This window comes from Mya arenaria, chromosome 10 (assembly GCF_026914265.1).
Source record: "Mya arenaria isolate MELC-2E11 chromosome 10, ASM2691426v1".
NCBI lineage: Eukaryota > Metazoa > Mollusca > Bivalvia > Myida > Myidae > Mya > Mya arenaria.
Window position 1 is genome coordinate 54,487,556 of NC_069131.1, and position 72,089 is coordinate 54,559,644.

The 72,089-nt window shown below is 34.9% G+C and overlaps 2 protein-coding genes and 2 pseudogenes across 2 annotated transcripts; 2 read left to right on the forward strand and 2 right to left on the reverse strand.

Annotated features, from left to right (window-relative positions):
- Window positions 1-13,287: 13,287 nt before the first annotated feature.
- Window positions 13,288-34,831, reverse strand: LOC128204827 (receptor-type tyrosine-protein phosphatase S-like). The gene is made up of 17 exons (XM_052906237.1): window positions 34,717-34,831; window positions 34,198-34,352; window positions 33,929-34,016; window positions 32,682-32,746; window positions 32,025-32,061; window positions 31,753-31,856; window positions 31,262-31,387; window positions 29,904-30,061; window positions 28,028-28,163; window positions 27,492-27,623; window positions 23,166-23,262; window positions 22,679-22,755; window positions 21,528-21,647; window positions 21,088-21,216; window positions 20,636-20,789; window positions 13,601-13,607; window positions 13,288-13,474 (listed from the first exon to the last, which is right to left on the reverse strand). The coding sequence occupies exons 1-17, from the start codon at window positions 34,829-34,831 to the stop codon at window positions 13,288-13,290; spliced, it is 1,887 nt and encodes a 628-aa protein (XP_052762197.1).
- Window positions 34,796-36,271, reverse strand: LOC128204244 (uncharacterized). Its single transcript, XM_052905636.1, has 3 exons — window positions 35,514-36,271; window positions 35,239-35,359; window positions 34,796-34,808 (listed from the first exon to the last, which is right to left on the reverse strand). Exons 1-2 carry the CDS (start codon window positions 36,024-36,026, stop codon window positions 35,309-35,311), a joined length of 564 nt encoding a protein of 187 aa, XP_052761596.1. The 5' UTR covers window positions 36,027-36,271; the 3' UTR covers window positions 34,796-34,808; window positions 35,239-35,308.
- Window positions 36,272-45,981: 9,710 nt separating this feature from the next.
- LOC128204828 (uncharacterized) lies at window positions 45,982-46,883 on the forward strand (annotated as a pseudogene).
- Window positions 46,884-56,228: 9,345 nt separating this feature from the next.
- LOC128204829 (uncharacterized) lies at window positions 56,229-57,423 on the forward strand (annotated as a pseudogene).
- Window positions 57,424-72,089: the final 14,666 nt, after the last annotated feature.

The window sequence follows — 72,089 nt, forward strand, 5'->3', positions numbered from 1 at the left end:
TGCATGTGTTTATCGCCTTCGTGTTTTCGCCACCATCCAATCGTTCATTCACAATTTTGTATTTTCGCCGTTGCCCCTTTGCGCTTTCGCACCATCGCATCAGGGCAAATACACCATGACCCTAACGGAAGTCCGTCCTTTAGTTTAAAAGACTTGTTTATCGCTTTAGTTATCTCGTCGACAACGTCTTTCAACGCTTACAGTCATATTTTCTCTCTACTACTCACTGGCATTATTTATGTATATTTATTCAGTCTTTCTGCACTAGCTTTTCAAGTTTTGGACAGTTAAATTAATCGGTTCGATATTGTGTGGCTTACAATGTTTTAAAATAACCAAGATCCTGTTATAAATTATAACGTTATATCATAAGACTACAAACTATAAAATGAAGCTGTGAACATATCAATTGAAGTTAAAGATGTGAACAGATTTGTCCCCATTCAACCCTATGCAAAAAAACAACATTTATTTGCAAAGTAAACACTCCAACATATGTGTTTATAGTTAATAATAACATCGTAAAATGGCTGGGTTGAGCAGGCAGTCGTACAAGGAATTAAAATAGACAATAAAAAATTAAAAATCTTTACATAGTATCTTTCTAAATCATTCAAGATAATACATGCACTGGAGTTTAATGTTATTGTTGATGGGTGGTATTCAATAAACAAATCAAGTTAATTTTATGGTCATACATCATTGACTTCATTTACACTATTAGCTATATTGATAAGTTATTTATAACAAAAGTCTGCTTTATATCAACATCGTTCTTAGATCCTATTAAGACCAATATTGAATACCAGTCAATGTTGGATATAAATATATCCACGGTATCTTTTTTTAAATAAAACAGAAAAAAATCATTCATCTAATACAAAGATAATTGTTATAATTGGCGAGATATTTTGGAAAAATGGTCACTAACAATGTAACAAACATTGATAAAAATTCGGCGTTGCTTGCATGTAACTTGCATATTGGTATTTATTATTACAGATGTTGTGCCAGGGCAGACGACTGCAACAAAAACCTGTGCGGAATTCGATGTATGTTTACAATATTTTGGATTACTACATTATGTCAAACTGTAAGTCAGTAGATTAAGTTATTAAGTCATTGCTTAAGGTGGTGGATAGAAGTGTACCCGTAAAAAGGGTGTTGAACCTTTGAAATTTAGGGAAATATTGGTACTTTTATGATGGATTATAAAATATTTGCTTTGCTTATTTGTTCATAAATGACGTCACTTAAACTATAAATATCATACCAAAAACTTTTCAAATTTTGAATGATGAATACTACTGATCGGATAAAACTCCCGTATTACACTGCGTTTTTTAATTATATATTACAAAGAAAGATACTTTATTTTCATTTTTGATCGTATATTCCCGTACATGTACGGTAAAATCCGACATTCCAAATCATTATTAAAATCTAATTGTTGTTGACCTGCATAACATTATAAGAAACAATTAAATGTTATATGATATGTTTATATCACGTTGATTCTCTGAAAAAGTAAACGTTTATTAGCAATTAATCCCGATATTCATAACCTACGTTTAAGCGAAATGCATTCAATCCCATGACTAAACGCGAATCTATGTTAACTTATCTACCAGTTGCAAAAAAAACTTTCTCACCGACATCTGTAGATTATAAACAAAGCAATTTTGTCAACAATGTCATAAATGGACTTTCTAGAATCGACCCAGATGATGATGTTATAAATAATTTGCTACAACAAGAACTGTCCTAGCATCGAAGCCTGAAGGGTTTAAAGGAAAGAGAAATTGAAATAGCAGATCCCATATCGAGGATCATACAACTAATTTTTATTAAAACGGCTGCTCGGCACTGACACCCATGAGGAAGACATAAGTATCTTTTGGTCAAACAAGACCGTTCTTTTCGAAGTATAAGAACGGATTATCTATATTTTATATCTACAGATGTAAATTTCAAGGAAATCAAACCTGACAGAAAATACCTTGAGTACAGTGAGATACCAACAACAAATACGAACATTAAGAAGTAATCAGAACCACGAAACAATCTTTCGATGTGAACATATTTTGCATACAAACAGTATTCACAACCACCTTTCGAGTATGCTCTCAGATGAGATCCCTTTCTAGTCGGTTTAACGTTTTTAAGGCTGTGAGTTCAGTTTGTGGTTACCATGCCGGACATGTTGGTTTCCTCCGGATACTCAGCATTCCCCAAACACACAAGACCATACTCTCGACATCGTGCACATGAGAGCGATTAATGTTGTTATAACTATTTTCACAATTGATGTAAGTTAGTTTTTAATTAAAACAAAACTGTTAATGCCTGGATGAAAGCAATATTTAGTTGAAATACCAGCTGAGTGTTGTCACTCTTTTAAAACAATGACATAACAAGACGCAAAACAAACCACAGCACTAGGAAAACATCACGCACAAAACTAAGACAAGGCGGTGTTGCTCCAAACGAACAGAACGTAGTGCTGGCTGCCAATTTGTATAAAGTGTAGATAATTATGCCATTGCTTCATCGAAATTCTATCTGATTTTCTAGCAGAACATTAACTTTGTTAGACAAACGTCGTCAATGGACGTAGCTTTAATGTTAATTGATACAGCGGCTCCGGTGCAATCCGATCACGCAAATCACATGTCTGGAGTCATTTTCACAAATAAGTTCTCTAGACGACTTCTTTACAGAATGCTCGGCTGACAATTTGTAAAATCGCATTCAATCATTACTTTAGATCATCACAGCAAAATAAATGTACATGGATCCGAGTAACCGATAACAAAAGCGATTTTGGCAAAGCGTGAAACAGACAAAAGCAAGACATCGGTGTTGATTATTACAATAGTCCTGTAATAGAAGATACACATAGAACCAACGAATGTCAGTTTATTTACTAGCTGCACTATCAGCTGAGTTAACATGTTAATTTGTGTGGCTCAACGTAAACCACGCAAACTTAAAAGCTGTTTCTGACCACCATCTGACATTAATGTTATTAAACATTACTTATTTATTAGTTATATAGTTATTAAGTTCAAGTTCAAGTTCAATATTTTATTTGCTAAATTTGCCACCGGCCCAAGATAACACATATGTATATTAAAAATTTGCAAACGCAACAATGATAACATCGGTTGAACATGTACAATATGATACAAACACATTTACACAAAACGAAAACGCACAATAAAACAAATCGAGAACTGAAGAGTTTAGAAATAAGGAATCGCATATCGGAATACAAGTTTGAATGTGTAGCATGCATTAAATACCTTTTTGAAACGCAATAGAACGGATCTAAAGAATTTAAGTTATTTTGTTGTTCTTTATTCCGTTGTTCTACATTAAGTTATTTGTTATTTGATATTAAAAGAAGATGGATTCATACGAGATATATACAACTTAAAACTTTATATATTACGTAAGTAGTTTGTTCTTAAAGATAATAGTTAAAGCCGTTGTTCCTTATTGTGTATGAACGGACTATATACTACCGCATAGGACGAACTAATAATCAAATGTTCAAGATATAAAACAATAAACCGTTAAATTTTTAGTCCATGAAGGAACTACAATATTGGAATAGCTATGCTGTTTCTTCGAAAAGTGTGCGGTTTTTAATGGGAGCATATGTTAAAAACAACGGTGTGTTATGAAATGCGGAAGCTTATTATTGTTAGAGCAATTAAATCAATGAATACTTATAGCTTCACAACGACTGGACTGTGGACAAAATCCCTGCAAGAACGGGGGTAAATGTCATTCCGATGGTTGCCATTGTCCACTCGGTTACACTGGCCAAGATTGTTCAGAAGGTGAGCCTAAAATATAATTCGGAAAACCTCAGCTATATTTTATTGAAAACAACTTCGGATGTATGCTGGTCCATCAGTAGAAGAAGTTCACAATTTCTTTAATAATAGTAATAATATATTATATAAGTTAACGTGTATTTTAAATTACTTAGTTTAAATTGATTGCCAATGAAGTGTATAATTGCATAAATAAGTAATGTTTCCAAGAGCAATGTCATAATTTTTAACTTCTAAATTGAAATTACTACGCGATATACTTGCAGCGTAGTTAAATGTAAAGCTTTCCGATATTGTAAAACGTCCGTATACATCCGAGGTTGTTTTCGATTGAAAATGGACAAGTTGTTCCAAATGCTTTAAATAACTGTACCTAACAATCAATTTTAAGATTATTTCGTAAGTTTGCATATTCTGTAACACGTTACGATTGATTTCCTCAGAAATACACGGTTTGCTAACACTAGTTGGTGTTGGGATTTATTTAATTTTAACGTTCCTTTTATTCGTAGTACAGAATAAAGAATAAGTTTTGTACCACGTTGGAAAACAAATGAATTATACTATTCTTTTAGTGATTTTGACCTATCAAAGTAGAAATTTGGTTCCTTAGCATTGTAGCTTCCGTTTTACATTTCAATGTACATTTTTTTTAATTATTGTAACTTTGTCCTATTTTTTTTTTTTTAAAGTTTAAATACAAGTACTGGGGCCTGAAGCCTTCCTTTTAAAATTGCAGTCATTACTGATTGCTGTCTTTGTCAATTTATATTGTTCGCTGTTATTTATGTCCATACAAAACACATACGAAAAGCACCCAGTTTAACCTGAAATTTCGATTAAATTTAGAAAAAAGCCCATTTGTGATACCGCAAATAATATAAATTACTATGATTGAGTTTTGTTTCACATATAAGTTAACAGTCACTCCGTTTAAAAGCATTACGCATCGTGGGATGGTGGTTAAGTTAGCGGTAAATAGAACGGATCGATATCTTTGATAGATTAACATGTGGAACATGAAATATTAATATAAAGTGGTTATAACCGTTGTGTTTCCCTCAAAACACTTTATCTGATCGGACCGCAGAGGGTTCCTAGACCAAGAAATGGTTTGTTTAGGATTATATATACAGGATTATCAAAAATAGATAGATTAGGCATTTGTTCTTTTTATCAGACTTGATTTTACATCGTTATTATCATCGTCGGGGAATTGTAATCTTCTGTATAAATATTTTAAGGTTTTAAACTACATATTGAAACACTCTTAAAGAAAAAATATTTTAAAAGCGGTAGGGTTGGTGCCAGATTTGTAGGTAGGGTCGGGTAACCCGAAAAGTATGTATTTATTTAGGTTTTAGTAAAATTAATACATAGACAACCTTTTCACTTGATGTTTTTCGTTTCCTATTCAGCAAACAGCACCATTTGTTTTTCGTGTCGCGGAAAGGAGCTACTTGAGCAATGTACTGATGTCACGACTTGCCAAGACGACGAGGTCCGTAGTTAACCAACTTTCTAAAAAGAAATCAAGATATCCTAATAGCGTTTATGTTGTCATTGTAAATGGAGGTGGACATGTTGGTGGTACTGTTTGGTGTTGAACGACAATACCACTCTAGAGAAAACACTTTATTCAAAACACATCCAATCTACAGCGGTTCAATACTTCAAAGAGTTTTGTTAGTCATTGTGCCGTTAATGCAAGCCTAATTGAAAAGCTTTTGTTAATTTGGTCGGATGAAGTCAAGCACTTGAAATGCTAAGTTCATCTGCCAAAGAAGAACCGACCCTTATCAAAAGTCAAACTGTATTATCACCCCTATAAAAAAGCTCATAAATACAGTAACAGTGTTTGACATTTTGACAGTTTGAAAGAGGTGTTTACGTCTTTTATCAACTCTCATTAAAACGAATGACCAAAGATGTTTTGTCCGACCCTCACATTAAGATCCGTGTAATTCAATGACACACCATGAACTAAACGAAACCTTAAAAAAGCAGACGTATATTCGTAACCATATTTTTTATTTATCATAATCTATTGTATTTCACTATTAGCCTTACAGAAATAGTGCACATATTCTTTATCAACCCTATAAATAAGGATTGATATTGTTTAATACCTTTGTACGTGAATCGAGTATATCTGTTTTGATCAGTTGAAAACAAACATTCGACTTATATTTGATCACCCCTGTCAATATGTGTTTTTAACTTCATCAAGAACGCCACTGACTTGTCTTCAATTGATCCTTACCTCGGGAAAAGTCCGCGCATTTCGAGCACTTTCAAATACGAGATAATGTATGTACGTGTATATCAAATTTGTAGGTCTGCTATATAGCTCAGTACCAAGACTCCAACTCCTACAGCAAACTCTATGATTCCGGATGTAGAGCTAAAACAGTATGTATGGTAACAATATTCCATTTTTACCTATTAAAACCTCGTTTTAACTCTTTAAAAATAATGGGCAATCGAAAACACTTATCATATTATCACTATGTGTTCATAATGGACGGCAAAATGTCCTTCATCAAAAGCCTTACATCATCAAACACCTAAAATCTTTGAACTATTATTATCTTAAATTAGTATTCAATGTTGAATCTGCTGTATGATATTTTATGTATACTTTAGGTTGCATGCGTTTAGCCACGGACATAAAATTATACGGTTTTTAAGTCCTTGTTTAGCTTACTACATTAATAGAAACCGGAAAATGAAATACCGCTTTAGTCGGTACATACAATTGGATGTTGACAGTGTTTTAATACCTTCATTATTAAAAATGAACAGTTCTAATCAAATCAAAACTGCTGTTTTGAAACTATTGTTCCAAATGTATTTAACCCTATTCATTCTTTAAAGCGATGTCAGTCTTCCGGTGCCAACGACTGTACAATGCGGTGCTGTGACTCGGATTACTGCAATGACCACAGCTGCGCCGTCCCAGGTTAAATCCACTGTACTGTACTTAACATTTCATCAAACGTGCAACCAATCTTACCATACACTTATGTATATATTATATATTTAATCATAGAAGTTATATATGGATGCATAACTCATATATTGAGGACAAACACTCCCTCTAATAATATCACTGTGGAGGAGATCGCGCCTATCAATCTAATATAAAAACATTCACACAGACACACATTTACATAAGTACACACATGAGTAGTGTTCAAGAATCTCTCAGAAAAAGTGTCTTATATCTAAATTAGATATATCAGATAGATTTTCATGTCGTTATGTGAAATTCTGACGTCAATTTACTGTATGGCGGTCTTATTGCGTTGACTGGGACGTGCAAATAAGTGTTGAACAAAAGTCAGCTCTCAAATTTTGTGCGCTAAATGGAATATCCATAAAAGAATATAAATATGTTGATTTAGGCCTATGGAAATAACGTTATGCAGAAAACGGCAATGTACAAATGGTACACATGGTTTCAAGACGGACGTGAAAGCGTTACCGACGTCCCACTGAGCGGTCGCCTAAAATGCCACGGCATGTCGAAAAAAATCAAGAAACAGCTGGAACATGACCGCCGTATCACTATTCGTAAAATAAGCGACACAGTTGACAGTAGTGTTGCAAATGTTCACAATAGCATTCATGATGAACTTATGATGGGAAGATGCGTGCAGGATGGACTTCAAAATGCTTTCGGATATTCAAGAGAACAGAGAGTCGAGTGTGGCTAGCGTTATTTCATGCGTATTTAGCGAGAAAAAGAGGCTTTATGTTACCTTTGACGTTAACGTCAACGGAGTGATTTTGAGCAATGCAGTAACGAAATGAGCGCAGTATTTCTCAAGGGTAAATAAACTATTCATTTCTGGAAAGCATTTATTTCTAAAACTCTGAAATTATAAATAATAAGGATGTTTTCTAGAGATATATACGTGGAAACAGTTGTTTTCAGACTTAACAATTAAAGTTATTCATAGGTCTTCGATCGTGATTTCATAAGCGGGATTAGACAGAAGCGGGTTGCGGAACTGCCGACTATGTTTCATAAGGGGGATTAGAAAGAAGCGGGCTATGGAACTGCCGACTATGTTTCCTAAGGGGGGTTGGAAAGAAGAGGGCTATGGAACTGCCGACTATGTTTTAGCATCATGACAATGCACTTGTCGACCGTGTAGTTGCCATGAAGTCAAAGAGTACCCTCTTGTGCAACCAATACTTTATAACATATGCATCTAGAGTAAAAATGTTCCCCATATTGTTATTTGGATCACGAGTTATTGTACCTAATACAAACTATACAAAACTTAAAATGAACTATTTCTATTTAAATGCATTTCTGTAATCCCCATACTGCACAACCATTGTTTAACACAGAATATATGAGTATATCAATAAAGACAAGTAATGATTTCTTGATTTAGCACGGAGTTTTAAGATAAATCTAAATTAAACATGAATGCGGCTTGTATGGCGTGGATGAAATGTTTCACTAAATTATTCAACAGTTGTAATTAAATAAAGTAAGAAAACGTTTTCAAAATTATATGCACTAAGATAATTTTGTTAACATATCCATAGAACAACTGCATTAATTTAAAAACAATTAAATGCTTTTATTGCATATTTCAACGAGATAAAATCTCAACAATTGCTGTCGAAATTCGCAATGTAGAATAATGTTAACTCGATGATCTGGTTATGTCGAACTTTTTCCAACTGTGTTGGGTTTATCTATTGGTTTTTGATTATATTGATTGATCGTTATCTCGAGATACTTCCCAAGGTCCAAACGGCTTCGACTCAGCGAGTTTAGACTATACATATTTTCTCTCAGGGTTTTACTTTTACTTATAATCATTGCAGTCGAAGTGGTATTCAATGTTAGAAGGTAGATCAATGTCAGTATTATAAACAATATTTCAGGACAAGGTTAACCACACAGTGATCTGATAAAATATTTGGTGCATTAATAGAACAATTTTGAACAGAATTTGAGCAATAAGTTCTTCACATAATCAACTATATTGCACTACTACCCTGTGAATTTACACATGTACATTTACCAGTACCGTTATCTTAATATGTTCTTTCATTTATCATTCTTAAACCTGTGGTCATAGCATATGCAGTGTTCGTTCACAATGCCCTCTTGGTTTTTCGAATGTTTAATGTCATCTAGCGCGTAATCGTCAGAAGTAGGTCAAATCGATGTAGATAAACATCCTAAACAAACGACCGTGAAATAAAGAGAATACAGTTTCAAAATTGCTTTTATAATATCAAAATGCATTTATGATCAAATAAAATATATTTGAATTATAATTGTCTGCTTCTGCCACTAAGCACATTGTATAATACACATAGAAAACATACCAATTCAATGGATTGAAACATGCCCTTGCTTGATTTAATTGTAGAATATGCCATGACAAACCCTATGCGAGGACCAGTGTGTTTCAACTGTCACAGCTTGGATGCCATGTCCTTCTGCAAAACTGTCACTCAGTGTAATGTGGATGAGGTATATATTGAATTTCAGATATGACGTTGTTTAAACAACTTAGATTTGAACCTATTGTAACTGTCTGAGTTAATGGACAGAAACTAAAAATAACTGACAGAAGGAATCGCACATAATGAAATTAAGAATTGCTTTCTTAAACAATGGGCCAAGTATTAATCATATAAATGGCTCCGTCAAACACTATGTCGAGATCCCATTATATATCTGCATATTCGGTGGAATACGATCTATATTAACAGCCAGTGAAATTGCAAATATGCACTCCTTAAGAACAATGTTTAATGATTTAGAATTTCAACTTTCGCGGGTGTTTAAACGTCCGCCCACTGCCATTGATCTCGTCATTTTTTGCGTTGGCAATGTATCAGCCAACAAGGTTGTATTCTATGTCATTAAGATGACCTGAATTAAAATCTTAGTGTTTAAGAAGGGCTCGTTCACTACTGTCAATCCACCCATTCTAAACTTTTAACTTTTTAATTGATGTCAACAATAAAATAATTGAATCCATCAAATATTGCATCCGATTTGAATTTGACAATTTTTGTACGGACGCTATGAAATAGTCTGCCTTGGTTTAATTTAGTATGATCTGCGATCTGAAAACTGTCAGCAGTCTAATATCACTTGTTTCATGCATTTTGCAAAAAACGCAAGACAAACGATCAGCCAATCAGAGTACAAGTTTAAAATGGTTTGATAACAATGCTTTTACTACTTAGTTCTTCATGTTCAGGAATGCATCGTCTATGGAGATAGTTTCTTGGGATACACCTCGCAATGCGTGAAACAACAATACCAGGTTTGTGATTTTGTATACTAGTATATTAAATCGCTGCATCAAGTTGTGAAACAATATTTAATAAAATAATAAAATGTCTGGTAATCCAGAATAACTTTGGTGACGGAAAGAAGTGAGTATGACGAATTTGTTTATAACATATTTTATTATAATAACTCGCTATGTCTAACTCTATTATCTCGATATTCCGGTTATGTCGAATTTTGTTCGACTTTTCTGGATAAAGTTAGATATGTTTTGTATGTCGGTTTAAATCAAATGTGTGTTATCTCGAAGAAATTTCGAGATCCCAAAGGCTTCGACATAGCGAGTTTTTACTCTTCAATTATTACGAAAAACAATATTTTGAGCTCTTTATGATTCTCAAAAACCACATTTCCATTTAATCGATACTGACTAGCAAATGCATTTCTGTCAAATAACATCACCAATATAGTACACTTTTAACATCTAACATTATACCGGTACATTAAAATCGGTAGCGTGCAAATTGATGAAAACTAATGATGAATATATCCCAAAACACAAGAAAATTATTAATAAACGAAAATGTTCGTACTGTATTTGTCATGTAAGATAAATATTTGACATATATCAAATGCTTTCACTCATGAAAAATGTTTGTTTTGCTCACACGGTGAAATATATTACGGACTTACACTGAAGCAAACATTTATCCTCTCTCTATAATATAACCCTTGCAATTAAAGACCACATGAACCAGTCCTTCATCATCATCATCATCATCATCATCATCATCATCGTCGTCGTCGTCGTCGTCGTCGTCGTCGTCACCATCATCATCATCATCATCATCATCATCATCACTTATAGTTGTATTGGTATAAGTAACAAAAACAACAATTGCAGTTTACCCTGGGATCTGATAATACTGCTGTAATCAGTATAAACTAAACTTTCTCCCTTCCATTACACACAGGTGGCAGTATTTAACGAAAATGAGAGGTATGTAACGGTCCTATTATAGTCAGTATGAATTTAGTGTGGTACTCAGCTGACCGTGACACAGTTCGGACCGGCATTCCCAGCAGCAATGCTATGTTGGCGATGATTGGTGCTGTCCAATGGATTGAATCGACCACACGTCGGCTTAGTTATACTCAATATGAACTAATCGCCCCCTTCCAGTTGGTAGTGCTAAACCCTGTAGAAAAGATCGGAACAACGATCGGCCTATCATGCTGAAATCGATATGAACTAAACTTTCCTCCTTTTGTTGTGCTTATAATGTCCAGGGGAATGGAACCGTTGGTATCGGTCATTCCTATTTAAGTCAATATGATTTAACCGTTTTCTTTTAGGGTGGGATGTCTAACGGGTCGGAGCCTGCACATATCAGTCCTGCTATAGTTAGCCTATACACCCCCTACCTTTTAGTGTGATAGTGTTGGCGGTGTCCAGTATACCAGTGTCTGCTTCGGTCAGTCCTATTGAAGTCAGTTTTAAATTAAAGCTTCCCATTTCAGTGCGGAAATACTTGTGTTGTCCAAGTGATTGATGTCAAAAGCTGAGCTGGCCTCTGTCAGTCTTTCTATAGTTAGTATACAATTCACGATCCCTTTTTCAGTAAAGCAACACTTGTGGCGTCCTAGTGTTTGGAGCCATCTCCTAGCCGGCATCGGTCAGTCCGTCTGTAGTTAGTATCCATTAACGCTCCCTCTTCCAGTGCGGCAGAACTGGTGGTGTCCAAGTGTTTGGAGAAAATAGATGAGCCAGCATCCAACAGTCCCTTTGTTGTCAGTATACCATCCCAGTGAGACACTACAGGAGGTGTCCTACTGTTTGGAGCCAATAGCTGAGCTGTCAGTCCTTTTCTAGTCAGTATAAAATTAAAGTTCCTCTTCCAGTGCGGCAAAACAGGTTGTGTCTGGAGCCAATAGCTGAGCCGGCATCTGTCAGTCCTTTTGTAGTCAGTATAAAATTAAAGTTTCCACTTCCAGTGCAGCAAAACTGGTGGTGTCCAAGTGTCTGGAGCCAATAGCTGAGCCGGCATCGGCCAGTCCTTCTGGAGTCAGTATACCATTCACGCTTCCGTTTTCAGTGTGACAATACAGGTGGTGTCTAAGTGTTTGGAGAAAATAGATGAGCCGGCATCCAACAGTCCTTTGTAGTCAGTATACTATTCCAGTGCGACAATACAGGTGGTGTCCTATTGTTTAAAGCCAATAGCTGAGCCGGCATCCAACAGTTCTTTTGTAGTCGGTATACCATCCCAGTGCGGCAATACAGGTGGTGTCCTACTGTTTGGAGCCAATAGCTGAGCCGGCATCCAACAGTCCTTTTGTAGAAAGTATACCATCCCAGTGCGACAATACAGGTTTTGTCCATGTGTTTAGAGCCAATAGCAGAGCCGTCATCCAACAGTCCTTTTGTAGTCAGTATAACATACCAGTGCGACAATACAGGTGGTGTCCAAGTGTTTGGAGAAAATAGATGAACCGGCATACAACAGTCCTTTTGTCGTAAGTATACCATCCCATTGCGACAATACAGGTAATGTCCAAGAGTTTGGAGCCAAAAGCTGAGCCGGCATCCAACAGTCCTTTTGTAGTCAGTATACCATTCCACTGCGACAATACAGGTAGTGTCCAAGTGTTTGGAGAAAATAGCTGAGCCGGCATCCAGTAGTCCTTTTGTTGTCAGTATACCATTCCACTGCGACAATACAGGTGGTGTCCAAATGTTTGGAGAAAATAGATGAACCGGCATACAACAGTCCTTTTGTCGTAAGTATACCATCCCATTGCGACAGTACTGGTGGTGTCCTACTGTTTGGAGCCAATAGCTGAGCCGGCATCTGCCAGTCCTTTTCTAGTCAGTATAAAATTAAAGTTCCTCTTCCAATGCGGCAAAACAGGTGGTGTCTTGAGCCAATAGCTGAGCCGGATTGGTCAGTCTTTCTATAGTCAGTTTACCATTCACGCTCCCGTTTTCAGTGTGACAATACCGGTGGTGTCCTAGTGTTTGGAGTCAATTGCTGAGCTGACATCGGTCAGTCCTTCTGTAGTTAGTATAGATTTAATGATCTCTCTTCCAGTGCGACACTGCTGGTGCTGTCCAAATGTTTGGAGCCTACTCCTGAGCCGGTTCAGTCAGTCCTTCTTTAGTCAGTTCACCATTAACGCTCCCTCTTCCATTGCGGCACTACTGTTGGTATCCAAGTATTTTGAGTCAATACTTGTCATTCCTGCTGTACTCAGTTTAAAATTAACGCTCCCTCTTTCAGTGCGGAAATACTGCTGGTGGCCAAGTGTTTGGTGGCAATAGCTGTCATTTCTGCTGTAGACAGGACTTCTGTAACAACAATTGTACACAACACAATCAACCCACGCAAGTAATAATCGGATGAACTTTGGTTATAAATACTATTTCGATTAAACCTTTACAAGAGTTCATGGTGTGTGCCTTTTTCTGTCATACCTTAGTGCTGCAAAATAAAACAAATAGCAAATAGTACAATGCATCAAGTTGGACAGGTATGCTTTCACTTTACACTGGCACCGGCATCACAAACTGCGAATTATTATTCTTATTTTTAGAACTTCCAAAAAAAAAAAAAAAAAAAATGTATGCTATATTTTGAAATTATCAACGTTGACGTCATTTGATGTCCATTATATACATACAATCTGATGAAGGCCAAATGGCCGAAACGTTGTTTCATATATAAATATTTTTTGTTGATGTTGGACTTCTTTAATTGTCACCATATATTTAGAGCTGGAACTTAAATTATATTGGCACTAATTATCAGTTTTGTATAAAGTATATGTTGTATGCCCTTAAAAAAAATGCAAATGTTATAGCCTTTTTTTCAAAATGCATATGTTTGGCACCGATTTCATACATACTTTTTACCCATCAATATATTTAAGAAATACTTCCAATGAAATAAAGGAGTAACATATTTACTTTCGTTTTTCATGAGGTAAAATATTTTGCCATCTCATGCTGAAACATTTTTTATTATAAAAAAAATTAAAATCGTTGAAAAAGGCAAGCGTATATTTCATCGGTGTTCATAATCATATAAAAAACGTGGGAATTACATTAATGCGTTTTTCATATGTGTGGTCATCAATAAAGCTGAAACATTGCAAGCGTTTGTTTTTATACGTGTTCTAAATATTAACGTGGGAAAAACGCAAGCGTAACTTGGGAAGAACGCATGTGCGTAATGAAACGTTCACTGATGCATGTGCTAAAACTAACGTTGAAACAATATAGTAAATCAGTAGATATAAGAGTTTTATCATCGACAGTCGCGGATTGACAACCGTATGGTTAAGACCTCAAAGAGAATCATTTTACGTAATATTTGTGGTGTATCCATTTTCTGTTAAAAATATATGTTGGTTAAAAAGCTTGTGAATAAAAAAATAAAAACAGTGACAAGGCCTTCCTTAGGTTAACATTAGTGTCGAAGCCTCCCACATATATCTTTTTGGTGACAACCTCTTGAGTAACTAATCGTTTTGACAGAGACGTCATCCTCATAAAAGATTAAAAACCTTTACTTCATATAAAAACAAAGCATATTAGAATTGACAGTGTACGGCTTATCAGTGCATATAAATATCCATACTTCAAAGGAGATTATTGATTGTTATATTAATATTGACATTTACGTATTTCAAACTTATTCTCTAAGTATTTCTTTTTTTCTTCTCCTTTTTTCATCCCCGTTTATTTTTTTTTACAAAACAAACACATTACATACACTATATACATATATACTACTTATTTACCAATGTAAAATTATCATTCAGTTAGAACGGCAGGTGTTCAATGTAACTGAGTGCAATTTAAGAGTGTACACGAAGATCGTCACTGCTTTTAGTTAAGACTCCTAAACCCTGACAATATGTGAACCAAGAAAATGGCTCTTGTTCAACGAATCTTTTGAAATGGGTGTGTTTACGAAGTATTGAGTTAATACACATTTGTATGGAACATTCATTAATAACTGACTTATAAGTCTATAAACTATATATGTTCGTGATAGCATACACATATATGTACCCATTTCATGGGGCAGAATATGGAAAGAAAAATAATATACCGTGAGTAATGAAAATGAAGTTATAAAAGGTAGCCACATTTGCATAGGTTTAAAGATACACATCGAAAGAAAACACTTTTTTAATTAATTGGGAGTGAACAAATAAAGTTTGTCACGAAGCCAACCTAATTTAATGTACCTAGTGACAATAAGATGATGCTCTCTAACCTATTCGATTAACAGAAACACATGAAGTGAGCACACTAGAAAGTGGAGGTTATTAACTTATTATTATTAAAAGTATGTAATATTTTCGTGCATCTAAGATTATAAAGCTTCAGAACAGGCTAAACAGTTCGCAAATCTGACGCAGTTGTATATAATATCACATTTTAAGATCGCACACATTATTACAAGTGAAAACGCCGATGGAATACGCGACCTCAGGTAACAATTTGAATTGTTATTTTCTTGAGTAATCTACAATATGAAATTAATCAGGAATAATATGAAGACATTTATACATTCCAACTTTATTCCCCCCAGCAGCTGTTATACTGTGGAAATCTGCTGTTTTCTCTGACTTTTGTGTTCCCCGACTTCTGTAATCTCCAATTGATGGATTTTATCAATATAAGTTGACTGTTGAATTTTGGACAGCCGTTTTTACAAAATCATATTTTTTTTTTTAATTTTATCATCATTATGTTTAATACTCTAGCACTAAAACATAAATATAAATGAAATATTCTGTTCCAAATTGTAACATTTGATTGTTTTCTAATTGCTGACTTTTCCCCAGTTTCGGCTCATATGGAAAATTCTCCATTTGGAGTTTGCCAAAACCCCGCGGGGGACCTAAAATCAAATTGATGGCCAACAGGAGAAGTTTTGGAATTTAAATTTTCATACTTCTTTTTTTTGTAAATTATACATAAAATAGTTCTTATTTAATGTGCAAACTTTCTATGTGTCGCTTTTGAAGTTGATATCTTTGATAATAATAAATTTGCAAATAAACCGGATTTGCTAACTTATACTGGATGTTGTCATAATTTCTGTCCATGATTTGGTTGAGGTATTGTATTAATAGTGGCTTCATAAAAATCGTTTACCATCGCAAGCAATTTAAAGAAAGTTTGCAGCCTAACATATTTACTTCAAAGCACAGTTAATACGACGAAAGCGAGAAGTTTAAGTTAGGGAACTTCCATACACTGGTACAAACACTGAAATGTGAATGAATATTCGTATTATTTTAAATTGTTTGATACACCGTTCATGATGCTATCATCTGAATAATTAGAGTAAATAAAATATTTTGAAATTAAGATTTTGCATGAACAGATACATGGTAACGAGACCCGATTTAATTTTGCTCTAATGTTCTACAAATGTCTCAAAATATGAAACATGATGTGTGCTTTAAGGTTGTTACCAGCGGTTTTAATCCTTGATGGCCATTTCATTCAATTGATAAACGAAGTGGTTGTAGGATCCTTACTTGAATTTACTTACACTGAATATATCACCTATCGAGTGTGCCAAAATTGCCAAACCACAAATACTTCTAATTTTAATGTTAATGTAGGAAAGTTGTTTTGCAAATTAAGAATGTTGACTGTTTGCTATCGCCGAACATGAGGTAAGGCAACTCCATTTCTTAGTAAAAAGAAATAACGCTAATATCGCTACTAGCGAAATATGGTGGGGAGCGACATATTAAAATTGTCTATGAACTTGTTTTTCTGCTAGTAGAATTGATAACGCAAAGACAACAACAGTTTGCATTATTTCAGACTTATATTAGCGCACCTTATGTTTCTCGAGGACTGCAATTCCACATACTAAATTAAGAAGCTATATACATATGTATTTGAAAATGATACAACACTGGTCTTTCTAGAAGCTTCTGATAATTGAAATGAACATGCAAATCATACTAAAAACACTGTCACTTAGATTCAAGAAGATTTGATAGTCAATTGATAAATTATTGTCTGCCCAAGATAAAAGTCCATTGTTGTTTTAATGTTGAAGGGTGAAATTAAGGGAGTCGTTTGTGGTCGTCTTTACTGATGTCGTCACTTGATAAACATAGTACCTAGATTTTTAAAAAGTATTTATGCACTGTGCTGTTTGTGGAGTTTTGTGCTCTCCTTCCATGTTTCTTGTTTGTGATCTTTTGTTTTTGTGTTCTATGTCGTTTTCGTTTACCCTGTGCCATTAAACGGGGTTTATGGTTTTACTACTGACAGAGCTTGTTTCTGTAGCTTTTCACGTAAGCATTGATGAAATAATAAATAATATTATACATCACATTAATGTGTCTCTTCTTTGTATATATAAACTCGATAGGTCCGTATATCACTGTATTTTTATGAAAATCCAGTTTAATGATCAGCGGTCCATATTATAGTTTTGGCCGGTCCGGACCTCGCCAAAAATGTTATATGGACCGCTGACGTCATACAACGGGTAAGTGGGGCTTGCTATTTTCACAACGGCGAAAATTTATATCAAGTAACTTCGTTAGCTTTATTCAATAAAACACATTGAAATCGCTTTAAAAATATTGAATGGAAATGAAAAATGTTCGGTATAATATAAGAAATATAACACACCACAACGGTCCATATGGCATTATAAGGACCGGTCAGTCAGCCCCCGAAGGTGAATGGACCTCGGCTAGCGCCTCGGTCGTTGGCTGACTGGCAGGTCTTTATAATGTCATATGACCCTCAGTGCCGAGTAATACTTCTTAAATATTGCCTGTTATCCTGACGCTGCTGCATTCGGTCGTCACTGATTACTAACGTATTATCATTAACAGACGACACTAAAATTAAATGCTTAATGCCTAAATGTTTTAAAATACTACTGAGAAACCCCTACATTTGAATAGCTAAATAGCAAAACCCGACATCCAAATCGGGGTAGAAATAAGTAGAAGTTACGGAACCCACAAACAGAGTCATTGAGATTTTTCACGACTCTTTTAGCACAGGTGTGTGTTTTCAATCATGAGGTCCGCGGTTTTGTACCGTGTCATGATTAACATGTGGTATAACTGATTTCCGCGCAGTGACGCCCAGTTTACTTGTATTGTCCGATATGACAGTAAATGTTTAACAATAGACAATAACAAGGAACACTACTAATAGTAATTCAATCATATAACCAAATATTATGTAAATATCATTGTATTAATGGCATAATTGATTTAGAATAAGACACTGTCTTATTTCAAAAGCATAATTCACTTATTCTGATCTCGTTTGTTATGTTTGTCATAATTTGCCTACAGCTTATTTTTGATATTCAGATTAGTTTTGTGTTTTAACCACAGAGACAAATGAACTAGATCCAACCGGTCACAGAGAAGAAAATAATTTATTCGGTATTTATATATACAACATATATTTTGAATAAGTATAATATGGAACATTATTAAAACAATTCAATACATACAATGCTATCATATAATGCAATATAACACACGTAAATAAAGTAAACAGATAAAAATGCTATTTTCAGATTCACCAATGCACTTGAAAATGAATGATATATAAGTCTAAGTGAGGCGTGATATTTTTGTTTCATTGGACAAGTTGACCATTCCATATTCTGCCTTTTGATCAATAAGAATGCAAATATTTATTAATTAACTGTATAGTTTTATACGGATTATTTGAAGTAATGCAAAGGCTTAAACATTCAATAAAATGTTCTGTTACGTGCAGACGTACGATACATCTTGTCTTTGAAACATTTATCAACGCCAAAAAATTTAGAACATACTTAAAGGCTCGTTTGAATACAACAATTTAAAAAAAAAAAAAAAATGTCTATTCGCTATGACGTTTCATTACACGTTTCTTATTTATTGTTTATTCAAAGTGCCTTCTAAAAAAACATCCTGCACACTGCAATACATACATAGTAAATATCATGATAATTATAATTATAATGCGATTATAAAACATAAGAGCAATACTTAATGCATCCGCCACATCAAATTCACGAGTAAAATTAGGCAAAACGCCCCAAAAGCCATCACAAAGTTCTAGTTATGAATAGATTCAATCATGGGAGTTCGGTGTAGTATGTTTTTCATATTATATCTGCAAGCTGACCGTTCAGGTAGTGGCGGAAATATATTGAAATATCGCTGTGTGTTATCAAATGCTACCTATCGCACGGTAAGCTTGCATATTAAGCCTTCCCCATGGGGTATCGTTCTGATGAAATCTAACACTTTGCAGTATGGTACAAATAGTCACAGTAGTAAGTTTTCAAATATTTACAATGATATTTACAACATAATATTTACATTGACAGATGAAATAATAAAGTTTATGTACGTGATTACTGTTATGCAGAAATGCAATCATGTTACGTTTGCAAGTGTCACCATGTATGCGAATTGTGGATAAGTAGCTGTCATATCTTTATATATATTGTATATATTTATGTGTTCCAAATTGGTCTGCGGTGTTCATTTCCTCTTTATCCCCACGTATGTTGTAATACACAGCATTATCTGTTCACGGAATAGAGAACACACTCGTGGCAGAAGTAAAACTGTTCCTGAAAAATAAAACGTTTATCAAATACAATAATAATATTGATCATGCATAGGCGATTGTTAAAATTTCAAAAAAGGCAAGCCCAATTCAAAAAAGCCATTCGATACCATAAACAACGTCATAAATAGCACGGACGATACAACAACAGCTTTAATTATTTTCTTATGCAATCTGGTGGTCCACTTGGCATTAACACTAACACAAATGTCGAAGTTCAAAACATAAGTACAAATACTAAGTAGTTTTACAAATAGACATACGATGGACTCAAACAGCAAAATGATACAATCTCTTAAAGTATTTTCTCGTCGTTAAATGTAAATATCATTCATGAACAGTCGTATTTAACATGCAGTTTTTCAATGTGTTTCTCGTTCAGTCTATGTTAGGCCTTGAACCATGCACCTCTCTACATAAACATTGTTAACATATTACTACTGGTTTGCCATTGTGTTATCCAGTGTACCATTGGGATATAAATATAATAGCACACAAATGCGATATAACATGATTTGTTTGAAAAAGAAGTTTTGTATTTACCACACTTGAAATTGAAAGCGGTCGTCTAGCTCTGACTGTCATCAACGCATTGACCACACTGACTTCATCATCTTCACTTAGTGCTTCAAGTAATGTTGAGACAACACATAAAAGGCCACTCTTTCCAGCACCGTTCCTATCACAATGGAAATAGATCGTGTAAATTAATGTCTACTATCTTATTTTTTTTCTTTATATCTTCCTACATTAAATCTTCATCATATCGGAGATACTCGGTCTATTGTGATTTCAAACGCTCTTTTTTAACACTAAGACAACATCTGAAGGCGACTTCGAGCTAAAACAAAGAGAGTACGTACATACAATGCACCAGTATCGGTCCGTGCATGTGAGATGATTTGGATGCGTCTTCAACCTCTTTGATGAAGGCAACAAAGTTTTCTGCCGACTTCGGAGTATTGTGATTTCTATCCCAGTCCAAATATTCATAGTGTGGTATTCTCAACTCCGACTTGTTCTGAAATCCAACGAAAAAATATTGTTTAGAGATAATGCTTGCGATATAATATCGCTTACGCATAACCGGTTGTTATTGTTTAAGGTGGTGCTATGTGTAGAATTATTGTTGCTGTTGGTCGTGGTAGTGGTGTTTTTGTTGTTGTTACTGATGCTATTTTCATTTATTTAAGACTGAAAATCTCATATTTGTTTGCATTTAAGCAATAGGAAACTATTAAAATAACATATCATTTTTCGAACAAAATACAGATGGCAGTTTGCGATTTTGGGGAAAATCATGCAGCCTTATATCGTACCTTTCCGTCGTGTTTAAAATGTAGCTTTCTTTTTACAAAGTGTTGTGTACTTTGTTCTCTGGTGGAAAATATGGAAATCACACTTTTCTTCATTGATAGATTGTCACCAGGAACGTATAAGCCAATCCCCTGGATATAACAATATAAGGAACACAAAACCATATTTTTATTCAAATCTGATTAAGATATCGAGTAATATATATATATATATATAACTGGATACTCGATAAGAAATTTGTTTGTTTATAAAATATATAAAAACAAATATTACAATAAAAATTAGTGCTTAATACATAAACACAGGTAAATTATGACAATTACAGCATAATATACAATTTGCAGCGCTTTTTATTAGGGAAGAAACGGTAGAACTTAAAACACTAGCTATATATCCTATATACGTGGTCAAAGTAAAAACATACATTCATTCAACAATTTACCTGTGCCTCCATACTAACAATACAGGAACAGTTCCCCTGAACAGCAAGTGCAATGAAATCGGAAACGGTGTCAGGCAGAGGTGTTTGTGCAACCAAGAAGCGGTTTTTTGTTTTGAAACTCTGAAAAGACATTGAAAGTGACACAAATGCATGTGATTTAATATTCGCCGTTTCGTCAAACTCGTTTGACATATAGAAGGGTTTTATACAGAGTACTATTTTACATTTATTTTCACTTTTGACAATGTCCCTGCAGTTTTCATAATAGTATCATTTTGAAATTGATCAGTTAATTAATAACGAATGTAAAGGAAAATATGTTTCAGCAAGCTAACAAATCTCATCAAGTCTCACATCTAATCATGTGTGTTTAAAGCATAATTTAATAAAGCTTGTCTGATAATAACTTCATTGGTAATAACTGTCTTAAATGTCAACTGTAATTTATCACAACAGGGGAATGAATCATATTAGTTTAGTTCTACTGTTCTGATCCTGAAATGTGATAAATTATTTATCTATATTGATTCTTTTTCTCAGTAAAATATGATTAAAATAAGTCAACTGATCTTCTACAGACAAACGAATATTGTGTATTTTATTTCAATCTAAATACGTATAGAGCTATCTTTTCAACTAAGATACTTTAAAAACAACGTTTGTCAGTGTTACCATGTCAGTTGAATACTATACTTCCATAAGAAAGCAAACTATTTTACGATTGACAACATACTATTTATAAGCAACATAGATATTATCATAACCCAGATATATCCAAAAAGCGATCGTACGATATCTTTATTAAATGTATGGGGCCTATCTAAACAGCACAAGAAGCGTACGATCAGTTTATCGAAGCGATATTTCTAAGTAGTTATAACATATATTTTAAATTTTACGTCTTTATTTGTTGTTTTGTTTGCAAAATTTGTTTGATTTCATGAAAGTTTGTTTGCAATTGTGAAGTTAGGTTAGCTTTTGCAAAGTTTATCTGATTTTATTAGTAACATTTACAATTCAATGTATCACATTCCTTGGTATCTTTGCAGCACGCCCGTTGCTAAGATTGAGGCATAGTAAGCGATTGACGAATCTCATTTAGAAATTTGAAAGGAATCTATCAAGTTATTTTAGAACATAATTTTACTTACGTCGATATATATCGCATTAATGTAATCATATTCGCCTGGTTTCAAAAACAGATAAAGACGCGGTCTGTTGGAATCACCTAACAATAAACAACACAAACAATATAAATCATGCAAACATAGAGATAACGTATCATCAACAAAAGCAATTTGCTTCAGGGACTGGAATTTCGCGCGGACGGAAGAGGGCGCATGATCAATGGGTAACAACAGAAACCTCAACAACGGCAGAAGGTGGCACATTAAAATCAAATGAAATATGTCACCAACGATCATTAGGACGGGTACACCGGCCCTTTGAACAAGATAACACACGTAATATTCCATGAGCACATTTAAATGTATGTGGCTGGACTAACGATAACCGTATTTTAAAAAGGTTTTTATCATGTTCATTCGTCTACATAGTAGCTTTTTGTATATAAGAAACAGAGGTAGCTAAGCCAGTTAAACAAATACTGTTCTTTTGAAATTAAAATAATCGTGATACCTGGTATAGCTGCGTGGTTTCTGTTATTATTTGTCAGAAGCCAATTCTTTTCCGTAACCTCCCCATCAGACTTTTGCTTCTGATTCAACTGCATTTTCTAACGTATAATCAGAATGCGACATTACATATGAATATTATTTATGTAAATCACACACACTTGATATTAAGAAATTACATAGTACATTTAAACACCGTTAATCCGAACACCGTTTATCCGAATTTATCGTTGTTTCGCACAGTTAGCTCCTGTTCAGTAATGACTTTGAGCACGCGTATATAACAAACATAGATGTCAGATAATGATCGATTCATTTGGGATTAGTGTAGAGTGTAAAAAATGGGTGGTTTACACAGTGAATATGATTTGAAATGTTTATCTAATCATATTCGATCGCCAAATTAATCACTCGACCGCTGCCGATGAATGCGGAGAAGAGCCAAACGAAACTGAGTTAACTAAGTGTATTTTAATTGATATTCAAACATGTAATGAAAGCATTCAAGTGCTGTAATTTTGTTTGACATGCATTTCTTAGAGGTTAATAAACGGCGCCGGTGTGTTGTCTGTCCATAATGGCACACCTGGTCCGAAATGCGGACATTGGAAAATTGTCGCACTGATTGAATTATGACGCAGCTATTGTATTTGGGACGTCATCAGTCATTGTTTCTAGGTCATAGTTTACAATGTTGTGTGGTGTGGAATGATAAATACTGGATAAATTTAAGATATTTCTTAAAGCTGCACTCTCACAGATTTACCATTTTTTGTCTTGGAATGAGTCAATTTTAGTGTAAATATCTGCACACCAGTGATATAAAACATCATTGTTGAACTTAACTATGAAAAACTTCGATCTTATATTTTGTCAGCAGTCTTATTTACTGGTTTCCATGCATTTTCGCATAACTTGGCTCGTTCAAAGAGAAACAATAAAATGTTGTCAAAACGCTAAATCTGTGAGAGTGCAGCTTTAAGGTAAGGTCATTTAAAGCAAATTCAAAATTTCAACATGTGTTTGTGTTTAACGAATAATATTTTAAATTGTATTGTTTAGCGGTTTTAAAAAAGAAAGAATGGATTACTAAATTATGTCGATGACATATTCTTGATAACCATCAATGTAAAACTTGGAGTAATATAGGTGTGTTTTCGATCATGTGATGCAAAACCTACTGCTTGGTTTATGTATCAATTGATTGTGGATTACAGCAGACATCGTTTACTTATACTGAAAATGGAAGTGAAAATAATGCTCATCAATCCTGTGGACCAGACCTTTTCCAACCCTGACTTCTTAAGGAGGGTGTGGAAGAACTTTCAAAACCCCTGTCAGACCTTTTTAATCTCTTACTAAGTCTTTCTGTATCCTCATCAGCTTGGAAACTTGCAAACAGCGCTATTTTTAAGAAAGACGACCCCTCTAAGCCTTCTAACTGTAGGCGGATCTCTCTCCTAAGCTGTCTTGGTAAGCTCATGGAATGCTGCGTGTATAAATACGTGTACAGCTGCCTTTTCTGGTTAACTGGCTCTTCTCAAACAACCTCATTACATCTTATCAGTCTAGCTTTGTCAAAGGTGACTCAATCGTTAATCAAATAACCTATTTCTACAAGAACATATTCAAAGCCCTGGACGAAAGTCTTGGGGTTCGTGCAGTGTTCTGTGACATCTCTAAGGCATTTGACGGCGTCTGGAACTGTGGTCTCTTGTCGAAACTATCCGCCAATGGTAGTCCTGGTATCTTGTTCGACTGGTTCACTTTCTATCTGGCGGGCCGCATGTAACTTGACGTTTGTGCAAATTTTTCCTCTGTTTGGTCCTCTATAAATGCAAGCGTCCCTAAAGGATACATTCTCGGACCTCTTCTGTTCTTCATCAATATAAATGACGTAATTCAACAAGTCAACTGTCACGTCAGTTTGTTTGCGAATGATACAAGCCTATATATCATTGTTGAAAATCCTGCAACTGCCGCTTCCATTCTCAATAATAACCTAGAAAATATCCATCAGTGGTCTCAGTTTTGGCTAGTATCCTGCAACCCATCAAAAACCGTGTCCATGCTTTTCTCACTTAAACATAACAAACATCAACATCCACCTCTCCACATAAACCATGTTCCTATTGCTCAAGTATCTACTCATAAACATCTAGATGCCACCCTATCAGACGACGGAAAATGGAACCAAAATATCACTCTCATGTTGCAGAAAGCATGGAAGAGAATTTGTCTTTGCTTAGTCGATCCAGTCTCGAGAAAATGTATTTTTTCCTTCATACGTCCGACGTCATGCCGACGTTGTCTGGGATAACTGCTCTACTCACTTGAAAAACAAACTGACTCCGTTCAAAATGAGTAGCATCATTCAAACATTAACTGAAAAGCAACAAATCTAAATCGTCGCCCATATACAATGTAGGTTCTAGACAAGGTCAAATTTACCATGCTTGCCTGCGCCTTGACTGCAGCTCACTCAACTATGACATTTTCAGGAAATCGATTGTCAACTCTTCACTATGGTCATGCGGTGTAAATGAAACAATGCATATTTTTCTTTTATCCTGTCCTCGGTACAGCGACATTTGACACCGAATACTCAACAATCTCTCATTGTCCGGTCACTCTCAATAATATTCTTTATGGCGACGAGCACCTCCGAAAATCGCACAATGAACTTGTTTTTCTGAAAGTGCAGGAGTATATATCGCTTCCAAACGATTCGCAACTGGAACATACTTGTGGGCATTGATACTCGGCATACCAGACGATATTAGTTTAAGGATTTATTTTTTATCACTATTTAATTTACGTTTTTCTGATTTTAATTTATTGTTTTTGCTTAATGTAACTACGTATGATGCGTTACCTGTCTTAAAATAAATTACCTTAATGTCTGAATACTTCAACTCTGTTTGGTTTAAACAATTATATTTATTTCGATATGATATTAACAATTAGTTTAGTTTAACAAATTTGAGCATAATCAACGTTAACAAAGACCAAATATGTAATGCATATAAACAACGAATATGTTAATAATGCACAAAACAATAGTGTAAACAGCATTGAGAAGAAAGCCTAAAGGCTTATACTATGTCTCGCTTCTGTAGGTCATTTACGCTGCTTAGGCTAGTGCGCAAGTTGCGGTGACTCGAATAAATATAGTCTTATAGTCGTATTGTGTAAACTATGGTAGGAAACAAGTTGTTTTAGTCTGGAATCGTTTAGTTAGAAGGAGGAAACGATAACGATAGAATAAAAGGAAGCTGAACGAGAGAGGTGGTACAGGCACTCAATCAATTCAACTCTGTTTGAATTACCGTGTGTCATTTATCTATGTTTGTCTTCATATCATTTCCTATATACAAATACCATTTCCTAGGACATTCCTTTTTTCCTTTTAAAGATTATAATTTTCCTTTGATTAAAATCATATGTGTAAACTTTTATGCATGTAAGTCAACCTCAATGTCATGTTTCCAACCTGTTACATGTTGTGAATAATATTGTAAATTTCATTTTCATGGAATGGAATACTAGTTATTTAACTTGTTTTCCAATCCATTAATCATCATATTCACGTGTTGTACCTATTGTCTGTAAAATTTTGTATTTAAATGTTGTTTAAACTAAAATGATGGTACGAAGGATGATGTGTCCGGTATAAGCATACTGTAAGGTAAAAATTCGTTTACTGTGATATTATTAATTATTTTAATTACTCGCGAAATATTGGCTTACATTGCAAGCATCCTTTCTCCAGCCATGTTTGCGTTGCTAATTTGCTAATTACGTCAAGTGCGGCGCGTGATTAAACTCTGCGGTTACCTGTTCATGTGCCCGTTTTACAGGATGTAATCTCATTATGGCTTTTTTTGCATACCTTGAGGTGTGTCGATTATGGATAATTAGCACTTCAGCCGTTACGGTAGTGGAATGCAGTCCGTAAAGACATGTTTTCGGTCGAAAAATGTACTATATTTAGTAACATATGCAATAAATTGTATCAATAAGGTAAAAGGTATTATACAGGATTAGTCGGCATGTATTCGATCATAATTAGAAAGAATGAGAACGATCATTCAAACCAAAAACAACATGTTTATAACGTGAAGTCGACATGGCAATATGCACGACTTAATATTTTACGCCATGAATAATTCACGAACGCAATATTTTCGAAAATTGTTAATCCAAATTATCGTTATACCGATATCCTTAATATTGGTCCCGATGACTTCGGATTAACGGTGTTTAAATTAACTTAATTTAATTTACATTTAATCATTTAAACCTTTTATACTTTGAGTAACAATCCTACCTCAAACTGCCTCTGTATCGCCCGTTTGCTCGACATCATAGTCATATATGCATGGAAGTGTTCTTTTTTTATCAACGAGCAATCAACAGTCAATGAATGGACCAATGCCTGGTGTAGGTACTTGTATTGACTCTGAAAGTAAAAATCATAGTTATAAGATAAAGAATAAATAGTGATTTAAGTGTATGTTAACTTACTGCTGGGAAACGTTGTGGTATGCATTACTGCAACATATTAATAAACTTCTTTTGGCATAATAATGTTAGATAGACGTAAGTATAAATTGAAATAAATTGGTAATGAGTAAAATAATACAAAGTTAACTTAAAGATAAAGGCAATAATCAAAACTCCATTTTGTCCTGTTAATGCAATATTTTGAGTTGATATGATTTGACAAAATCAAAAAGTACTTTTAAATTTAATTCGTGAAACCAATTTTAACGGTAGCCGCCACATTGCGGTTATCGATAAACGAACCACGCGTCATTGCTACTATTGACTAATCTACACCAGATATATCAGTAAACATCCCACCAAAGTCTGAATCATGCTGGGCCTGTTCTGTCTCATGTTGAGAACACATCCCGGGATATCTATAGCTCCTTCTGCCTCACCCTCGTTAGTCAGAATGTCCAGAGCTATGTAGGTTCCGGTTCTGCCAACACCAGCACTGAATTACACAAAACCCAATATATGTCTATTGTATCTGCCCAGATTAAAAAGAAGAGCATGCATTCTTTTCTTCTCAGTTTTGTGAACATTAGTTCGATATACAAGTACCGCTATTTCAAACGTGTTTACTTACATATTTAATCATATTCTACGATAATGTCCCAGTAAACCGTAGAATTTTTTTTTCGTAAACATAAACTCAATACTCTCAGAATTATATGCTGTTATATGAAATGATTAGCGTAAGGAAAAGCAACTTTAATCCCCAGAAACGATAATTGCTTTTAACTTTAAACAATAAAACTTGTGTAAACATACAAGTGTTTCTGCGTGAATTTGCTGAAATTGTATATTTCCTGCTTAACATTTCAAATTAGTATATTTCCTGCTGTTTGGCTATATTGAGACAAAAGGAAGTCACATATTATTTTCACCGGACAAATTTATTGTCCCTGCATGATGAAGTAGTGTCACGACTGACCATAAGGAAATTGTGCTCATTTGGCTGAGCTGTGGTATAAAAAGTTTGGACACCTTCGGGTCGTGGCGTAAGATTTAAAGAACCGCTCAATTGAGCGTCACGGGGGTTCGAGATACCAGAATAAGGAAATTGTATTCGTATTAATGATATTATAAATTTTCTATGTACTAATCTTTACTTTAATAACTGAAGAGAACATTTGTGTTAAACGTACACGGACTTGTCGGGTTATTATATTCATAAAGAATAACTGGAAGGACTGTTCCTATAAAACTGCGATCACGATTGTAAAAGAATGGGTTATATATTTATATGGTCATAGAAACGAGAGTGCCACACTTGATACCCATGTATGCAGCATATGCTAAGACCAGTTTTATAAATACATGGAATGCACACTTACTTGTTACTGCGATAAACAACTGATTTAAGGATATATTTTAGCTACACACGTTTAAGACGGTATCGATCTCAGTTGCACATGCTATTTGTTATGGTAGTAGTGGATGTTCGGGTCCCCGGAAAGTGTTGATGTCAGACCAAGGTTACTTGGATACTTCTCTTAATCAGGATTGGCTAACGGAATGAATTCCAATAATTGCAAATGGCGACGAGTCATACCGTTAGGAAGACTCGTACCGATACGATAAGAAAACATGGTCATGTAGTAGATCTGCTTAATATAAATATAATGCATCGTTAACTTTTTAAAAAACATCTTATAGTTATATAGATTTGTTGCGTATGGAACCATTTAAGGAGATTACGTTCTCAATTAGTAGCCTTTTCTAGACAAACAACGCATCCCGGAGACTTTCGCCCACGGTATGCGTTAGCCAATAAATGCATTGACATATTAGATCACATTGCTTATGAGTGAAAGATATCGGATCGAAACGATCCAGTTAACAGAAAGGCCCTGTCCAAAAAGGCCCGATCCAGAATTGTTAAAAAGCCTAATCATTGCGGCGTATTTGATACCAAGCACCGAAACTTTTGTCTTGTTCATCCTCGTATAAATCAGATTCAAAAACACATTTCCAAGCGAGTGTTATCTGAATGTTATTTATTTGTCTTGTTAAATACATGCATATATACAAAATTAATACATTGCGAAATCAATCAAAACTTCCATGTGGATTGCCTCACTATTTTCTAACATGCATTACTTTTATCAATCGTTGAAACGATGTTCACATTTTCTTCAAGCTAGGGAATGAACGATTAAATAATCTAAACCACAGCTTGACACTCTACCTGCAATGAACTATCACTGATCCGTCAAAGGTAGTCGACAAGGCGTTCACTTTTTGTCTAAACTCTATAATTGATGTGACGTCATCAGGAGTGTCCTTGTTTGACCAAGCTGTGAACTGAAAGTGATGCAGATTTCTTTCTTCGGAATTCTGTTCATCCTGTTTTGAAATGAAAAATATAGTAAAGAAGTGGTTCATATTGATAACCTTGTGGTGTCGTGTTATTTTTCTACGATGGATAACATTTGGAAGATGGTTGATTAAAAATATATTTTGAGAACTAACAAAGAGTATAAGTGTGTTAGGTAGACGACAGCGTAATCCTAATGAATATTAACACTAAACACTGAAATTCGTTTTACATGTCTCTTTTCTATAAAAGGAAACAAGTTTGTCTTTCTTGTAAAGAAAAGGGTTAAACAACACTATGATTTATAATTCATCGTTTAGAATCAATCCTTAACTTTTTATTTTGCTGACCGATGGAAGAACCGTGTTTCTTTGAACACCAGACTATCATCACTAGGATTTAACTTATTCATCGGCGTATATATAAAGACAAACAGAAACATTGTAGAGAAAAAGATTACAACGATTTATCAATATATTTTCATATATTTTTAAAAGTTCTTCTCCAATATTTATATCAAAAACTACAGAAACAAGCTCAGTAGCCAAAGTTTTAAACATAGACCTCATTTAATGTTTAGGGTTATCCCAACAATTCTGACTAAAGTAAAAACCTTAATGGAAAATCTTATCAAAGTATGCCTTAACTTGAGGAAACTTAATAACAAAACAAATAATAAAGAACTAATATCTGAACCCCAAGTACTTCAATGAATCAGCTGATGAAAAATTCAGTTTTTTGCTTCATATTATAAGGGAGAAAATTAGTGATGCCATCTTTAATTCTGAAACTATTTATTATATCTATTTTATTTAAGCTATTTTCTTCCTAGGTTTCTCAAATATTAATTTGTATAGTAGCCGCTTGCACGCGGGAGGCTACGTGTTTATACCTAGACCACCTCCTTTCAAATACGCTTAAATGGTATAATTGTATACCTTACCTGCTGCTTTGCCTTTGAGGGGAGTATTTGAAAACTTGGAGTTATCAGTACTGATAACTGATTGATAGGTGAAGGATGGGGTGTCATGAAATGGGTCAGTCGTGCCAATCAAACAATGCGTTACCGTATTCCAAGTCGCAGATTGTGTTGTCACTTAGAATCTCTTATAGGCTAATGTTAATATAAATCAGATGTAGATGTATACATACTTACACACACTCCATCAACCTAATTGTTTTCGTTTACACCCAAACCACTGAAAATGTTCAAGTAAATTAAAACTTACCTGGGAAAACGTAAACTGTCTCCAAATAAAATCTGCGTACACTTTTTCAACCCTGCACACCACTTCTATATCGCCGTATACTTTCTTTTCTCCACTATCAGGCCAATATTGCTCACAATTGGTTTTCTGCAAAGAAACAAATATTAACTTATTATTCACTATATTGACATAACGTTGCACTTTATTATACTTATACGGAATTATGGCAACTGCATTCTAGAGAGGCATAAGTGAAATTATATAATAGTTCACAATCATAACCTCTTTTTTCATTATTCTTAAATACCGATATAAAATTATATTCGTTCTGCATATCTTGTATTGTATTCATAATAGAATACCAAAGTACAAATTATATTGTTGTTATTGTATTCTAAATCACTGTAGTTATAAGTATATATTTATTATTTTCACTTGTTTTCCATTCGTCACAAAACCACAACACTCTTTATCATAGAAGTTTACACACTTGTCATTTGAAAACACCTTACCTCACCCTCTACCAAGTTGGTCATCATGACAATTTTCTCCACTTTCTGCTGCCAGACCATGCTCCAGAATTGACCAAAATCACCCAGCTGCTTAGCCATTGGACCTTAAAGTTGCATAATATTTTCCATATAGGTTTACTTTATTATGTAAGAACTATTAACTTAAAGATGTTTTTTCATTAAACAGAAATAAAAGCTTATTTCTTTTAAATTGTATTTCATAGGAGGTAATATTATTGTAAAACAAACGTTCAATAAATACATCATCTTACCCAAAGCAGCTATGTATGCATTTCGTTTCCTGAAACCCTGGAAGAAAGAAGTTATGTTAAGTATGCCTACGTTCATTCAGGTTCTTAATAATTTAAAGTTTTATTCACGAATCCCAAGATTTGAATTATTACTTTTGTAATCAGATGGCTTTAAACATTGAGTTTATACGAATGGACTTCTGAATTACTAATTGTTCTTAACAATTAGAATCGCATTTCCTTCCTTAACGTTTTCTAGTAAAAAATAACAAATCAGAACAGAATATAATGCTTATTTAACTTGAGCATGTATAGGTCATCGCTAAAACATATACATATTAAAACATTATGTTCTTTAAAAAAATAACAACAATAGTTATATAAATTATGCATTCCATGCGGCAATCACGCTTTTTGCAGTGATAAAAACAATGTCATAATATGTTCACAGTTTTGACACAAACATCTGGTTTTGAATAAAAACACAAATTTTGCTTCATAATTATATGATATGGCGATCATATCATAGAGCAAACACATTGTTCAATAAAATATTAGTAACAATAATAACTGTAGTAATAATAATAAAAATAATGATACTATTAATAACACTTATAATACTTATACTGGTACATATAGTAATAAAAATAACTACCCATTTTGCTAGTAAGCACTTACGTCTATATAGCTAGCATTGATATAGTCTGTGTCTCCTCCGCGTACTACAACACGCGTATCATCATCTAAAATTGACACGCATGATGCAATTGAAACCACGAGGGCAGACATTCAAGGTCATTGTGAACCTTCTTAGTAACGCTAATAGGAAGTCAAAGCATAACGGAAAATAAACAAGGAAATGCAAGACAACAATAACAGTCTTAAAGGCCTGAAACATACAATGAAGACACTCAAAAAATAACAACATTTTTACTAGGGATGGCAACGAGTACCCGAGTAATTGATCGAACGTCCAAGTACTCGAGTTCCATATCACTACTCAAGTACTCGGATTTTTTTTATAAAAATCACCAAATACACGATTTACAGACAAAATATCAGATCTGGTTAGTTGCCAAGAGGACAATTTACGGTCCCTCTAATCCCCGCTGTTTACACAATTGACCTCAATCAATTAGTTGACAGTTGTTGTGATAGTTGGAAACTGTCAACAAAGGACCCCTATTTAAAATTAGCACTGATGTCAATTAGCGAAGTTTTGATAGCGGTACTTTCACCTTCACAATTCTATTTTATACCAATTAGAGACCTTCCACCAAACAATGGACGCTAACGGGGAAAGAGTATCGACCGTTACGAGAATTATATTCCTAATGGGCGTATTTTAACTATTTTTGCAATGATTATCACAATTGGTTGATATTTTAAATCAAGAATTATGAATATTAATGAGGTAAACAACAATTACACAGTACGAAAAACTATCATTTAAAAAAAAATAATTGTAGAGTAAACAACACTGAACTTCGTATTGAATTTCGTTTTATGTATGCTATTAATTTTCGTTCATTGTAATTCTGATTGTTGTTCATTTCTGCAGTGCATACTTGTATAAAATGAAACGAATAAGACAAATTAAAAGCCTGAAACAACATTTGTTTTCTTTTTATATCATTTTGTGTTAAAATAGTTAAAATACGTAATGAAAGTTTACTTTAAAGGTGAAAATGACCAAAAATACCACCAACGCACAATATACGTCATTAACGATACATATATACACAATCTTGTTATTTCAAACACATATTCATTTTTTCCGAGTAATCGAGTAACCGAGTAGTACTCGATCGAACGATCGTCCGAGTACTCGAGTATTAATTTTACTACTCGTTGCCATCCTTAATTTTTACGCATCAAAGAAACACACAATAACCTTTATTTAGAAACTAAGAAAGAGTTCTCACATGGATAGATTCCTTTGTATCTATTTTTGTGCATGTTAAGCCTCGTTTGTGAAACTTCATAGGGTTTAACGAGACCATATGGTAATCTCTGCAATTGAAAAATTAGCGATATTTATTTAAACAATCTGCATTTTCGCTCGTTGACTTCTGTGTACATGTACTTACAAAATGTACGTATTGGCATACTCGATATATTACGTGTTACACATAACACTCTGATAAAAGACATTCTTTATACAACATGATGTACATTAATGCATGGCATGTACCTGAAATTCTTCTTCAAGATCCTTTAAACATATGTATTGTACATATTCAGGTAAATCGGCCACTGTCAGTTTGAATTTGCCTACTTCCTTTGCGTTATTGCAATAAATATCTTCATTCTCAACTGTGATCTCCCGTGGAGATATATCATCTCTGTCTGAAACATCGTAAATTTTCGGCAAATTGTCGTGTGATTAAACAGACTACGGTTTTACAATTAAGATAACCAGCTTACCAATTTTAAGATAGTATACGAAAACAAATATATCAATATCAATACGACTTTCCTTTAAAAATTGTTGCCATCCAGTGACCCGTTCAACATGCCCTTTTACTAAGCGTGCAACGAAGTACGTGTTTTATCTCGAGGTTTTAATTTACTTATTTTTGTACTCTATTGAAACACTGCTAATTTGGGAACTTCATAATTCAGTAGCATAATTGTAACATATCGGTTTGACTATTGATGTGCATACACGAACTATAATACTAGTTACAAGCTAAACAGAACGCATGCGTACCTTCACTTTCGATCACCGTTGCGTACAACGCGAAAAAGTTCTCAGGTTCTCTTTCTGTTAGCTTGCTCTTCTTTTCGCTGAAATTTGCTCTTCTGAAAAAACATGCGGATTTCATTTCATTTTCTATTATAAAGCACCATTGATTATAATGCATGTAGTATCTTTAACCTAAGGTATCAAATGTACAACAGTGAATAATTTGGATGGCTGATATCATTTTAGCGTTTTGCGTGTTGAGAAATTTGTTTATAAATGTAACAGTATTACAAACACTCATTTTTAGACTTAAAAGAGTGCGAAATATGTATTCAACGTCTGAATTCAAAATGGAGTTGATTTAAAGAACACTTTGGTCTATTAGTTTTATGAAAGTGATCAGTAAGCGGTATCCTTTCAAATGATACCGAAAGGAGATTGGATCCTTGCGCATCAAAATTGTATATTAACGCCAATAACTTAATATATTAACTGTCATCTTTACATTGGATGCATTAAAACATAGTTATTCTCTTAGTTAATTACCTTCTTCGAAGCAAAAAATGTCCAATAACCACAATGCCAACAAAAATTACAACGCCTCCGCAGACTCCTCCTAAAAGAGCTGCAATTGACTGAGTGTGCTGTTCCACGTTTGTTTCAGTTTCTAAAGAGGCAACATAAGTTAAATGAAATACAAAACAATATCTTTGATAGTATAATAAGCTAAACAGTAAAATAAGCTAAATATTTTCACGTGAGGTTCTAAATATTTAGTTCACACTTATATTTACAATAGTCACCAAAGTAGTCATACATACTTGTTTTGCATCTTTGACCGCTCCATTCAGACTTACAAGGACAAAAGCCTGTGTCCCTCGTGCAATTACCAAATTCACAGCCAAGTGAGCAATTGTGCTCACATTTCTCACCAAATTGTCCATTCGAACACTGGTCACAGGTTTCACCTTTAAAGTTGGGACTGCATCGGCAAAAACCACTTTCCTCATCACAATGTCCGTTTTTGCAAGCTCTAGAACACCAATATTGACAGGTCTTTCCAAACCGCCCATTTGAACACTGGTCACAGGTTTCACCTTTATAGTTCGGACTGCATCGGCATACAGCACTTTCCTTATCACAATATCCGTTTTTACAATCCCTAGAACATTCATATTGACAGGTCTGTCCAAACCATCCATTTGCACACTGGTCACATGTTTCACCTTTATAGTTCGGACTGCATCGGCATGAAGAACTTTCTTCATCACAATGTCCGTTTTTGCATTCGCTAGAACATTTGTTTTGGCATGTACTTCCCCAGTGGCCATCATAACACGATAGACAACGTTGTAGAGAATCGCATGATTTGCATTTTGAATTACAAGGATGACAATGAGTATAGTACAAATAGTATCCGGATTTACATTTTAAACAGTAATGACCCGTGTTTTGGTAACAGCTTATGCAACTTTGATACGTACAATTGTGTAAACAATTGTTTCCATAATAACCGTCTATACATCCGAAATAACATTTGCCTGTATTCGAACATTTTCTGTCATGGCCGTCCTCACGATCCTTGCACGTTGAACAATCCTGTGCACAGACAACTGTAAATACCAATATGCAGTGTAAGTCCATTTCAATTACTGCTTATATTACATTTTGGTTTTCGATGCAGTACAATTAATAGGAACTTTGATTATTACTTTTGACCCAATGAGAATCCTGTTGCATTATTTTTCGATGCAGTAGAACTCTCTTTCGAAAATAACATGAATATTGACTGTTAAATAAATGTTTGTTTTTAACAAAATAGAAACTCGTTGCATTGAGGTTGTACCAACACAATAATACAAAAGAAGGAAATAATACATGAATTACTGAGAGTAAAGCGGTAATGTTGGAATAAAAATAATAAATCATTAAATATATCTCAAAATAAATACACAAACAATTTAGTCAAACTGAATTACTTTTTAAAAATTCATTCATTTGTCATTTAGGCCCGACATGTGTTATTATCGATAAAAGCTAAGCATGTATTCAACATATACAGAAAGAAAAAATGGAGTGACGTGTTCATTTCTTTACACTATATACGTCGTATATAAACCCATCAATAGCCACGGTCATACTATCTACATAGAGAAAATCAAACAAGTCATAATGTCCATGGCTGATATTGTTTTATGATGTCATGCTTTTTTCTAAATTTCAAGAGATTAGATGAGCATATCGGTTGATACATAATGCATGTTTATACTTACAAAACTATTTACCTAACTACGCCGGATACTATGAAATTATTTGACGTTTAAACAATCCTAATTGAAACTGATCTCCGAAAAAAACACATATTGGCGTATTTTTTAAACCTTAGCCGAGTTTCTCATACCGTATATGAGTGAATGAAAATATATATTCTAATGGTGATCTCGAAGCGCTCTGATTTCTTTGATTAATATATCCATATACTTAAGTTGACCACGTTAAAAATATTAGTAAACATTGCTTTAAAATAATTATATATTTATAATGTGTGTTTTGTTTTATTTTGTCAAGGCAATATCATTTCAATAGTAAGGACACGATAAACAATCAATATCAGACATGTTTATTTCTAGGCGATATATTGTATTGGGTTCTTGCACATATATGTTTTCAAATCGTTGATTTATTTCCTATTAAATTTGAATGGAAATTATACATGGATTTTACTGAATGTTGATATTAATACAGGCTACTTTATAATATTTTGCCAACAGGAAAAACTTACCTCGCACAAGTATTAAAAGAACAGCACACGCATACATTTCGTTTTTAAATGTCCTTGATATGTCATAAAGTGTCCAGTTTTCCCCACTTAAAGTAATCTGTAGGTTTAATATTTACAAATGTTCTAGTTTTATATCAGATTCATCCCGACAGAAATATAATACATTTCCATAGTATCATAATACAATGTTTGACCACAAAGCTTGCGATCAAAGTATAGAATGTAGAACTATGAAACATGCTCTGGGACTTGTTATGTAATATATAAACCAGGAAAAGAAGTAAACTCATGACTACATATTTACTGAAGCAAAACATTATTGTATTAAAAGATATTGATCATAAATTAAAATTGAATAAATTCCTTGAAATAGTTATGACTTTATTAAAAGTAATACCCCCCCCCCCAAAAAAAAAAAAAAAAAAATTAAAACAAAATAAAAACAAATTAAAAAAAACAAACACCATTGAATTAATCAAAAACAATTTCAATTGTTTTAATAAATACACGACGTTGGATTCTCTTTTATTCTAGGATAATATAACATTGATTTTTGAAACCAATGTGAACGTTTCGTACAATATATATTTATTGTTGTAATATTTAAAAGAAGATTACTTTACTTTCCAGACTTTAATTTAAAGACAAATTTAAATGAAATTGAAATTCAATTTGGTGAACGTTAATTACATGATGCCCAAGTTAATTAGTCCTGAAAATGTCTACGCGGCAGGATGTTCAGATGTAAGGTTTATGTCCAGACATTTTCGCAAAAAATATATATGGTCTTCTTAACAAGCATAAACAATAACATTAGCCAAAAACATGGCTTTCCAATTTCATGTACGTCAATGGTCAAATGAATGTCTGTTCTTATCTTGCGTGATAAGATAAAAGATACCTGGATAACATTCCTTTGGATTTGCTTTCTAGAAATGTTTGATCAATAAAAGAGCACGTTATAATTAAATAATGCGTTCTAACAAACCTTATACTAAATAAGCTGTTATTTCCTTTATGTCGTCTTAAAGGCACTCGTGCAAAATATTAAGAGAAACAAAATTAACATTAGGACATATTAAGAAATAAAAGCGATGTCTTCGTTCAGAATCGTCGAAACAATTGATAAAGGATAAAGATAAAGGAAGTGACGTATACATTTTTATGTGAAAAACTAATCTAAACAAAACATATTGAGCCGACCGTTTGGAACTTTGTAGAAATTATGTATCGTAAGTATGTCTAGTGTGTTTATAAGTATATCTGTACACATTTATTTTTCTCTCCATACGAGGCATTTCTGGAGAAATCAAACAATTTGTATTGGATCGCTATTTTTGTTATATGTAATTAAGGCTTATGATTTTAATATAGCGCAATGTAAAAAACAAACTTTAATCATAGCAAAATTTTTTCCTCATAAATAAATGTTTAAACCTTAAAAATAATCTTTAGAATAAAATGACAATTGGAATTTTAGGATTTGTCTAACGTATCTCTAAAATATGAAATCACATCAATTGAACTGAAATATTTTTTCTGAAAAGCTAATCTTGACTACTCATCCTCTTATTCATAAGTTTAGCTTGTTATATATCATTTAATTTGTTTCGATAATGTTTTTTTATTATTTATAGTTACATTTTCTTATATACAGTACAGGCATTTCCCATAAAATTGCTTGCTGGAAATTTCAATGCTATCCCCTCGGAAATTGTTCTTATAAATCATGTGGTAAAAAGATTCAAAAGCATTAATATATGCAAATATTTACAATACAAAATGCTCATTATTCCATTTATTTTTCTAGCGTTACGTAGCTTATGTGATGACGGTTATGCAGGACCTAATCTTTACAAATTTAGCAAGTATAACCATGTCTGCAAATGTAATACAGTACAGCTTAACATGTCATCATATATCTGTCAAATGTTCATTTGTTCGTGTCAAGGAGAACACACCGGCTGTATTTGTTCTAAACTAGAGAGCTGGCTTCATTCACTCTTATGTTGTTTAACGTGTATTACACAGCCTTTTCAGTTGCATTCACGGAATGGAGAACACACTTGTTGCAGAAGTCAAACTGCTCCTAAAAAATCACATTCATATAGGAATGTGTTCAAAAATGATCAATGTGCATAACTTCGTTTTAATAAATAAAAGGAAGGCATACTTGTAATTTCAAAACATGATTAACTATAGTCAGTCTTCGTCCGACGAGAGCAAACGAGTACACTTAAGTAAGCGAAGTAATAAAAAATCAAAACAACACGATGTTAAATCAACGTAGTTACTATTTCTTGTTCAATATTATTGTCAGCTTGACATAAATATTAACAGATGCAGAATTAAAAAAAAACAACACAATATTAGTAATTGTATTATGTGGTAAATTGCGTCTCTAGTTCAGTGTATATTTGGCCTTGACCCTTGTAACGCTTGACAGGCTTATTGTTAATTATCTTCCTACTTCGATTGTCCCAGTGTGTCATTGGTTTCCATTGTATCATTGTGATGAAACCAAGTACCAAGTAGATCATTATACCACATAAAACAAAAATTGTCTAATTGTATGAATAAATAATTTTAAATTCACCTTATTGGAATAGCGAGCGGCCTTCTAGCTTTGACAGTCTTCACCGCATTGACCACACTGACTTAATTGTCATCAGGGTTTCGAGTAATATCGAGACAACACATGAAAGGCCGCATCCTCCAGCACCGTTCCTGTCACAAATTGCGTGTAAATAATGAGTAATATCGAGACAACACATAAAAGGCCGCATCCTCCAGCACCGTTCTTGTCACAAATGACGTGTAAATAATAGAGTTTTCTTATCATAGAATAAAGAACATGTTTTTTGTATAATATCTTCTTACATTTGTATTACACTTTTGGATTTACAGTTCTCGTCGATACCATTAACAATTCGATGAAAGCACTATTCTCTTTTATTCAATTGTTAAACTGATGAGAGCGGAGCTTTAATATTGCAGATATACTCGACTAAATATATGTTATCAAATGTACATATTTTTTAATATATTTACACTAAGAAAACGTTTGAATATACTATGAGCTAAACCAAAGTTGGTACGTACAGACAATTCAAGAGTATCGTTCCCTTGAGAATTTCGATGCGTCTTCAACCTTTTTGTTGTAAGCAATAAAGCTTTCTGTCAACATCGGAATATTGAGTTTTAAATCCCAGTCCAAATATTTATAGTGTAGATTTATCATATCGTTTTTGTCTATAAAACAACGAAACGAAGTGGCTAGATCTTTGATCTTTTAATCATGCTACTACGGAGACCATACCCTTCGTCATTGTTTGATTGTCACCAGGAAAGTATAAACCAATCCCCTGTATAAAAAAAAAATAGCAGGAAACCAATGTTTCACGTCTGAATGAAAAATACAGGATATTACAAGTGGTAATCAAATACAGATTTTATTTGTTTTTAAGAATTTATTAAAACGAATGTTTCATGATATTAAGGACTAAATATAAGAATGTTGCTATATTATAGTTTATAATGTACAAGGCTATTCATGAGGAGGTCTGACTAAATATAAGAATGTTGCTATATTACAGTTTATAATGTACAAGGCTATTCATGAGGAGGTCTCCTTAGAACTTATTGTACTAGCAATGTATGAAACAAATACATAAACTATATTGATTATATATTCCAAATTGGGTACGTCATTTATAGAATGAAATTCAATGAAACAAGATTAAAACACAATCTTAACTCCACTTTTAAGTAAGCATGATCATACAAGCATACAGTATTTTTTAAAATGTCTTGCTATTTACCTCATGCTTTTTCAAGCTTGCAGCCATACTAACGATACAGGAACAGTTTTCTTAAACAGCAAGTGTAAGAAAATCTGAAACCGTGTCAAATAGAGATGTCTGTGCAACCAAGAACGGTTTTTTCGGTTTGAAACTCTGACAAAGACATATAGAGTGCGAATTTTCTTTATTAAATGATGTTTTTGTCTCACATTTAGCGAATGCTCGGCCTTTGTTGTATGTCTCTATACAGGGAATTAGTATTTACCTTTTGGTTTGTCCCTGTAGTTTCCATTGTATTGTCCTTTTAAAAAATGATCGGCTTATTTAAATTTTATAATTTGGAAATGAAATGAAATTGACTTTCCAGCAAGCCGAAGCTTTTCACGGACGCAACAAAGAGTTGTGCAGACTAATGTAGGTATGTTTATGTATTACCGGCCAAATACTCGTAAAGGCCATTCTTTCAAAGTAAAGAGGACACATTATAAAAAAAAAATCAAGAATTTCAGTAGACTATTTTCTCAGTGTTACATATTCAAATGATTACTTTAATGTTTGAATAATCAAAAAAAACATGTCTGAACAGACCAAAAACCTATCTCTGTCAAAACATTCTTTACATATGTTAGAAATCTCATTTCTCACATATTATTCGTCGATAGGAGTTTTATTGGAGATCTCACCAATGAATGTATCGTATGATTATTTTCGAATCGTTTTTTCTGAGTAGTTATATTATATAATTTTGGTTTAATAAAACCATTACGTTATGTCAATGTAATATCCGTCCCTGATTAACTGTCCACATGGTGTGCGTCTTTGTAATGTTCATGTCAGAAATACTATTTTTATAGAGTATGTCAATGTAATGTCCGTCCCTGAATAACCGTCCCCATGGCGTGTGTCTTTTCAATGTTCATTTCAAAAATACTAATACGAAACTAAAGTCATTGTCATTGCAATGTCCGGCGCTGATTGATTACTAGTTCTGTGCGTTACGTAGTATAGCGCAGATCTTTTGTCTTAACATTTTGGCGCGCAAATATTAGTGCGCGGTTTAATCGGGTGACCAATGGCTATTGGTCGGCAGTTTAGCCGGGATAATGGTCGTGGCGATTAGTTCTATGCTCGACAGCGATCTGAACGGTCAACTTTTGCTTGAAACATGGCGACGTCCGAAATGTCAGATGTTATGGACAAAAGGATTGAACAAAAAATCATGGAAGTGATGAGGACAAACAACCAGGAGTTACTCGGAAGCATCAGCGGGATGATATCTAAGATAAGTGATAAACCCTCGTCTTTACTTGACATTCCTAAATTTAAAAGGAAAAGTAACGAGGAGCAGTACAAGATTAATTCTAGGGTATTAGAGAAAATTGAAACGGCAGGGTCGCACGTCCAGGCGCAAAATTTAACCGCCGCACACGAGGCTATTGTTCAAGGTAAACATAACATCGATATTTTCTTTTTCGATAACAATTTATCTGTGTACATAACACGGATTATACTGACCACATGCATGGTCATTTATAGGATTGGAAGCATTGCGCATCTTAGTCAATATACACATGTATAAATAATAAGTACATCATATAAAGCGCATTATTACGCCAATAACGTTGTGTTTTTCTAGCTACTGAATTGCTGAAACACCGCCAGAAACTGGTGCTTTTGGCCGACACGTCCGAGTTGGGTTGGCGTGTTGTTTCGGAGTACGAGGCCAATCCCATTGCAGACGACAGCGATGACGAGAAGCGCATATACAAGGCCGAAGCTCGAGCCAGAAGGAAGGCCAAGTCGGACAAGAAGCGGCCGCTTAAGAACTGGCCGTATCGCCGACCGGAACAGCAGCCGGGATTACAACAGGCGTTGCACATCGCACAGACGAGCAGGCAGCGTCCCGGATTGTGTTTCATGTGTGGGAAATCTGGCCATTGGGAAATGGAGTGCCCGCAGAACACAAGCCAGCAGAATAACAAGATAAGTAGTTTTATGAATTGCTTGGTTACTGACGTAAAAGATTCAGGTACGAATCATCCGGAACCTACTCAAGCGGAAGTGGAGAGGCAAGTAAGTCCTTCTATAGACATCAACCCTTTAAAAGAAGATAGGGTGGACCCTAGCATAAATGACGTAACTCCAGTCGGTAGTTTAAAGAAACACCTAAGTAAGTGGTCGGAAACGTCCGACAATCAATACATTTTAGATGTGGTTGCCAATGGTTATAAGTTACCATTTAAGGTGATTCCAGAGAGAATCGAGATGAGAAATAATAAGACTGCAAGGGCTAATCCCAGTTTTGTAGAGGGAGAAATTGCTTCCCTGGTTAAAAAGGGTGTCGTTTCAGAGGTTAAGGAGAAACCTCATATAGTTAATCCTCTTACAGTAGCGTATAATAGAAATGGTAAGCCTAGACTCGTCTTAGACTGTAGACACATTAATAAATGTTTGCATCTGTTTCGAATGAAATACGAGGACATTCAGGTTGCAGAAACATTATTTCAAAAAGGCACATACATATTCACATTTGATTTAAAAAGCGCCTATCACCATATCGATATTTTCCCAGATCATTGTATATATCTCGGACTTTGTTGGGAGGATAAATGGTATGTATATAAATCTTTGCCATTCGGTATTTCCACCGCTGGGTTTATTTTTAGTAAAACTTTAAGGGTGTTGGTCAAATATTGGAGATCTCTAGGTCACAAGATTATTATGTTCCTTGATGACGGCATAGGCGGCCACATTCACCGAACAAAAGCAATGTTAGCAAGTTCATTCATTCGCCAATCAGTAAGGGAATTTGGTTTTTTGTTGGCAGAAGACAAATGCAGTTGGTACCCGAAACGCATCGGTAACTGGTTAGGTCACACGCTAGACTATGAATCAAATAGAATTTTCATTTCTTGTGAACGGATAGATAGGCTAGAAATAGCCATAGACTCTATAAAGTTTCAGCTCGCATGCGATAAGCTGGATCTGGTCAGAGTTCGTTTTTAGCAGGTATCGTTGGCCAAATTGTTTCATTACAAAGTGTGCTCGGTAAGATCGTTTGTAGAATGACCAGATATTTGCATCGTTGTATTGATAGTAGAGCTAGTTGGAATGCTCCAGTCAAGGTAAACGAAAACGCCATAAATGAATTGACGTTTTGGCGGGAAAATGTAAGACGATTAAACATAGAAGGCAAGTCTTTGGTATATGACAAAACCACTGAGTTTATTTAGTCTTTGGTCAGACGCAAGCAGTTTGGGTTACGGCGGATTCGTGATTAGTGAAGTAGTTTCTGGTAAGGGTTCACGGGTAGATTTCTATCATGATGGTAATCGTACCTCAGGTTTACTAGTTGATGTGGTAGTGACGTCATCAGATGACGAAACGGATTGCAGCTCACGCACAGACTGGGTTTGCGATGGTTTGCTCTCGGAAAAGAGGTATTTTCAGAATAATTGCTTAGTTTATTCGAACATAGCCCCAGGAAATGGGCAGGTGCGCTCAGAAAGCGCGAGACCGGTTGAGTCTCAGAGATATGCTCCCGGAAGTGGGCATGTGCGCTCAGATAGCGCGAGGCCGGTCGAGTCTCAGAGGTATGCTCCCGGAAGTGAGTATGTTCGCTATGTTAGCGAGAGACGGTTTCCGTCTCAAAGACATGTTCTCATATTCGAGGCTCCCGAATGTGAGTCTAAATGTTTAGATTTATCGCAAATGAATACACACATTAAAGTTCCTGACGTAGCAGAAAATTCAAAAGTACACGGAACTTGGTCTGATGCAGAGAAGGTAAAAAGTTCTACCTGGCGGGAATTGGAAGCTGTACGCCGAATTATGCTTAGTAATCTGCACAATTTTGTGGGTAAAAATGTTCTGGTTTACACAGATAACAAAAATGTAAAGTACATTCTGATTTCAGGAAGCAATAAAGACGATTTACACGAAATATGTCTTGATATTCATCGTATATGCGATGTTAACCACATCATTTTGTTTGTAGAATGGTTTCCGAGGAAGGATAACGCAGTAGCAGGTCATTTAAGCAGATGTTTAGATTCAGATGATTGGTCAATAAGTGATAATAATTTAAAATTTTAGACACAAAATGGGGACCATTTACAGTTGATAGATTTGCGTCACATTATAACAATAAATGTGATCGTTTCAATTCAAGGTGGTGGGTACCAGGTACGGAAGCCATAGATTGCTTTACGCAAAGCTGGGTAGGAGAGATGAATTGGATTGTTCCACCGCCGAATCGTATCGTTGAATGTTTAAACAAGATGGTTGCTGAAAAATGCAGAGGAACAGTGGTTGTTCCTAGGTGGATATCGGCTCCATTTTGGCCGTTACTCACTATTCGGAAATATGGTTTTAAAAGTTTTGTAAAAGATGTTTATGAATTTCCCCTTACAGGCGCAGTCTTACAGGGAAAAGGGAAACACGGGATATTTATGCACGATCCCTTGAGTTTCAGATTATTGGCGCTAAATTGTGATATGCTTGACGTTTAGAAGAAACGTCATGATTACGGTTTTACAGGTACAGACTGACGTACGCGTATCTAAATCATAAGCGAATACGGAACACGTACATGTTGTATCATGATATATACGTATTGCAGTTATTGGCTTGAGACAAACGCTAACACGAAAGTTCGAGGAAGCCGGGGCGATTATTGACAATTCTGAACATGTGGTCGACAGAATGGCAAGCCACCTGTTAGCTGCTAGGGCGGACAACACCGTTTTGAAATATCACCACCAAGCAAAGGGATTTATAGACTTTTGTATAGAGAAAGGATTCGAATATAGACCAGCGCATTCCATTCATATTGCAATGTATTTATCATCATTGATAGACAATAACAAATCTGCCAGTGTTATTTCGGCAGTGTTTTATGCCATCAAGTGGTACCACTCTGTAAATGATTTTACAGATCCAAACCGAGAATAGTGTAGTAAAATCAATGCTTGAATGTGCAAAGCGTTTAAACTCAAAACCCATTAAGAAAAAAGACGTTGTAAATTCTGAGCATTTGATAAAGTTTTGTGACATGTTTATTGAATCAACGGATGTGATAGTTCTACGGGATCTCGCAATGATTCTTCTCTCTTATGCTGGATTTTTACGTTTTGATGAGCTTAGTGCACTAACTTGTAATGACGTTAAATTTCAAGAAGAGCAAAACAGATATTTATTGTGGGGGAAAAGAGGTTTTAATTGCAAAGGGTTCGACATCGGCTTGTCCAGTTTTTATGTTGGAGCGTTACATGAAATGCGCCGGGCTAATAATCGGTTCAGATATGTTTTTATTCAGGCCAGCATGCAGATCAGGCAAAAAATGTTTGTTAAAAAAGAACAACAATATCACTTATACCCGCGCTAGAGAATGCATAGTTTCAAAGTTACAATTAGTCGCTCCAACATTAAACTTGGGGACTCATTCTTTAAGAGCAAGTGGAGCTACTGTAGCAGCAAATGCTGACGGAGTTTCAGACCGGTGTTTAAAGAGACACGGTCGATGGAAGACAGATACGGCCAAAGACGGATATGTTGATGATTGTCTAGAGAAAAAATTGTTCATCACAAAACAACTTAAATTATGAATGTTTCACGATTTGAATTTGATTGCCGACTTCACTAACATTTGTAAATTCTATCGCATGTCCTGCCCCGGCAAAGGTGTTTGTTATTTGTAAAAGAAGTGTTCAGACTTACTAGTTCTGTGCGTTACGTAGTATAGCGCAGAACTTTTGTCTTAACATATTGGCGCGCAAATATTAGTGCGCGGTTTAATCGGGTGTAAAAGTCAGGTGACCAATGGCTATTGGTCGGCGGTTTAGGCGGGATAATGGTCGTGGCGATTAGTTCTATGCTCGACAGCGATCTGAACGGTCAACTTTTCAGGCAATCAGGTTCAAGTTTATGTTGTTTTACAATATTAGATATGATTTTGTAAGAGAAATGTACAGATATATGGCAATGTTGTCTTAAAGCATGACACAATAATACTCGCATATTGTATGTGGTATGTTAAGTATATTATTTCGCAGGGTTTAAGATATAGTGGAAACAGTTTTCCAGAGCACTTTACACTCTATTGTTGGGGCGAAGTTTATCTCTGGTTTTTAATATGACCCACGATATCTTTTCATATAGTTTGTTGTTTAACAGAACGCTTTAATTGTAAGCAAATATTTTATATGATTTTTAGCAATATACCAGGCGTAATCGGAGGTGCCTGATGCGGAGAATGAAACAAAAGCTTAGCTAGACCTCTAAAAGTCATCTGTAAAGAAATATTAGAAATATCGGGAAATACAAATCCCCTGAAAATGTGATATAAACGTACACCATTAATATAATTTTTGATAGATTGTACAGACTTCATACTTCTACTTAAAAATTGAGCGTACAAGCACAATGTTTCTACAGATACAGGACAGTCTTTTTGGTTATAATATTCACAAAACAATAAAAAGGAACGAATTTGCGTTTTAAGATTTTTGTAAGTTTTAACTGACGACGGAGACAACCAAGGCCACTTTTATCTTCGTCAGCAACATCTGATAATGACAAAAAAAATCCTATTAAAGAAACGTTTTGGGATTCACACGGAACAAAAAACAAACAAATTAAATAACTAAATGCATAAAACTAGAAACGAGAAATGAATTCTAAGTCTATCAAATGTAATGAAGCTATATTTGACAAATACAAGATTTCAAATAGAAATAAGCAATACTGATAATGTAAACAAACTAAAATCAACAGTTGCCTCATATACCTGTACAAGTGTATAAAGTCTGCAATACACGCATCACCATCTATTCTCAAAAAAGAACAATGATTCATTCACGTTAATATCCGTTGTATTCAATGTGGAAACTGAGCCTTACAGTGTGCATCAATGTGCCAACGGCTTAGTAGATCCGCGAGTCTGTTGTCCGCAGAAGTCAGGTGAATGGCACGAATCTCGATCTCGCGAGTACAAGCGAGAAAGGCAACTCTCGCAAACATTGAAGTAACACTGGATCTTTGGTTTTACCAGAATTCAACACACAACACACTGCTTCATTATCACAAAAAGATAGAAATCTTTCTACCCATCAATTTACTCGACCACAATTTTAACGCAACAACTATGCAGTACATTTCGAACTGGGCTATGTTAGAGCACATCTTTAACACGAATTCAGGTTTCATGCTATGAAAATACTCTCCGCTCTCATGAAAGGCACCACATCCTGACAAACACGCATCACTTGCAAACACAACATCACAATCAGACCAGTCTTCGGTTTTTATCATAGAAACACCATTGTATATTTCCATGAAATTTATCCACCACACTATATCCTTTCTGAATTCCGAATTTAATCTCACTTTATGAGTTTTCAAGTTGAGACCACGTAAAAGCATAAGTATGCGTGAAATAAACACACGACTAGGCTTAACACATTTACCGACGAATTGCAATTTCCCTAACAAAGATTGCAGTTGGCACTTGGAGGCGTATTTCAGATGCATCCAAACCGGAAGTAGGTTGCGGATCTCTTATAACCTTTCCTTGGTGATGCGAAGCTCCATGAGCTCAGAATCCAGCAGGATTCCAAGAAATACCATGATTGTGGAAGGGAAACATGCCTTCTTGATGTTCTCCTGGGCGCCGACGCGTTCCAATGTCTCGGACAAAACAGCAAATGACCGAGCGGCACGTTTAGGAGTATCAGCGCCACCGAAATCGTCCAGATAGTTGACCGTAGTGACTTGCTGTAACGTCAAGATGTAACGTATCATGTTGGATACACGTTGGCAAATATACGCTGCCGAACGCAATCCAAAAGGTAATGCACAGTCAATATATATCTTAGCACGCCAATGTACTGCTAGAAAATGAATATCTCCAGGGTCAACAAATATTTGCCTATATGCACGAGATAAGTCTGACTTGAACATAAGAGCAAATATTTCGCTAATACGAAACTAAAGTCATTGTCATTGCAATGTCCGGCGCTGATTAACTCCCATAGCGTGTGTCTTTTCAATGTTAATGTCAGAAATACTATTATTACAGTGGATGTCAATGAAATGTCTGTCCCTGAATAACTTCCCCATAGCAATTATATTTCTATGTAAAGTACATGTCAGTATAACTAATCACTATATTGTAGGTAAAAATATGTCCATCCCTAAAAAAGTCTCCCCATGGGAGTCAAGTCAAACTGCTCCTAAAAAATCACATTCATATAGGAATGTGTTCAAAAATGATCAATGTGCATAACTTCGTTTTAATAAATAAAAGGAAGGCATACTTGTAATTTCAAAACATGATTAACTATAGTCAGTGTTCGTCCGACGAGAGCAAACGTGTACACTTAAGTAAGCGAAGTAATAAAAAATCAAAACAACACGATGTTAAATCAACGTAGTTACTATTTCTTGTTCAATGTTATTGTCAGCTTGACATAAATATTAACAGATGCAGAATTAAAAAAAAACATCACAATATTAGTAATTGTATTATGTGGTAAATTGCGTCTCTAGTTCAGTGTATATTTGGCCTTGACCCTTGTAACGCTTGACAGGCTTATTGTTAATTATCTTCCTACTTCGATTGTCCCAGTGTGTCATTGGTTTCCATTGTATCATTGTGATGAAACCAAGTACCAAGTAGATTATTATACCACATAAAACAAAAATTGTCTAATTGTATGAATAAATAATTTTAAATTCACCTTATTTGGAATAGCGAGCGGCCTTCTAGCTTTGACAGTCTTCACCGCATTGACCACACTGTTTAAATTGTCATCAGGGTTTCGAGTAATATCGAGACAACACATGAAAGGCCGCATCCTTCAGCACCGTTCCTGTCACAAATTGCGTATAAATAATGAGTAATATCGAGACAACACATAAAAGGCCGCATCCTCCAGCACCGTTCTTGTCACAAATGACGTGTAAATAATAGAGTTTTCTTATCATAGAATAAAAACATGTTTTTTGTATAATATCTTCTTACATTTGTATTACATTTTTGGATTTACAGTTCTCGTCGATACCATTAACAATTCGATGAAAGCACTATTCTCTTTTATTCAATTGTTAAACTGATGAGAGCGGAGCTTTAATATTGCAGATATACTCGACTAAATATATGTTATCAAATGTACATATTTTTAAATATATTTACACCAAGACAACGTTTAAATACAATATGAGCTAAACCAAAGTTGGTACATACAGACAATTCAAGAGTATCGTTCCCTTGAGGATTTCGATGCGTCTTCAACCTTTTTGTTGTAAGCAATAAAGCTTTCTGTCAACATCGGAATATTGAGTTTTATATCCCAGTCCAAATATTTATAGTGTAGATTTATCATATCGTTTTTGTCTATAAAACAACGAAACGATGATATTTACTGGTAATGTCTTTGATTAAGTATCTTCAATAAATAAGAGGTTGTTGTTGTTCTTGTTGGTGTTGGTGGTGTGTTGTTGTTTTTCTGATAATGGTGATGGTAGTGTTGGTGGTATTATTCTTGTATTACATTCACTGTTGCTTTAATTTATTTGTTATATATGTTTTCAGATAAACGAAACTGTAACAATTACATATGATTTTACAAACCAATGACAGTTTGCCAACTCTTTAACTTTACCTTTCGTTCATGCTCAATATGCAGCATTAATTTTACAAAGTGGCTAGATCTTTGATCTTTTAATCATGCTACTACGGAGACCATACCCTTCGTCATTGTTTGATTGTCACCAGGAAAGTATAAACCAATCCCCTGTATAAAAAAAATACAGGATATTACAAGTGGTAATTAAATACAGATTTTATTTGTTTTTAAGAATTTATTAAAACGAATGTTTCATGATATTAAGGACTAAATATAAGAATGTTGCTATATTATAGTTTATAATGTACAAGGCTATTCATGAGGAGGTCTGACTAAATATAAGAATGTTGCTATATTATAGTTTATAATGTACAAGGCTATTCATGAGGAGGTCTCCTTAGAACTTATTGTACTAGCAATGTATGAAACAAATACATAAACTATATTGATTATATATTCCAAATTGGGTACGTCATTTATAGAATGAAATTCAATGAAACAAGATTAAAACACAATCTTAACTCCACTTTTAAGTAAGCATGATAATACAGGCATACAGTATTTTTTAAAATGTCTTGCTATTTACCTCATGCTTTTTCAAGCTTGCCGCCATACTAACGATACAGGAACAGTGTTCTTAAACAGCAAGTGTAAGAAAATCTGAAACCGTGTCAAGTAGAGATGTCTGTGCAACCAAGAACGGTTTTTCGGTTTGAAACTCTGACAAAGACATATAGAGTGCGAATTTTCTTTATTAAATGATGTTTTTGTCTCACATTTAGCGAATGCTCGGCCTTTGTTGTATGTCTCTATACAGGGAATTAGTATTTACCTTTTGGTTTGTCCCTGTAGTTTCCATTGTATTGTCCTTTTAAAAAATGATCGGCTTATTTAAATTTTATAATTTGGAAATGAAATGAAATTGACTTTCCAGCAAGCCGAAGCTTTTCACGGACGCAACAAAGAGTTGTGCAGACTAATGTAGGTATGTTTATGTATTACCGGCCAAATACTCGTAAAGGCCATTCTTTCAAAGTAAAGAGGACAAATTATAAAAAAAAAATCAAGAATTTCAGTAGACTATTTTCTCAGTGTTACATATTCAAATGATTACTTTAATGTTTGAATAATCAAAAAAACATGTCTGAACAGACCAAAAACCTATCTCTGTCAAAACATTCTTTACATATGTTAGAAATCTCATTTCTCACATATTATTCGTCGATAGGAGTTTTATTGGAGATCTCACCAATGAATGTATCGTATGATTATTTTCGAATCGTTTTTTCTGAGTAGTTATATTATATAATTTTGGTTTAATAAAACCATTACGTTATGTCAATGTAATATCCGTCCCTGATTAACTGTCCACATGGTGTGCGTCTTTGTAATGTTCATGTCAGAAATACTATTTTTATAGAGTATGTCAATGTAATGTCCGTCCCTGAATAACCGTCCCCATGGCGTGTGTCTTTTCAATGTTCATTTCAAAAATACTAATACGAAACTAAAGTCATTGTCATTGCAATGTCCGGCGCTGATTAATTACTAGTTCTGTGCGTTACGTAGTATAGCGCAGATCTTTTGTCTTAACATTTTGGCGCGCAAATATTAGCGCGCGGTTTAATCGGGTGACCAATGGCTATTGGTCGGCGGTTTAGGCGGGATAATGGTCGTGGCGATTAGTTCTATGCTCGACAGCGATCTGAACGGTCAACTTTTGCTTGAAACATGGCGACGTCCGAAATGTCAGATGTTATGGACAAAAGGATTGAACAAAAAATCATGGAAGTGATGAGGACAAACAACCAGGAGTTACTCGGAAGCATCAGCGGGATGATATCTAAGATAAGTGATAAACCCTCGTCTTTACTTGACATTCCTAAATTTAAAAGAAAAAGTAACGAGGAGCAGTACAAGATTAATTCTAGGGTATTAGAGAAAATTGAAACGGCAGGGTCGCACGTCCAGGCGCAAAATTTAACCGCCGCACACGAGGCTATTGTTCAAGGTAAACATAACATCGATATTTTCTTTTTCGATAACAATTTATCTGTGTACATAACACGGATTATACTGACCACATGCATGGTCATTTATAGGATTGGAAGCATTGCGCATCTTAGTCAATATACACATGTATAAATAATAAGTACATCATATAAAGCGCATTATTACGCCAATAACGTTGTGTTTTTCTAGCTACTGAATTGCTGAAACACCGCCAGAAACTGGTGCTTTTGGCCGACACGTCCGAGTTGGGTTGGCGTGTTGTTTCGGAGTACGAGGCCAATCCCATTGCAGACGACAGCGATGACGAGAAGCGCATATACAAGGCCGAAGCTCGAGCCAGAAGGAAGGCCAAGTCGGACAAGAAGCGGCCGCGTAAGAACTGGCCGTATCGCCGACCGGAACAGCAGCCGGGATTACAACAGGCGTTGCACATCGCACAGACGAGCAGGCAGCGTCCCGGATTGTGTTTCATGTGTGGGAAATCTGGCCATTGGGAAATGGAGTGCCCGCAGAACACAAGCCAGCAGAATAACAAGATAAGTAGTTTTATGAATTGCTTGGTTACTGACGTAAAAGATTCAGGTACGAATCATCCGGAACCTACTCAAGCGGAAGTGGAGAGGCAAGTAAGTCCTTCTATAGACATCAACCCTTTAAAAGAAGATAGGGTGGACCCTAGCATAAATGACGTAACTCCAGTCGGTAGTTTAAAGAAACACCTAAGTAAGTGGTCCGAAACGTCCGACAATCAATACATTTTAGATGTGGTTGCCAATGGTTATAAGTTACCATTTAAGGTGATTCCAGAGAGAATCGAGATGAGAAATAATAAGACTGCAAGGGCTAATCCCAGTTTTGTAGAGGGAGAAATTGCTTCCCTGTTTAGAAAGGGTGTCGTTTCAGAGGTTAAGGAGAAACCTCATATAGTTAATCCTCTTACAGTAGCGTATAATAGAAATGGTAAGCCTAGACTCGTCTTAGACTGTAGACACATTAATAAATGTTTGCATCTGTTTCGAATGAAATACGAGGACATTCAGGTTGCAGAAACATTATTTCAAAAAGGCACATACATATTCACATTTGATTTTAAAAGCGCCTATCACCATATCGATATTTTCCCAGATCATTGTATATATCTCGGATTTTGTTGGGAGGATAAATGGTATGTATATAAATCTTTGCCATTCGGTATTTCCACCGCTGGGTTTATTTTTAGTAAAACTTTAAGGGTGTTGGTCGAATATTGGAGATCTCTAGGTCACAAGATTATTATGTTCCTTGATGACTGCATAGGCGGCCACATTCACCGAACAAAAGCAATGTTAGCAAGTTCATTCATTCGCCAATCAGTAAGGGAATTTGGTTTTTTGTTGGCAGAAGACAAATGCAGTTGGTACCCGAAACGCATCGGTAACTGGTTAGGTCACACGCTAGACTATGAATCAAATATAATTTTCATTTCTTGTGAACGGATAGATAGGCTAGAAATAGCGATAGACTCTATAAAGTTTCAGCTTGCATGCGATAAGCTGGATCTGGTCAGAGTTCGTTTTTAGCAGGTATCGTTGGCCAAATTGTTTCATTACAAAGTGTGCTCGGTAAGATCGTTTGTAGAATGACCAGATATTTGCATCGTTGTATTGATAGTAGAGCTAGTTGGAATGCTCCAGTCAAGGTAAACGAAAACGCCATAAATGAATTGACGTTTTGGCGGGAAAATGTAAGACGATTAAACATAGAAGGCAAGTCTTTGGTATATGACAAAACCACTGAGTTGAGTCTTTGGTCAGACGCAAGCAGTTTGGGTTACGGCGGATTCGTGATTAGTGAAGTAGTTTCTGGTAAGGGTTCACGGGTAGATTTCTATCATGATGGTAATCGTACCTCAGGTTTACTAGTTGATGTGGTAGTGACGTCATCAGATGACGAAACGGATTGCAGCTCACGCACAGACTGGGTTTGCGATGGTTTGCTCTCGGAAAAGAGGTATTTTCAGAATAATTGCTTAGTTTATTCGAACATAGCCCCAGGAAATGGGCAGGTGCGCTCAGAAAGCGCGAGACCGGTTGAGTCTCAGAGATATGCTCCCGGAAGTGGGCAGGTGCGCTCAGATAGCGCGAGGCCGGTCGAGTCTCAGAGGTATGCTCCCGGAAGTGGGCAGGTGCGCTCAGATAGCGCGAGGCCGGTCGAGTCTCAGAGGTATGCTCCCGGAAGTGAGTATGTTCGCTATGTTAGCGAGAGACGGTTTCCGTCTCAAAGACATGTTCTCATATATGAGGCTCCCGAATGTGAGTCTAAATGTTTAGATTTATCGCAAATGAATACACACATTAAAGTTCCTGACGTAGCAGAACATTCAAAAGTACACGGAACTTGGTCTGATGCAGAGAAGGTAAAAAGTTCTACCTGGCGGGAATTGGAAGCTGTACGCCGAATTATGCTTAGTAATCTGCACAATTTTGTGGGTAAAAATGTTCTGGTTTACACAGATAACAAAAATGTAAAGTACATTCTGATTTCAGGAAGCAATAAAGACGATTTACACGAAATATGTCTTGATATTCATCGTATATGCGATGTTAACCACATCATTTTGTTTGTAGAATGGATTCCGAGGAAGGATAACGCAGAAGCAGATCATTTAAGCAGATGCTTAGATTCAGATGATTGGTCAATAAGTGATAATAATTTTAAAATTTTAGACACAAAATGGGGACCATTTACAGTTGATAGATTTGCGTCACATTATAACAATAAATGTGATCGTTTCAATTCAAGGTGGTGGGTACCAGGTACGGAAGCCATAGATTGCTTTACGCAAAGCTGGGTAGGAGAGATGAATTGGATTGTTCCACCGCCGAATCGTATCGTTGAATGTTTAAACAAGATGGTTGCTGAAAAATGCAGAGGAACAGTGGTTGTTCCTAGGTGGATATCGGCTCCATTTTGGCCGTTACTCACTATTCGGAAATATGGTTTTAAAAGTTTTGTAAAAGATGTTTATGAATTTCCCCTTACAGGCGCAGTCTTACAGGGAAAAGGGAAAAACGGGATATTTATGCACGATCCCTTGAGTTTCAGATTATTGGCGCTAAATTGTGATATGCTTGACGTTTAGAAGAAACGTCACGATTACGGTTTTACAGGTACAGACTGACGTACGCGTATCTAAATCATAAGCGAATACGGAACACGTACATGTTGTATCATGATATATACGTATTGCAGGTATTGGCTTGAGACAAACGCTAAAACGAAAGTTCGAGGAAGCCGGGGCGATTATTGACAATTCTGAACATGAATGACAGAATGGCAAGCCACCTTTTAGCTGCTAGGGCGGACAACACCGTTTTGAAATATCACCACCAAGCAAAGGGATTTATAGACTTTTGTATAGAGAAAGGATTCGAATATAGACCAGCGCATTCCATTCATATTGCAATGTATGTATCATCATTGATAGACAATAACAAATCTGCCAGTGTTATTTCGGCAGTGTTTTATGCCATCAAGTGGTACAACTCTGTAAATGATTTTACAGATCCAAACCGAGAATAGTGTAGTAAAACCAATGCTTGAATGTGCAAAGCGTTTAAACTCAAAACCCATTAAGAAAAAAGACGTTGTAAATTCTGAGCATTTGATAAAGCTTTGTGACATGTTTATTGAATCAACGGATGTGATAGTTCTACGGGATCTCGCAATGATTCTTCTCTCTTATGCTGGATTTTTACGTTTTGATGAGCTTAGTGCACTAACTTGTAATGACGTTAAATTTCAAGAAGAGCAAAACAGATATTTATTGTGGGGGAAAAGAGGTTTTAATTGCAAAGGGTTCGACATCGGCTTGTCCAGTTTTTATGTTGGAGCGTTACATGAAATGCGCCGGGCTAATAATCGGTTCAGATATGTTTTTATTCAGGCCAGCATGCAGATCAGGCAAAAAATGTTTGTTAAAAAAGAACAACAATATCACTTATACCCGCGCTAGAGAATGCATAGTTTCAAAGTTACAATTAGTCGCTCCAACATTAAACTTGGGGACTCATTCTTTAAGAGCAAGTGGAGCTACTGTAGCAGCAAATGCTGACGGAGTTTCAGACCGGTGTTTAAAGAGACACGGTCGATGGAAGACAGATACGGCCAAAGACGGATATGTTGATGATTGTCTAGAGAAAAAATTGTTCATCACAAAACAACTTAAATTATGAATGTTTCACGATTTGAATTTGATTGCCGACTTCACTAACATTTGTAAATTCTATCGCATGTCCTGCCCCGGCAAAGGTGTTTGTTATTTGTAAAAGAAGTGTTCAGACTTACTAGTTCTGTGCGTTACGTAGTATAGCGCAGAACTTTTGTCTTAACATTTTGGCGCGCAAATATTAGTGCGCGGTTTAATCGGGTGTAAAAGTCAGGTGACCAATGGCTATTGGTCGGCGGTTTAGGCGGGATAATGGTCGTGGCGATTAGTTCTATGCTCGACAGCGATCTGAACGGTCAACTTTTCAGGCAATCAGGTTCAAGTTTATGTTGTTTTACAATATTAGATATGATTTTGTAAGAGAAATGTACAGATATATGGCAATGTTGTCTTAAAGCATGACACAATAATACTTGCATATTGTATGTGGTATGTTAAGTATATTATTTCGCAAGGTTTAAGATATAGTGGAAACAGTTTTCCAGAGCACTTTACACTCTATTGTTGGGGCGAAGTTTATCTCTGTTTTTTAATATGACCCACGATATCTTTTCATATAGTTTGTTGTTTAACAGAACGCTTTAATTGTAAGCAAATATTTTATATGATTTTTAGCAATATACCAGGCGTAATCGGAGGTGCCTGATGCGGAGAATGAAACAAAAGCTTAGCTAGACCTCTAAAAGTCATATGTAAAGAAATATTAGAAATATCGGGAAATACAAATCCCCTGAAAATGTGATATAAACGTACACCATTAATATAATTTTTGATAGATTGTACAGACTTCATACTTCTACTTAAAAATTGAGCGTACAAGCACAATGTTTCTACAGATACAGGACAGTCTTTTTGGTTATAAAATTCACAAAACAATAAAAAGGAACGAATTTGCGTTTTAAGATTTTTGTAAGTTTTAACTGACGACGGAGACAACCAAGGCCACTTTTATCTTCGTCAGCAACATCTGATAATGACAAAAAAAATCCTATTAAAGAAACGTTTTGGGATTCACACGGAACAAAAAACAAACAAATCAAATAACTAAATGCATAAAACTAGAAACGAGAAGTGAATTAAGTCTATCAAATGTAATGTAGCTATATTTGACAAATACAAGATTTCAAATAGAAATAAGCAATACTGATAATGTAAACAAACTAAAATCAACAGTTGCCTCATACACCTGTACAAGTGTATAAAGTCTGCAATACACGCATCACCATCTATTCTCAAATATGAACAATGATTCATTCACGTTAATATCCGTTGTATTCAATGTGGAAACTGAGCCTTATAGTGTGCATCAATGTGCCAACGGCTTAGTAGATCCGCGAGTCTGTTGTCCGCAGAAGTCAGGTGAATGGCACGAATCTCGATCTCGCGAGTACAAGCGAGGAAAGCCACCTCTCGCAAACATTGAAGTAACACTGGATCTTTGGTTTTACCAGAATTCAACACACAACACACTGCTTCATTATCACAAAAGATAGAAATCTTTCTACCCATTAATTTACTCGACCACAATTTTAACGCAACAACTATGCAGTACATTTCGAACTGGGCTATGTTAGAGCACATCTTTAACACGAATTCAGGGAACATGCTATGAAAATACTCTCCGCTCTCATGAAAGGCACCACATCCTGACAAACACGCATCACTTGCAAACACAACATCACAATCAGACCAGTCTTCGGTTTTTATCATAGAAACACCATTGTATATTTCCATGAAATTTATCCACCACACTATATCCTTTCTGAATTCCGAATTTAATCTCACTTTATGAGTTTTCAAGTTGAGACCACGTAAAAGCATAAGTATGCGTGAAATAAACACACGACTAGGCTTAACACATTTACCGACGAATTGCAATTTCCCTAACAAAGATTGCAGTTGGCGCTTGGAGGCGTATTTCAGATGCATCCAAACCGGAAGTAGGTTGCGGATCTCTTATAACCTTTCCTTGGTGATGCGAAGCTCCATGAGCTCAGAATCCAGCAGGATTCCAAGAAATACATTGATTGTGGAAGGGAAACATGCCTTCTTGATGTTCTCCTGGGCGCCGACGCGTTCCAATGTCTCGGACAAAACAGCAAATGACCGAGCGGCACGTTTAGGAGTATCAGCGCCACCGAAATCGTCCAGATAGTTGACCGTAGTGACTTGCTGTAACGTCAAGATGTAACGTATCATGTTGGATACACGTTGGCAAAAATACGCTGCCGAACGCAATCCAAAAGGTAATGCACAGTCAATATATATCTTAGCACGCCAATGTACTGCTAGAAAATGAATATCTCCAGGGTCAACAAATATTTGCCTATATGCACGAGATAAGTCTGACTTGAACATAAGAGCAAATATTTCGCTAATACGAAACTAAAGTCATTGTCATTGCAATGTCCGGCGCTGATTAACTCCCATAGCGTGTGTCTTTTCAATGTTCATGTCAGAAATACTATTATTACAGTGGATGTCAATGAAATGTCTGTCCCTGAATAACTTCCCCATAGCAATTATATTTCTATGTAAGGTACATGTCAGTATAACTAATCACTATATTGTAGGTAAAAATATGTCCATCCCTAAAAAAGTCTCCCCATGGGATAAATCTTTGTAATGTTCATGTCAAAATAAATTACTTTAGTGTATGTCAATGTAATGTCAGTCCCTGAATAACTGTTCCCATGGCGTGTGTCTTTGTAATGTACATTTTAGAATAACTATTACTATATTGTATGTCAATGTAATGTCCGTCAATGAATAATGACACTATGGTGTTATTCTTTGTAAAGTACATGTACGAATATCTATTACTCGAGTGTGTGTCAATGTAATGTCCGTCCCTGAATAACTGTCACCATCGTGTGTGTCTTTACAATGTACATATCAGAATAACTTTTACTTTAGTATATGTCCACGTATTATGTTTTTCCTGAATAACTGTCCCCATGTTGCCTTTCTACGTAAAGTAAATGTCAGGATAACTATACGTATATTGCATGTCAGTGTTATTTCCGTCCCTTAATAAGTCTCCCCATGGTGTGTGTCTTTGCAATGATTAAGTACATGTCAGAATAACTAGTACTATTTTGTATGTCAATGTAATGTCCTTCTATGAATTACTTACCCCATGGCGTTTGTCTTGACTATGTTCATGTCAGAATGACTAGTACTTTTACTATGTCAATGAAATGTCAATCCCTAAATAACTAATCCCATGGCGTTTGTCTTTACAATGTTCATGCCAGAATAACTATAACTATAAAATATAATAGTGTATGTCAATGTAACGTCCGTCCCTGATTAACTGTCCTCATGGTGTGTGTCTTTGTAATGTTTATGTCAGAAATTATATTACTATAGAGTATGTCAATGTAATGCCCTGCCCTGGTAAACTGACCCCATGGCGTGTGTCTTTACAATGTACATTTCAGAATAACTATAATTATAGTGTATGTTTATGTAATGTCCGTCCCTGCATAACTAGCCGCTTGGCGTGTGTCTTTACAATGTTCATTTCAGAATAATTATCAATAAAGAATTTGTCAATGTAATGTCCGTCCCTGGATAACTGTCCCCATGAAGTGATTATATGTAAAGTACATGCCAGTATAGCTTATCACTATATTGCATGTCAGAGTTATGTCCATCCCTAAATATTTATTTCCATAAGTGTGTCTTTGCAATGTTCATGACAGAATTACTATAACTATAGTGTATGTCAATGTAATTCCCATCCCTGAATAACTGTCCCCATGGCACATCTTTGCAATGTTCATGTCAAAAGAACTATTACTATAAAAATAATAATGTATGTCAATGTAATGTCCGTCCCTGATTAACTGCCAACATGGTGTGTGTCTTTCTAAAGTTCATGTCAGAAATACTATTACTATAGAGTATGTCAATGTAATGTCCGTCCCTGAAAAACTGTCCCAATAGTGTGTGTCTTTTCAATGTTCATGTCAGGAATATTAATACAAAACTAAAGTGTATGTCATTGTAATGTCCGGCCCTGATTAACTGTCCTCATGGCGTGTGTCTTTTCAATGTTCATATCAGAAATATTATTACTACAGTGTATGTCAATGTAATCTCTGTCCCTGAATAACTGTCCCCATGTAGCGATATTTCTATGTAAAGAACGTATCGCTATATTGTAGGGATGCAAACGAATATTCGAATTTTCGAATATTCGATCAAACGTTTGGTATTCGAATGTCAAAATCGGTATTCGAATATTTGATGTATTTTGGTGTCGAATTAATATAATAATAAACCTTTTGCCTACAACTCTGTTATTGTGTTTAAAGTTCGTTTGTCTTATTTTTACAACAACTGGCCAATACTGTCAGAGGTGTGAATGTGATACACTAAACACGCGTCATATGCCATTTAGGGACATATCGTCGGGTACCATAAAAAGACCCCGTAATTTTACAATAACTGGCTTAATAAAACAAGTGACACACAAAATTCAATTAGTTTCGGTAAATTTGAATGCATTTGCCAATCAAGGAATAAACTATATCCCGAGTTGATTTGGTTTTTCCATAGCTTCATTTAATATAGGTCCATCCCAGAACGAGGCTGCTCGTCCTACGGAAAGACCCTCCATTGCCGCATAACGCCATTTGACCAGAATCCATCTAAGTTTACGTTGTCTACAGATACGAAGGCAGAGGAGTATAAATTGAAATAATTTGTTGTTTCTTTGTTCATAATGTATTACTTTTTGTCTTTCTGAAATGAGGAATTTCCGAGGCTCATTTGGTGAAATTCATGGTCCGCCGCGCGTAGTAGTTACGACAAAGAAGGGCTAAAATGTAACAATATTACTTTAGCGAATATAATAAAAGTTTACAACTTTTAAAAGATGGATTTTGGCTATCGAATATTCGTTCGAACGAATTACCGAATATTCGAATATCAATTTTGCCATTCGTTTGCATCCCTACTATATTGTATATAAAATTTATGTCCATCCCTAAATAAGTCTCCCAATGGGATGTGTGTTTGCAATGTTCATGTCAGAATAAACATTTCTATAGTGAATAACAATGTAATGTCCGTCCCTGAATAACTGTTCCCATGGTGTGTGTCTTCGTAATGACCATGTTAAAAATACTATTACTATAGTGTATGTCAATGTAATGTCCATCCATGATTTACTATCCCCATGGTGTGTGTCTTTGTAATGTTCATGTCAGAAATACTATTACTAAAGTGTATGTAAATGTTATTAACGTCCCTTATTAACTGTCCCCATGGTATGTGTCTTTGTAATGTTCATGTCAGAAATACTATTACTAAAGTGTATGTAAATGTAATTAACGTCCCTTATTAACTGTCCCCATGGTGTGTGTCTTTGTAATGTTCATGTCAGAAATACTATTACTAAAGTGTATGTAAATGTAATTAACGTCCCTTATTAACTGGCCCCATGGTGTGTGTCTTTGTAATGTTCATGTCAGAAATATAATTACTATAGTGTATGTCAATGTGATTTCCGTCCCTGAAAAACTGTCCACATGGTGTATGTCTTCGTAATGTTCATGTCAGAAGTACTATTACTATAGTGTATGTCAATGTTATGTCTGTCCCTGAAAAACTGTCCTCATGGCGGGTGTTTTTGTTATGTTTATGTCAGAAATACTATTATATAGTGTATGTCAAGGTAATGTCATTCCCTGAATAACTGTGTCCATGGTGTGGGTCATTGTAATGTACATGTCCCCATGATAAAATAGTATTTAATTTAAATAGTAACAGTAGAATATAATAATTATACCATTAGTGGATTGTACTGTGGAATTACAAATACTCATAATATTGTTTTTAGTTGGAAGGCTCAATTTTGATTGAAGTATGGAGTATACAGACTTTATGATGTTGTAATGGGGTCCATTTTCCTGTGCCTTTGCGAGGCAAAATCATCTGCAGAGTTCTGTCAATTCCTTGAAGCTGCCAAGAGATGCAATCAAATTAAATGGCGTCTTGTCTTGCAGGTCAGTTCATTTGAAACATTCATTGTCTGTAAATTCAAATAAGTGTACCTTTTGCATTTCATAAATATATATATATATATATATATATAGATATATAGATATAAATTTATTATATGTCTTTATTTGATTAATACACGTGTTCGCATCATTTAAAAAAGAAAAACGGTGTTTTAAGTAGAAAAGAACAGACTATTGGTAAACATGCTATGCATGTTGTTTATCTTAAATGTCCACGTAAATGCATTCCTTACTGAAATAAATATATCTATATATCTATCTATATCCTATTTAATAATTAAATATATTTGAATTATGTTATAGATAATAAGATACGAAATAATGCCTGTAAGGGATATTTCAAATGTCTGCGACTCCGTCAAGCGGGCCTTCAGCAATGACTGTATGCTATAGTATTCTTATCGTCCGTATTGAACATACATGTAAGCATAGTAGGACAAATTTCCTTATCAGAGAAATATGGCATAGTTATTTCAGTGTTTCAGTGTGCTTGTTGTACGCATTTGGACGACCTCGTGAAAAGGATGCAGTTTTATATGCGTGAGAATATATTTAACTATGTTGCGTTTTCTGTATTTGTTTTATGAAACAAACATGCTTAAATGTTGTTCATTTTTATTAATTTTTCATATTCATGTTTGACTATTTATTTTCATAGATCTGGGTGATGTTTGACAATTAAGACCATACTTGTTATAACACTTATAACTTGTGCGAGATGTATTAACATTGTATACATGCTGATTCGCTTTCAAACACTTTACAATTGTGGAAGTTTAAAACACTTGAACAAATACCGTGTTTTAAATATATCATTTTTCAGGTGTTTTACTTGGACTTTCGGCTATTTTGATATTCAAACATCTTGAAGGTAACATTTTTATTTGATTTTTTTTGGATTTATTTCTTCAAAGGAATTGACAACGATAGATTGATTTAACCGGTTTCAACCAGTTAATTATTGCTTTATATTTACTGATTGTATCAATAATGACCAATGACAAGAAGAAGTATTTTATTATGCTTTTCGGTGGTTTAAAGAGATTCATCAGTGAAATAAAATTGATATTTTAGTTTTCGAAACCTCGAAAATATCAAATTGATAGTTTTCACTGTTCTGAAATTTTAGTCCACTCTCCAAGTTCCATAAAAAAATGTCAGCATGTGCAGGGACACGATTTCAATGACATCAGTTTCAAAATGTCGTTAAGTGTGCATACACATTGGCGCGTTGTTCAAAATAACGTGTAACTTAATAACATTTATCTCCAATTTCAGATATAGAATAAAAAGAAAGAATGTTTGTTTCAGTAGGATATAGCAATACAGAAGAACCCCGTTGGCTCGAACTCATAGGAACTTATCGAGTCTAGGAAAATACGAGCCAAGCAGTAATGCTATCATTAAGTGGAAACAATCGGTCATTTACAACCAGTTCGAGCCAACGAAAAAATCGAGCCAAAGCGAGTTCGAGCCAACGGGGTTCGGCTCTTTTGTTCACCTCAAGAACATCAAAAGTAAAATATTCCACTCGTGGCTACGCCTTTCTTGAAATATTTCTTTTTGTGCTCACTCGGTGTAATATATCACGAATTAATACTGAAACAAACACTTACACTCTATTTAATAATATTTCTCGTGCGTTGCAATGTCATGACTTATCCTTACCTAATTGTGCGTCATTCATTATACTAATGTCAACAGCACACGTTGCACTGTTTGGTAGTTTAAATTGTATTTGAGCAAATTATTTTAATATTGTGTAAATGACATTAGCCAGGGCTGGTATTCAATAATCAACTTAGATTGAGCTTAAATTTAAGATTAGAAACTAAGTATGTTGATTGGCCTGTATATAGCTGACTTATAGGCTAAATGGAATCACTGAGGCATGTCTAAGGATCAGGATAAGATCAATATTGAATACTGACCCAGGGTAATGTTGTTTCTCTTAAACAAGTGGCATTGTACTGGTGTCTGTAGCTCGACTGCCCTCTCTTGTTAACTGTAAGTGCAGTTATATGATTAATTAATTTGTATCCTGATGTGATTTTATACTGAATAAACTTTTTAACAGTACAGTGCCATTTGTTTCAATCGTATCATGAAATTGCTGAAGTATTCCAATTTGTACGAATGTTAATGCTGAACGATTACAGTCGTTGGCCAAGGTCTGGTTGGCTGGAGTTCGTGTGTCTATTGCAATGGGGTGGAGGACGAACGAGCATGCGACATAATCCAGTGCGACCAATACAAGGTATGCTTTCAATATCTTACAACATTTCTGGTGTGAAAACTAGTTCTGTTACGGTTTAGGGATTACTAACCCTACCTATAGTTCTATTTTAACCAGTGTGCGATATATTTGGCCCCAGAAACCCGTGTGAGGAATCACGTAATATCAAAGGGGATCCAACGTGGGTCACCACTTATAACGACCGTGTGAACTATTTTAGATTTGCTTGAATTTTGATGATGCCATACTTGGCAAAAATTTCATCTTCAAATAATTTTGTAAAACGATGAAATGCTGATATGTTGACCAAGGATTGCATCATTAAAATCCCAGCAATGCTTAAATATTTCACAAGTGTAGAACCAGTATTAGCATTGTCTTTTATAAGAGATATTTTCATATATTTTTTGTTAAAAAGATATTTGGAAACTAACATCACTTGCTTGTTTGTTAACATTGGTTTTGAGTCATGGTGACCCATGAGAGAACCCAGTTGGAGTCACGTGAGTCACCCTGAAAACAAAGAATGTAAGCTGGCGACACACTGCTGTCGTTATTCTTCTGCCCCCGATAACTGTGGCCCCATCGTTGTTTACAATAACCTTACTAAAAACCTTGATATCATGCAACCGAACAGAAGAATTTGTCTAGAGCATTAGCTGATCTATCCACGCAGTATTTTGATTGCATGATAACGTTGACAAGCAGTAATAAATTTCAATGTTAATGTTTAGAATCAGTTTTCCACCATGTCTGTACGAAAAACATCAAATATCTAATAATTAAAAAATACCGATGACCATTCTATTGCAAATGACAAGAAAGGATGACGTCACGTATTCTGCTTACGTCACATGTTCTGCTTGTTCCGTTTCTGGATCTGGCCATATCACAAACCATATCCCTTTTAACATTACGCCAATTGTCTAAAATATTTTAATTTCATATTTGTCTTCCTTATTTTGACGCAAAAGACATTTAAGTTATTAACGTCGCGTGCAAACGAACCGTCACTTTGGGATAGGTCTCAATGTTGTATCATGGAGGATCACGTAATCAAAATAGACCAGCAAAAGAAATATTGTAAAATAAGACTATAAACTGTGTTTGATAAAAAAAACAATTGTATAAATTGATCAAAGAAATAGGAAACATCAAGATACAAAACACGTTTGTTTCATACCGTTTTTACAAACTTCTTGGCACAATAATGGGTACTTAATAATTTGCCCTAAAATCCGATTGATCAAAACTCAATTCTTATTTTTAATAAATTGGCAAACTTGAAAAGTCAAGGACAATTTAATACACATAAAAGTATCAATGATTAAATGTAGAAATTGTACGAAACCCAACAATTACATATATGTAGGCTCACAAGATAACCCGTCAATCAAATCGCAGGAATTTCAGTTAAGATACTTCCGCGCTAGTGCTTTAACCCGGTTCATTGTATCGATATTGGGAAAAGCCGGTATCACAGTTTATGAAACCGGATTACATTGGTAGCGTTTTTTTCATCACAGAAGGTACCGGGTAATATAATACTCTCTTGAGAAATCCCGGTATCGAGAGGCCCGGTATCAATGTCCACAATAATTTACAAGACTTTGAAAATGTTTAAAAAAAAATTATTAGCATGTATCAATAGGTAGACAGTCCGGTTAAAATTACACATTTTTGACATACTGTAAATTTAGAGTATAACAGCTTTTAATTTAATTATTATTGTTTTTTGTTTTGTTTTAATGTGATACTTGAGGAATAGATTTGAAAAAAAGTTATTATACCGCTAAATGTTTTAATTAATAGAATGAAAATGTGTTTGATCATTAAAAATCCGATAAATTAATGTCATAAACATTCGCAGAATGTTTTATATCTTTTTGTGGCAATTGTGAGGTAAACTAAAAATTTAAGGCAAAAAAGTGTAACAAATAGGTATACTAAGATTTATTGATATATATTTTTTCACTATTGAAGTAGAATAAGCGTATTGTTAAATGGATGGGAACTAAGTCATTCCGCACTTTAGCCATTTCGTACCATCAAAATATTGAAATTGTGATTTTATGGCCAATGGCTATTAAGAGGTGACACTAAGATAAACTTATTGAAATACAAAAACTGCAAATACAGATCTTTATCCGATAATCATACCTTTAATAGGCAACAAAAAGCGGGTCACTTGATACCGAGATTTGTCATCTCATAATATCCCGATATGTGTGGTTAGTGATGGTATATGCTACTAAATTGCATCTGCTTCCTTTTAGTCATGTTTCAGAATTCGCGACGTCTCTGATGCTTTGCATCAAAATGAGTCTTGTTGAGCTGTTGAAATATTTTTTTGTAAACTCCTTTACAACTGGTTTCTTAGTTATAGATATTAGCCTTTACAATTACGTACATGCTAAAAGTTTGCAACAAATTCCAGATTTCAAGTTTTATTTTCAATATGGCTTTGTTTTACAGATGTGTTTCACAGACAAGCTGATAACAGCCAAACTTAATGTGGTCTTCAATGCTGGATGTCGTGCTCAATCAGTATGGTCGTTTTATGATATCAAATAACTTTTCAAACAGTATTTGTCCTGCAGGGAGTAGTTAGAATGTAAGACAAGCGCGCTTCATGAAACTTGCTCGCGTGCTCTACTGCGTTCATACAGCATGCACGCAAAAAAAAGTGCGACCAATCCTTAAAAATGTTAAATTATTAAGAACAAAATAATAAAACGGATCGCCATTGCTTGTTCTCATTAGAGCTGAAGTTATTTAATATGGCTTACCATATGAACTATATTAGAAACGTCGCAATCCGGGCCCTCGACTTTTGAAAATGTCCAAGAAAACCTCGCGAAAATGTTGCATTTTTTCAACTGTTACAGTACGTTATATATAAAATCCTATAGGAAGTCAATGGAAAGAGATCGCTTTTTTAACCATAGTTTTCCTATACAAATTTGAAAGAAATAAAAATATGAAATAGAAATGTCGCGTTCTTCTCTTTGGAAATTAATAAGGCGAGCTGTGGAATAGCGATGACCCTAATAAGATTCCGTATTTCCCGTTGAAATATGAAAACATTTTATTTTCCTGCCATATACTTTATCAATAATAAAGAATTTCATGTAAATTAGTATTTACATCATGTACATTCTCGTATATGTTTTTTATTTTCACATCATATTTTCACATCAGGTATGTGATCGAATGCGCAGGGATTTGAAAGTGGATAAAAGAAGCGAAACAGTTGCCTGTGCACAGTAAGATCACATAACTAGAGTTCGAAATTTAGCCCTAGCCTTTATATTTTGGATAAACGTAACAACAGTGAAATAGCTACAGATCATTCGGAACACTACGGCCATTTCACATCGAGCCAAAACAACCACCGTGATAAAATTACAATGTCAGAAATCTAATCATTTAACTACCCTGCAAGTTTAATATTTAGTAATTTCAATTTAGCCGTTAAATATAATGATTTTACTGTTAATTATTTACGCAATAATACACGTCTCTGGCAATGAATTTATACCTGTGAGGTATATATACTCTTTAAAGTAGACTTAAAATTGGAGGCAAAACGCGCGAAAAGTTACCTTGTATGACGTATGATGCATTGTTGACATAGCACTCAAACCTCAGCTAGTCCACGTAATTTTTCGCCATTCGGAATTCCTCGGCCATTTTATCGAAAACATCCTCGGATGTATGCCGGTATATCAGTAGAAGTAGTTCTTAAAATTTTGAATTATATCATTAATTAAATGTAGTAGTTAAGCTTATATTTGTTGATATAAGATTAAATTGATTGCAAAAGGAATGTAATACTGCAACATAATTAAGATTACCAAGAGTTAAGTCATTTACTTTAAATGCAAAATCAAATTACTACACGATCTACTTGCAGCGGAATTAAACATATTAATTTTCTGAGTATGTAAACCGTCCAAATACATCCGAGGTTGTTTTCGATAAAAATGGCAGAGGAGTTCCGAATGACGTTTTCGCATGATATTGTTTCTCTTGCAGATGTTGTAACGACACGGAGCTCTGCAATGAACAACTCTGTGGACTGCAGGAGGCTAATGGTAAATATAAACATGTGGAGCATTATCCTTTATCTTGTTGAGTTTGGATGACCTTGACTGTGACCCTTTGACCTACTTTCTTATTTTGACACTACAGCCATTAAATTGTAGGCCATGTGTACAGTATATAAAACAAATATCATTGTTGTGCTTTGATGACCTTCATTGTGACCTTTTCATCTCCTTTCTTCTTTGTGGGCTACAGCCATTTGTTGAGCATGAATGATTGATTGACGTTATCACTTGATGGTATCAACGTATTCTTCTAATGTCCAATTATCCATCGACTGTTGTATATGTCCTTGTCGCCTAGTACTATAGGCAATTTCGGTATCATTGAGTAAAAAAAGGATAAAATAATTGTTTTAAGATGTATTTATTGTCAATTCCAAACATAATTCAATATCTTAAAATTGTCATAGTCAAGTGATGTTTAAGTTTTTTTTTTAACATTGAAGTAAAAATTTTTCAATAAGGCCAATGAAATCATGTATACCTGAAAATACTGTTTTTTACTGTATTTTATCATATTACCAATGATATATTTCTATTAAGGAAATGACTTTAGTTAGGGAATGGCTAAATATGATCAGCCCAATTTGATAGGCTTGCATCTGTAGTTTCAATTGATTTGTTTATATCATCCTTACTTTTTGCACTAACAAATATACACTCGTTGTCTATAATTTCAAGCGCTTAATTTGACTAAGAGCGATACTCTACGTTGCCTCAAATGCGAACGTGCCCTCTCCACTGATCAGTGCTCGGGATACATTGCCTGCGATAACAGAACAGAGGTAGCATTTCCATGCAATTTTTCACAGATTCGCCAAAACTCCCATGAAACAATCATTTAATTCGTTATACTGGCCCCAATTTCTCGTAACTTCTTAAGCTTAACAGGCTTAAGTAGCTTATTTTAATAAAGTAGAATACTTTCTTGAATTGGATTTTGATTAATGAAAAATGGTTTATTGTGATTATCAAAATGATAATTTCTATCTGAAGCATAAAAACTCTTAAAGAAGTAAATATTATGTAAATTTTTGAAAGACAAGAAAGTGAACTTAGCTTAATCCTGTTATAAGAGACTTAAGAATTTTCGAGAAATTGGGACCATAAGTTTGCCTTCAATTCGCAATGATGTTTTCCGAATGAATTAGGTTGCAAAATTACAGCCTCCTAGAAAAGAATGAACCAGTTGCGTTTACTTCGAGCTACTCGTTATTTTTTATTGACTAAATAATGATATGTATTTGCCTGTGACCAGAAAATATATATTTAACCTTTTCTTTGTTTAAGGAATGTTTTGCAGATGAAATAATTACCGGCAATCTTGAGATTGTTTACAATGCAGGATGCCGAACACGCGAGGTAGGCAAAAGTGGCGTGGACAATGATTATATAAAACAAACAGGAATTAATGCATTATGCATGTTGATTTATAGAGCAGTCATCAGTTGTTAATGTGATATATATAAGATGTTTCAATAACATTTATGTAAACAAAATTCATAACTTCAAAAAACCTTTACTGTTGTTAACAATTATATCAGGTTTATACAATATATTGTTCAATTTGTAGGTATGCTTCGGAAAGCGCGATGTACCAGAGATGGGACAGAGCTCTAAAGAAGACGATCTAGTTGCATGTAGCAGGTATAAATCATACTAATAACTATTGGAAATATCTAAAGTAAAAGGGTTACGTTTAGGAAATCCATTTTACGTTGCTTTCACTATATATACACGTAATATGTGTCAAAAAATTATAAATTAAATCGATTTATATTTTTCTACGGTAATCTGTAAGGGCCATTGTGTCCTTACGTAAAGGAGCGAGAACGCGAAGAGACTACGGCAAAGAGCCAAAGTAGGAAAACGATGACGCAAGGACACAAATCAGAGACGCGGAAGTACGAAATACGAAGGCGAAGGAGAGAAGATAGATAGATATCCCTTCGCCTGGTACAATCGTTAGTTCGCAAGTTCGTGTTTTCGCCGTCGCCCCTTTGCGCTTTCTACCTTTCGTATCAGGGCAAATAAACCATGACCTCAACGGAAAACCATCCTTCAGTTTTATAGACTTACTTATCGCTTAAGCTATCTTGTCGACAACGTCTTTCAACGCTAACAGTCATACTTTCTCTCTACAACTCATTGGCATTTTATATATATATTTATTCAGTCTTTCTGCACAAACTTTTCAAGTCTTGAACAGTTAAATTAAAAGGTTCGATATTGTGTGGTTCACAATGTTTTAAAATAACCAAGTTCCTGTTTAAATATATAGTTAAATCATAAGACTACAAACTACAAAATGCAGCTGTAAACATGTAGATTGAAGTTAAAGATGTGAACAGAGTTGTTCCACCTCAACTCTAAGCAAAAAACATTAATTTGCATAGTAAACACTCTAACATATGTGTTTACAGTTAATAATAACATCATAAAATGGTTCGGTTGGGCAGGCAGTCGTATAAGGAATTTAGATAGTCAAAATAAATCAGAAACTCTTTCATCGTCTCTTTCTAAATCATTCAAGTCAATACATGCACTTGAGTTTAATGTTAATGTTGACGGGTGGTATTCATTAAA

Bases quoted from the DNA above. Each gene is read 5' to 3' on its own strand.
- LOC128204827 (XM_052906237.1), bottom strand. From the start codon at position 34,831: ATGAAATCCGCATGTTTTTTCAGAAGAGCAAATTTCAGCGAAAAGAAG. The intron at 34,017-34,197 runs GTACATGCCATG...TTTCAATTGCAG, and splicing joins ATCTTGAAGAAGAATTTCAG to AGATTACCATATGGTCTCGT. The intron at 27,624-28,027 runs GTGGGATGTTTA...TTTTACTTTCAG, and splicing joins CCAGCATGATTCAGACTTTG to AGTCAATACAAGTACCTACA.
- LOC128204244 (XM_052905636.1), bottom strand. From the start codon at position 36,026: ATGATGGCCACTGGGGAAGTACATGCCAAAACAAATGTTCTAGCGAAT. The intron at 35,360-35,513 runs GTATGTATGACT...TTGCCTCTTTAG, and splicing joins CGGTCAAAGATGCAAAACAA to AAACTGAAACAAACGTGGAA.